General features: G+C 41.8%; 1 protein-coding gene, 1 long non-coding RNA gene and 2 pseudogenes across 6 annotated transcripts in view; 2 read left to right on the forward strand and 2 right to left on the reverse strand.

Annotated features, from left to right (window-relative positions):
* Nucleotides 1-226, forward strand: part of LOC307095186 (nuclear cap-binding protein subunit 2-like) — a 443-nt pseudogene extending 217 nt beyond the window's left edge. Inside the window, exon 1 of the transcript in view lies at nt 1-226. This exon is cut by the window's left edge and continues 217 nt beyond it. The product of the transcript in view is annotated as a nuclear cap-binding protein subunit 2-like (transcript).
* A 23,523-nt stretch (nt 227-23,749) lies between these two features.
* Nucleotides 23,750-38,688, reverse strand: LOC307095751. 2 transcript variants are annotated; one of them, XR_013813227.1, is made up of 5 exons: nt 38,325-38,688; nt 37,051-37,161; nt 35,116-35,185; nt 26,418-26,553; nt 23,750-25,889 (listed from the first exon to the last, which is right to left on the reverse strand). It is a non-coding gene; the product is annotated as an uncharacterized lncRNA (long non-coding RNA). The 2 variants fall into 2 exon arrangements; XR_013813228.1 differs by lacking the exons at nt 35,116-35,185; nt 37,051-37,161 and having other exon boundaries at nt 23,752-25,889.
* A 13,413-nt stretch (nt 38,689-52,101) lies between these two features.
* Nucleotides 52,102-53,781, reverse strand: LOC307096227 (D-3-phosphoglycerate dehydrogenase-like; annotated as a pseudogene). Its single transcript has one exon. The product of its transcript is annotated as a D-3-phosphoglycerate dehydrogenase-like (transcript).
* Nucleotides 53,782-62,364: 8,583 nt separating this feature from the next.
* RBMX (RNA binding motif protein X-linked) lies at nt 62,365-67,769 on the forward strand. 2 transcript variants are annotated; one of them, XM_079765283.1, is made up of 9 exons: nt 62,365-62,545; nt 63,636-63,765; nt 63,982-64,088; nt 64,624-64,795; nt 65,737-65,889; nt 66,174-66,288; nt 66,366-66,509; nt 66,593-66,675; nt 67,326-67,769. In XM_079765283.1, the coding sequence occupies exons 2-9, from the start codon at nt 63,657-63,659 to the stop codon at nt 67,634-67,636; spliced, it is 1,194 nt and encodes a 397-aa protein (XP_079621409.1). In that variant the 5' UTR covers nt 62,365-62,545; nt 63,636-63,656; the 3' UTR covers nt 67,637-67,769. The 2 variants fall into 2 exon arrangements, with proteins under 2 accessions (XP_079621409.1, XP_079621410.1); XM_079765284.1 differs by having other exon boundaries at nt 66,384-66,509.
* The last annotated feature ends 4,320 nt before the right edge of the window (nt 67,770-72,089 follow it).

Below are 72,089 nucleotides of genomic sequence, written 5' to 3' on the forward strand. Positions count from 1 at the left end.
GGATAAAATGAAGAAAACAGCATGTTGTTTCTGCTTTGTAGAATCTTATTCAAGAGCAGATGCAGAAAATGCCATGTAGAACTTGTCTGGATGATCGGATCATTAGCACAGATTGGGATGTTGGCAACAGGGTTGTGGATGGCCTAGGGTCCAGGTAGGAGATGAGTTTTGACAGGACTATGATGCTGGGAGAGAAGGCTATGGAAAACTGGCCCCAAAGCACTGACCAGTAAGAACCCCATCATGAAAAACTTACTCCTTTGGCCTGCTGAATTTGACATACATTAACCAAGGGCTGCAAACCTTCCATTTTTAACAAGCTTTGATCAATGTCTCTATTAAGCCAGATACTGCTTCACAGTTTTCCTCTGAAAATTATCAAAGGGCAGAATCCAAAAGAATGCCTTTAATTCTACTCTTATGTGTCAGGTTACCAGAACAATTTCCTTATGAGGTCAAAAATTGTGTTCCTTGGCAACAGATTTTATCTCTAATGTTTATCAGCCAAAAACATCACACTTCTTTTAGGAAAATTCAAAAAGTTTTAAATTTTGTTTTCCATGTGTGTGTCTAAGTATGTTCATGGTCTACATTGGGGCCTGGAATTACTATTTTTAAATTTTTAAGTTTCCTTGAGATAAAGTTTAATAAATGGAGCTTTGTGATATTGTATACCTTTGTTCTAAATCAGGAACAGATGTTTGACAACTGAATTTATTTCTATGTTGAATTCTAACCTCTAAAGGCAAACTTAGGAGTCAAGAGAACTTCTTAAATAATTGGTGCTAAAGTAAACCTTTGACAGTCCCAGGGGTTATCACCTGCTTACATGCTTTACATATCAGGAAATTAGATACAGGACTTGAAGGGTCTTTATTAGACATATTTTTCAAGATATGTGTTTTTTCTAAAGCTAAAAAATGTAAGGGTTGCTTTGTATTATGGAAAAACTTCAAATACTCTAAGGGCAGTGGGGGACACTGTCAGTAGGAAATAGAATGAAATATCAGAGGACACAAGTTAAAATATTGCCTTGACATGTTGAAGGTTGCTGTGAGGGCCATCATATTTATTAATTTTCAAAGTGATCTTGAGAATGGAGTAGGTTTTTTAAAAGAGCTTAAAGATCAAGAGACTAACAAAAACAATAAAAAATGCTTCCCTCAGGAAATGTGTTTTGGCCAATTCTCATGTTGAAGTCTATCTTGTTTTTTCATTAATTGTGCTTACTGTTTCAGAGACTTGATAGCAATGGTCCCCAGTGAGAGGAGAGTCTAGAGTATTTATTTTGCATTTGTAAGGCAAGAGGTGATTTCTCTCTAATAGTATTTCAAACTATTGCTCATTTAAAACTGCTAATATAGCGAGGCAGCCGATCAATGATGTTTTTATCTCTCTTTCCCGCTCCCTTCCTCTCTGAAATCAATAAAAATATTTTTTTAAAAAAACTGCTAATCTAGTATAATTTTCCATGACATAAGTGACATTTTTTCATCTAGCAACAAACTATCTCCAAACTTCCTGTAGTTTATGAAATTTGACACTACAATAAATTTTCTCATTAAATTTAAGCTGGTTATTTGAATTTTTAAAAGAGCTATAACTACTTGTAAGTGCTTAGGAAAAAACATTTGAAAATATTTAATTTCGTGAGAATATACTATTCGTTTTTTCAATTTCTATTTACACTACGGGGAAGGGGAGGGGGGCCCTCAGCCCAGCCTGCCCGCCTCACAGTCTGGGAAACCTCACAGGATGTCCTACTGACGGCTTAGGCCCGCTCCCGGGAGTGGGCCTAAGCCGCAGTCTGGCCTCCCTCTGCAGGAGGAGACCGGCTGATCAGGGATATAGATACCTTCTGGAGGCAGCACGGACTCCTTCCTTATTTCTTTCCTCTGTGGTTGGAGAATAGGGGACTAAAAGGTAGAGACAGAACTGTGGCCCGCGGGGGGCTTTTGTAGGCAGCGGAAAGAGGGAGAGGGCTGGGGAAAGTCTAGACACATTTCCTTCTATTGTCCTCCCTTCCTCCAGGCCCCTCCCTTCATTTTTTCCTTCTTGTGGTGGATGCCCGGGCCTCGGACCAACCAGAGCCCAGCGACAGTGGGGTTCAGCCCCCTCACTTCTCAGCTGATTGTACAGCCACCTCATATTCCAAGCAGGGCTGTTTTCAAGTGACTAAAGCGCTGAGAATCCACAGCTCCTGGCCTCTCCCCTCTCAGTTTCCTACTTGGGTCGGTTTCAAAGTTCACCAAGACACGGAAGCAGCTCTGCCCTGGTAGTTCTGCACAGGCCTCCGCCCGGCCCCGCCAGGCACTCTTCCTCGAGTCTCAGGGCCCACAGTCTGTGCTTGGGGAGGTCACCCGGAGCCCATTCCCCTGGCAGGTGAGGCAGGGGGGTTGGCTTGGAGAGCTGGAGGAAGATGACAGAATAACAGTTGGTATGAACCGGCGCCTGCTCAGCCAGACTTCCTAAGCTCCCCACCGAGCACAGGCGGGGCCCCTTCCTTGTGCTGGGAGGACCCCGGCTGAGGTCCCCTCCCTGCATCCAGCGCCCTCCTCCCCGTTCCACCACCAGGGGCGGGAGCAGCTCGCCCACGACACTCTGGTCCCTGCCAGACAGGCAGGTGGCCTAGGGCGCCAGCGGCTGTGAGTCTTCTCCTCCTGCCTGAAGTGCAGGGCAGGGTCCCTGGAGGGTTGCGGAGGGCTGCGGAGGCGGGCGTGGGACGTGGGATGGGGCGGGGCGGGGCGGGGCGGGGCGGGGCGGGGCACACCGCAGTCTGTGCACGCCCACTCCGGCTCCAGGCCACCAGGCTCCCACCGAGCAGCAGCGGTGGCGCAGCAGCCCGCGGGGGAGGCCCCGCACCCCTAGCAGCCACCCCTGGGCACCATGCATGGAGACACCGCCTACCGCTGAGCCACCGTCTGGCCCAGGACCTGCGGGGGCTGGGGTGGCCCCGCCAAAGCTGGACTGGGGTTTGGCCGGCCACCCCGTCCTCACCCACCAGTCAGGAGTGGCCTCCACCTCCAAGGCAGCGTGTAGTTAGCGCTAGGCAGGCCTGTGCCACACCTGCGCTGGGGGCGGAACTCCCAGCCCCTGTCCCCGCCCACCAGCTCCTGCCCGGTAGGTGGTGATACGGACACCATAAGAAACAAATTAGCATATTACTCTTTATATGTATAGATAGTTTAAATTTAGTGTATTATATATTCTTTTGTAGTAAAACATAACTCAGATTTCTTCAGGCCTTAAAACCACACAGTGGTTCTATTTGGAATTGTGTCTTCTATAGCAGATTTCAATAACGTTGGACCAATGTAAAAAATTAATTAATTAATTAAAATAAACCAATTCCATTTAAAATTGGACAAAAGGGCTCTGGCCAGGTAGCTCAGTTGTTTAGAGCAGTGGTCGGCAAACTCGTTAGTCAACAGAGCCAAATATCAACAGTACAATGATTGAAATTTCTTTTGAGAGCCCAATTTTTTAAATTTAAACTATATAGGTAGGTACATTGTTATTAACTTAATTAGGGTACGTGGTATTTTGTGGAAGAGCCACACTCAAGGGGCCAAAGAGCCGCATGTGGCTTGTGAGCTGCTGTTTGCTGACCACTGGTTTAGAGCTTCAAGCCAATATTCCAAGGTTTCCAGTCAGGGCAAATACAAGAATCAATCATTGAATGCATAAATAAGTGGAACAACAAATTGATATTTCTCTCTCTCTCCCTTTCTCTCTCTTTAAAATCAATCAATAATGTTTTAAATAAATAAAAAATAAAAATGGACAGAAGACCTGAATAGACATTTCTCAAAGAAGACATACATGTCACCCCAATAAATTCAATAAAAATATTTTAAAAATAAAAAGAAGACATACAAATGACCAACAAATACATGAAAGATGCCCAGCATCTCTTATTATCAGGGAAATGAAAATCAAAATCACCTTACACCTGTTAGAATGACTATAATAAAAAAGACAACGAGTGTTGGAGATGATGTGGAGAAAAGAGAACCCTTGTGCACTGTTGGTGGAACTGTAAATTAGTGCAGCCACTATGGATAACAGTATGTAGATTCCTCAAAATATTCTGCTTCTGGGTATTTATTTGAAGGAAAAGAACACTAAGTTGAAAGATATATTAAACCTCATGTTCATTGCAGCATTATATACAATAGCCAATATATGGAAACAACCTAAGTGTCCATTGACAGATGAATGGATAAAGAAAATGCAGCAGCAATTAAAGAAGAGAGTTAGGACACCATCAATAACTTATTCTCTTCCAGATCTGTCAATTTTTCTTCACATTACACGGTATTCAGATGCTTATACATAGAAGAAAATAAAATTGCCTATTTAAATTTTCAAAGATGTTAGTTAATTCTATAGTCTTAAACAGTTGTTACTTCCATATTCTTAAAACAGTTGTTACAAAACTATAAAATGCTTTAACCAACTGAGATAGCTGGCCAGGGCACAAGATTTTTTTATATTGCATTGTGTGCCCACCACCCAAACTCAAATCTTCTTCCATCACTGTATATTTGACCCCCTTCAAGTTTATCAATTGTTTGGAGTTTATCTATGATAAAAGTAATGAAGCAAAGAAAAAAAAAATAGGATGTATTTCAGAATGTTAACAGTGGTGCCTCTGGGTAGTGAGATTATAAGCAATAATTTTTTGCTGCTTCTTTTTTTTAATCTTTGTTGTTGAAAGTATTATATATGTACCTTTTTCCCCCATTGACCTCTCCCACCCTGCCCCCGGCCTTCACCACCCTACGGCTTATGCATATACTCATATGAGTTCATTGGTTGATCTCTCCGCGCCTCCCCCCAACCCTCCCCTGCCTTCCCTCTGATGTTTGTCTTTTGCTGCTTCTTTATACTTTTCTGTACTTTCTAAATTTTCTATAATGAAAGAGTATTTACATTTATAATCATGAGCATCAAACAGATAAAAAGTGAATTCAAGTCTCTTGACCAACCAAGCATTCATTAGTTCACTCCTTAATAGCACATCTATATCTGAAGATAATTATCCAAACTTCCTTCATCAATGTTTCTTGAACTTGAAAGTTTATATAAATCACCCAGGGATCTGGTTAAATTGCAGATTCTGCCTAGCTGAAAACTGTTTGTCCCGGTGAGAAACCAAGATGGCAGAATAGGTAAACACCTAAACCGCTGCCTTGCACAACAATTTCAAAACTACAACTAAAAGACAAAACGGACATCATCCAGAACCACAGGAAGGCTGGCTGAGTGGAAATTGTACAACTAGAAGGAAAGAGAAAAGCACACTGAGACTCAGAGGAGCTGCAGGAGGCAGAGGTACTGAGACACACATGCGGAGAGGACTGGCAACTGAGTGCACAGCTGGCTTTCTCAAACAGGAGGGAGACAAAAGCTCCTGACGGCACTGAACTCCAGTTCCGGGCGAGACTCTGGGGACCCAAACTCATTCGGGGAGAAACTGGACTGTCTGGAAGCGGGCGGAACTCGAGGGTGGCTTTCTCTCAGAGGTACTTGCAGCGATTACCATGGGACACTGAGACACAGGGGCCTATTAGGGCAGGGCTGACAGGAAACCAATGCTGTCTGCTCCGCCCTGAGACCCTACCCCATCCAAGCTGAGCACAGAGGCTTTTGCAAGTCTTGTCTCATAAGGGTGTCTCCAGCACAGTGGTTCTCCCATCATAGACACAGCTGATCCTCACAGCCAATTGGCCTGGAGGTCAATTCCTCCCAGTGATACCAACAACAATCAAGGCTTAACTACAACAAGACTGTACACACAGTCCACAAAGGGGTGCACCAAGAGTGTCCACCTCAGGTAACTGGGAAGGATGAGCTACTGGGCCCTATAGGACACCTAGCACACAAAGGCACTCTATCAACTCAGGGAAGCAGCCAAAATGCGGAGACAAAGAAATAGATCACCAATGAAAGAAATGGAGGAAAGCAAATGACTGGATATAGACTTCAAACCACGGTTATAAGGTTTTTCAAGAATTTTCTAGAAAAGGCTGATAAATTTAGCGAGACCCTTGAGGATATGAAAAAGGACCAACTAGAAATTAAGCATACACTGACTGAAATAAAAAATATTATACAGAAGTCTAACAGCAGACTAGAGGATCGCAAGAATCAAGTCAAAGATTTGAAATACAAAGAAGCAAAAAACACTCAACCAGAAAAGCAAAAAGAAAAAAGAATCCAAAAATATGAGGATAGTGTAAGGAGCTTCTGGGACAACTTCAAGCATACCAACATCAGAATTATGGGGGTGCCAGAAGAAGAGAGAGAGCAAGATACTGAAAACCTATTTGAAGAAATAATGACAGAAAACTTCCCCCACCTGGTGAAAGAAATAGACTTACAAGTCCAGGAAGCACGGAGAACCCCACCAAACAGAAGGAATCCAAAGAGGAACACACCAAGACACATCATAATTAAAATGCCAAGAGCAAAAGCAGCAAGAGAAAAACAGTTAGTTACCTACAAGGGAGCACCCATACGACTGTCAGCTGATTTCTCAACAGAAACTATGCAGGCCAGAAGGGAGTGGAAAGAAATACTCAAAGTGATGAATAGCAAGAACCTAAAACCAAGATTACTCTACCCAGCAAAGCTATCATTCAGAATTGAAGGTCAGATAAAGAGCTTCACAGATAAGAAAAAGCTAAAGGAGTTCATCACCGCCAAACCAGTATTATAGGAAATGCTGAAAGGTATTCTTTAAGAAGAGGAAGAAGAAGAAAAAGATAAAGATAAAAATTATGAACAACAAATACATATCTATCACAAGTGAATCTAAAAAGCAAGTGAAGAAAAAATCTGAGGAACAGAATAAACTGGTGAATATAATAGAATCAGGGGCATAGAAAGGGAGTGGACTGACAATTCTCGGGGGGAAAGGGGTGTGGGGGTACGGGAAGAGACTGGACAAAAATCGTACACCTATGGATGAGGACAGTGTGGGTGGGGTAAGGGCAGAGGTGGGGTGGGAACCGGGTGGAGGGGAGCTATGGGGGGAAAAAGAGGAACAATTGTAATAATCTGAACAATAAAGATTTATTAAATTTTAAAAAATGCAGATTCTGCCCAGCTGATGTGGCTCAGTGGTTGAGCATAAGCCCATGAATCATGAAGTCACGCTTCAAATCCTGTTCAGGGCATATGCCCAGGTTGTGGGCTAGATCCCAAGTACAGGGCGTGCAGGAGGCAACCAATCAATGATTCTCTCTCATCATTGATGTTTCTAATCTATCTCTCCCTTCTTTTCTCTGAAATAAATATTTTAAGTATATAGGAAGATATTTGTGCTTCCTTTTTTAAAAAAATGCAGATTCTGATACACTAGGTCTAGGGTAAGGTCTGAGATTCTGTATGTCTAACAAACTTCCAAGGGGCACCAATGCTCCTAGTCCTAGAGCACACTTTGAGAACCACTTCTCTAATCCAGAAGAAGAAAACATTTGACCGCTTTTTTTTTCTGGTAGAAGTTGTTAAATGAAAGTGAATAAGTATTTTTCCAAGAGGGCTTGGGGGTGATTTTTTGTATAAGACTTGTTATGAGTTGGATTATGTCCCCCAAAAAAATTGTTGAAGTCCTAACCCCTAGTACCTGTGAATGAGACCTTATTTGATAATAGGATCTTTGCAGACAAAACCAAATTAAGATAAGGCCATTAGGGTGGGCTCTAATCCAATATGACTGGTGTCTTTATAAGAAGAGGAAAAGGCCATATGAAGACAGAGACACACAGGAAGAATGCCATGTGATGACAGAGACAAAAAGTAGAGCAACACCACTGCAAGCCACAAATACCAAGAATGCCAGCCATCACCAGAGAATGGGAGAGAAACATGGAACAGTCTCCTTCACAGCCTTCATAAGGAATCAACACTGCTCACACCTTGATCTTGAACTTCTAGCCTTCAGAATTGTGACACAATAAATTTCTGTTGTTGTAAGTTACCTGTTTTGTGGTACTCTGTCAGGGAAGCCCTAGCAAACTAAGACAAGGGTTAATAAGAGCTTTGCAACCAGACAGCCATTTACTAGCTATCTGACCATAAGCAAGTCATTTAATTTCTTTGAGCCTTATGATTGCCTTCCAGGTGAAAAGGTTAATATGAGATCCTCTGCACATTAAGGTGAGACCATCTACCCTTCCCAAAACAACACCCTCAGGGTAAAGGTGAGCCAGAAGTGAAGCTGCTCCACACCTCCAACATACTATAGGAAAAATGCTAAACAGATGCTTGATGTTAAACAGAACAAGGGTGGTGGGAAGGGTTATCCTTGAAAAGTATGGCCACAGGCCAGCCCTAACATAGATTTGCATCACCTAGGTGGTCCCAGGAAGTTCAAGTTGTGAATTTGCTTTGAGGTGGTCCCAACCTGATATTTCCCAAAGCCACCTTGCAGAAGTAATTAAAAATTCTCTCTAGAGGAAAGCACTTTGATCCTGGGACTCAAAGAAATTCCACAAACAATTGTTGCGAACAATGAAGTATGCAGCCAAAATAACAAAGCACACAAGGAAAAAATGCATCATGAGCAAGAACCATCAGAAACAAACCTGCAAAGATTTCAGACATAGGAATGATCAGAGGCAGATTTAAATTAACAAAATCTAATATATTTAACCTTTTGCACTTCGATGTCAAGTGTGACTCGACACGGTTAGCATCGGTAGCAGCTCTTTTTATACTCTTTGAATGTATCAATAATTTGAAATATAAAAAAATCCAGTGGGGCTGGGTCCCGGGTCCAGGTGGGGCCGCGCCCCTGGGTCCGAGAGAGGCCACGCGCCCCTGGGTCCGGGTGAGGCCACACGCCCCTGGGTCCGGGTGAGGCCACGCGCCCAGGGGCCCGGGTGATGCTGGGTCCCAGGTCCGGGTGAGGCCACGCGCCCCTGAGTCCGGGTGAAGCCGCGCCCCTGGGTCCGGGCGAGACCAAACCAGAGGGAGTCGGACCTGCATTACCACCATTTGTCCACCATCCAGAGCTGAAAAGTCAGTGCTGATATGTACACATAAGGAACTGGTGGACATTGAAATCGGGTCTCAAAAGAACTGTTGGTCCAGAAAGAAACTTACTACAAACTGATTCATTTGCCTGTCAGCATAACTATTATTGCTCGTCTCACATTCGGTTCTTATAAGTATATTTCTAGTAACACATGATCTCACTCATCTAGGGGAAATGATGAACAACATAGACTGATGAACAAGAACAGACCCAGAAACAAGGAGGCATCGATCGGACTGTCGGGCCTCAGAAGGAGGGTAGGGGAGGGTGGGGGTAGGGGGGAGAGATCAACCAAAGGACTTGTGTGCATGCATATAAGCCTAACCAATGTTGGGGAAAACAGGGGGGTGGGGGCATCCGTGGGGAGGGGTGTGGGATGGGAATGGGGGGATGAGGACAAATATGTGACACCTTAATCAATAAAGAAATTAAAAAATTAAAAAATAATAATAAATAAATAAAAATTAAAAAAAATCCAAATAAATAAGTTTGTATGAAAAGAAACTCCAGTTTTTTATTCTACTGCCACGCTTTGTAAAATCTGGGGTATTTAAAAAATTAAATCCCGAGTAGAATAAAGGAATCGAGAAAAAAGCAAGCGAGTGCAAAGGGTTAAAAGAAATAAAATATAAGTATGAAAGTACATGCATGAAAATATAAGTATAAAATAATGACCTAGCAGACTTGAAAAGAATAAAATACAAAAACAAATCCAGAGACAGGGAAGCATCGATCAGATTGTCAAACCTCAGAGAGAAGGTAGGGGAGGGTGGAGGTAAGGGGGAGAGATCAACCAAAGGATTTGTATGCATGCATATAAGCCTAACCAGTGGACACAGACAACAGGGGGGGTTAGAGCATGAGTGGGGGGGGGGGGTTGGGAAGGTAATTGGGGGATGAGGACAAATATGTAATACCTTAATCAATAAAGAAATTAAAATGCAAAAAAAGAAAAGAACTAAATAAAATTTGTAGAAATTAGAAATATGATTACTGAAATTAAAAATGCAATACCTATGCTTAAGAGAAGGAACAAGTGGAGAATATATAGACTAGAAGATAGGCCAGAAGAACAGAACACAGAAAAAAAAGTGGAAAATACTGAAAGGAGGTTAAGATATATGGAGGAGAAAATGAGAATATTTAATATAGCTTTAATTGATATCTGAAAAAGAATGAAGAAAATATCTGATAATGGCTGAAAATTTCAGAACTGATACTAGTAAAAGGCACCAATCCAGGGAACTCAAGGAATCGCACCTAATAAAAGAGTAATATGCAAATTAACCATCACTTTGCTATGCCCACAAGCCACACCCACCAGCCAATCAGTGCGAGTATGCAAATTAACCCCAACCAAAATGGCTGCCACCACAGAGAGCAGAGGGAGGCTTGGGTTTCCCCAGCAATAGAGGAAGCCAAGCTTTCCACACACCCTGGCAGGCCCAGGCATCCACACAAGAATACAAAGTTTCAATTATAGAAGATAAATCCCAAGAAAAATGGCGGCAGCCACGGAGCTGGAGAGAGCAGGCTAGGGTTGCCCCTGGCGACCGAGGAAGCCAAGCTTTCAACCTGCCCTGGCTGGCCCAGGCCTCCGCTTAAGGCTACAAAGTTTCAATTATAGAAGGTAAACAAATCCAAACAGAAATGGCGGCAGCCACAGAGCGAGCAGAAGGCTTGGCTTTCCTCCAAGCTACAGTTTCAATTGTAGAAGATAAATAAATCCCAGATACCAGGGCCTCTGCTTGGGTCGCCGGGGGGCATGGCCGGCCTGCAAACCACCACAGGCCCCTTGCCCAGGCTGCCCCACGCCCCAAGGGAACCCCCACCCTGATCCGGGACACCCTTCAGGGCAAACCAGCTGGCCCCCACCCATGCACCAGGCCTCTATCCTATCTAATAAAAGAGTAATATGCAGATTGACCATCACTCCAACACACAAGATCAAGATAGCTGCCCCCATGTAGTCAAAGATCCTGCCCCCATGTGGACACAAGATGGCCACCACAAGATGGCCAGCAGGGGAGGGCATTTGGGAGGGACCAGGCCTGCAAGGGAGGGCAGTTGGGGGCAATCAACCCTGCAGGGGAGGGCAGTTGGGGGTGACCAGGCCAGCAGAGGAGGGAAGTTGGGGGCAAACAGGCTGGCAGGGGAGCAGTTAGGCATCAATCAGGCTGGCAGGGCAGTTGTTAGGGGGTGATCAGGCTGGCAGGCAAAAGTGGTTAGGGGCAATCAGGAAGGCAGGCAGATGATCAGTTGGGAGCCAGCAGTCCTGGATTGTGAGAGGGATGTCCCACTGCCCTACATGACATCCCTCGAGGGGTCCCAGATTGGAGAGGGTGCAGGCTGGGCTGAGGGAGAACCCCCCCATGCACGATTTTCTTGCACTGGGCCTCTAGTTACAAATAGGATTAAAAGCAAAACAAAACAGCCTTTTGCCTCTTTGCTTCAGAGAGAGCAAGATGGGTGTGTGGGTGGAAAGAGATCAACCAAAAACTTGTATGCATATATGCATAACCCATGGACACAGACAATAGAACGGTGAAGGACTGGAGTGGGGGCGGGAAGGGGATGGGGTGGGAAAGGTCAATGGGGGATAAGGGGGACATATGTAATCCTTTCAACAATAAAAAAAAAAGTTTTAAAAGAAGCAGCAAAAAATTATTGCTTTTTTACCTACGTGAAAATTCTCTGGGCCCTTTAAATATTTTTCCTTCACAAGCTGGCACTGAATGAAACTTTGTCAGTAGAGGGCGCTGGTTGATGGGAGCTCACTCCACATGTTCTTGTATCTCCAGTGTGCACAACAACCTCTAATGAATTAATGGATCCATATATAACCACAAAAAGAGAAACAAAAATACATCAGGTGGGATGGGGGGGGGGCGGGAATGAATGGGTGGAGCACAAAGGATTTTTAGGACAGTGAAACTACTCTGTAAAATATTGTAACAGTGGGTAAATGTCATTATACATTTGTCCAAATCCATTGAATGAGCACACCAAGAGTGAACTCTAATATAAACTATGGACCTTGGGTGAATATGCTGTATCAGTGTAGGTTCATTAATTATAACAAATGTATCATTTTGGGGTGGGGGGTGTTGATAATGGGGGAGGCTATGCATGTGTGGAGCCAGGCAGTACATTGGAAATCTCTGTACCTGCCAATTTTTCTTTGAACCTACTCTAAATCATAAATCTATTTTTTAAAAAGAGATATCACGTGCTTCATAATGAAACAACACACCACTAACTTATCTTGCCAAAGAATTCAAACCTGAATCTGATCAAGCCACTGGCTCCATCTGCCAATTTGCAGGAAATAAAGACCAAAGGAGTATGCAAAATTGTTTGGATAAATGATAATTGTAGCATCTAGGTGCTGAGTATATGAGTAGCCACTATATAATTCACTCAACTTTTCTGTGTGTTTGAAAATACTCTTAATAAAATATTAAATAAAGCCCTAGCCGGCTTGGCTCAGTGGATAGAGCATCAGCCTGTGGACTGAAGGGTTCCAGGTTCGATTCCCACCAAGGGCACATGCCTGGGCTACAGGCTTTATCCCCAGTAGGGGTTGTGCAGGAGGCAGCCAATCAATGATTGTCTCTCATCATTGATGTTTCTCTCTCTCTCTCCCTTTCCCTTCCTCTCTGAAATCAATAAACAATATATTTTGTAAAATATTAAATAAAGACACATAAAATGATCATGTCTAAACTATAGTGTCTAGGGATGTAGACTTGGATTACAAAACTATAAAATAAACTCAAGGAAGTGATTAGGATAAAAGTTAGAGTAGGTTTAAGAGAGGGAGGGTTATTGTAAATGGGTAGAGATACATGCATACTTTCTGGGGTGGCTGGTAAAATTCTATTTCTTAACTGGCTGAAGTTTACAAAAGTGTTCCTCTTAAACTCACTAAACTCTATATCTGTTCTGTGTGGTTTTTGAAAGTCCATATCTTTTGACCCAGGAATTAATACTTATATGAATTTACTCTAAGGTAGTAATTAGAGAAGAGTACACATTTATTGAGTGCTTATTATGTATTAGACACTGCTTCAAGCACTCTACAAGTATTATCCTATTTATCCTCACAACATGCTATCCTTATTCCCATTTTACCAATGAGGCTCAAGAGGCAAAAGAATGTTCACTACAGCACCTTAATAACACAAGTTGAAAACACCTACCCATGATGGAATGGCTAAAAAATATGATCATCCACACAATGGAATATTGTGAAATAATTTTTAAGTATACTTTCTTGCTCTTGTTTTCTTTTTATCTATCTATGTAGGTGAACATGATAAAAAGCCCATTATAAACTTCTAATTGAATACAGACAAGCAGATAACAGAAATATATGTAGTATAGTCTGATTTAGATTAAGAAACTATAAAGATGGCTGGGTAGAGTAATCTTGGTTGTAGGTTCTTGCTATTCATCACTTTGAATATTTATTGCCACTCCCTTCTGGCCTGCATAGTTTCTGTTGAGAAATCATCTGACAGTCATATGGGTACTCCCTTGTAGGTAACTGTTTTTCTCTTGTTGCTTTTAAGATTCTCTCTTTGTCTTTTGCCCTTGGCATTTTAATTATGAAGAATTGAAGGTCAGATAAAGAGCTTCACAGATAAGAAAAAGCTAAAGGAATTCATCACCACCAAACCAGTATTATGTGAAATGCTGGAGGGTATTCTTTAAGAAGAGGAAGAAGAAGAAAAAGGTAAAGGTAAAAATTATGAACAAAGTGACAACAAATACATATCTATCAACAAGTGAATCTAAAAATCAAGTGAATAAAAACTCTGATGAACAGAATAAACTGGTGAATATAACAGGATCGGGGGCATAGAAAGGGAGTGGACTGACAATTCTCAGGGGGAAAGGGGTGTTGGGGGTGGGGGAAGAGACTGGACAAAAATTGTACAACTATGGATGAGGACAGTGGCGGGGGGCGGTAAGGGCAAAGAGGGAGGTGGGAACCGATGGAGGGGAGCTATGGGGGGGAAAAAGAGGAAGGACTGTAATAATCTGAACAATAAAAATTTATTAGAAAAAAAAAAGCAACTATGAAGATGGCCATGTAAGTAAATGTGGTACTTGCCTCTCCCACAACCACATCAAACTTACAACTAAACTACAGAACAACCATCATTCAGAACTACCTGAAATCTAGCTGAACGGAAATCCTACAACTAGGGAATTAAAGAAGAAGCCACATCAAGACTAGTAGGAGGGGTGGAGACGTGGAATGTGCTGATCCCACACCCACATGTGGGAAGAATATCTTGGCTGCCGACAGAGGTCTCCCCAGAGAATCAAGGAGTCCCACACTAGGCCCCCCAGCCCAGGGTTCCAGTGCCAAGAATAGAAACTCCATAGCTTCTAGCTGTAAAATACAGCAGGGATTAAGCTGAGGGAGGATTATGGGGAGACTCTCACTGCGTATTCTGTATACCTCTGTGTTGTATGAGGTTTTTACAAATATGTATTATATGTGCAATCATAGTGGTGGTGTTTGCACAGTTAAATTTACTTGATGACTTTTAAAGCAAAAAAAAAAAAAATTGATCAGAAAATCATATTTGCCACTTTGATTATAATAATCTATTTCAGCAGTTCTCCGACTTTTTAGGTTCAGGACTCCTACTCTTATATACTATTAAGGACCCTAAAGAGCTTTTGTTTATGTGGATTATATCTACCCATATTGACCACATTATAAGTTAAAATGGCAAAAAATTTAGCCCTGACCGGTTTGGCTCAGTGGATAGAGCTTCGGCCTATGGACTGAAGGGTCCCAGGTTCGATTCCAGTCAAGGGCATGTACTTTGGTTGTGGGCACATCCCCAGTAGGGGGTGTGCAAGAGACAGCTGATTGATGTTTCTAACTCTCTATCCCTCTCCCTTCCTCTCTGTAAAAAATCAATAAAATATATCTTAAAAAATGGCAAAAATTTTAAACACAAGAATATAGAAGTCACATTCCATTAACCTTCAGAGTGATGACATCATCACACTTCATATAGTCTCTGGAAAATTCCACTGTGCACTCATAAAAGAATTAAAGAAGGCAAATAACACCTTTTTTATTTTTTTAAATATATTTTATTGATTTTTTTACAGAGAGGAAGGGAGAGGGAGAGGGATAGAGAGTTAGAAACATCTATGAGAGAGAAACATCGATTCAGCTGCCTCCTGCACACTCCCCACTGGGGATGTGCCCGCAACCAAGGTACATGCCCTTGACCGGAATCGAACCTGGGAACATTCAGTCCGCAGGCCAAGGCTCTATCCACTGAGCCAAACTGGTCAGGGCGCAAATAACATCTTAATATTATTATTTCAGACCCCCTGAAAAGTTCTCAGTGAGGCCCAGACCTCACTTTGAGAACAGCTGATATAATTATTCCCACAAAAATGGTCAATAACCCTATAAATACTATGAATAACTTTGAAACTTGCCTACAGCTTTAATTTTGCAATGAAAGGGAGCCTACGTGTAAAGGGGGCAAGGAGGAGAATGTCAACATATATCCAAGATAAATAGCCTTAAAGCAAAAATAAATGAGAAAAGTCACAAGAAAGAGTTCTTCTCTGTATAAAAGGGATAACAAAAGGCAACTGCTTGTTTTATTTAACCTTGGTAATTTCAGGATGGCAAATCACAAATGCTACTCTGGCCAACTGGGGCTCTTTTATCCTATTGGTTTATTTATTCTTCTCAGACTTGATCTCCACAGACATGGTCTTTAAAAGGTCCCAAGGAAACCACTTTCATGTATAGTGTTAAACACAGGCTATATTAATCAAAATTTCTCCTGTTCGTGAACCCCCTCTTCCACCATTCTTCCCTTATTTTAAAAGAATTATCAGTGAAGCAGTTGTTTGTTGCTCCTCTTCCCATATTCTCTACCTCAATGTTTACCATTGTGAAGAATACATATCACTGGGGATATATGAGATGATTTCAGGTGGTAGATAAAAAAACAATTGGTACTTTACTTTTTTACCTATTTGAAATTAGACAGGTAAAAAATATAAGTAGTACACAAAACCTATAATTTCTGGGCTATTATAGTTTATTTTCTAAATTGATTTAAGTTAAATCCTGGATTTTAATAGATCTATACCTAATAATAGACAAACATTTAAATTGACTGTACCTCTGCAACACCCACAGCCAATCAGGAGTGAGTATGCAAATTAACCTGACAAAGATGGCAGGCCTGTGGGCAGTGCGCACATGCACAGGCACCGAGCAGCTGGGGGCAGGGCGGGACGCTGGCGTCATCACCTGGGCAACGAGGTCCGATGGTTTGTCCTCTGTATTTGCCTCCCCGGGGTGCACCTGCACCAGCGGCTCCTACATACAGTTCCAACCACTGAGGGGTGGTCCGACCCCAGGGCCACTGTCTGCCAAGAGCCAGGAGGCCACTGCCCCGAGGCCCAGGTGAGAGCACGGCTCTGCCTACTGCTTTTCAGACCCACCAGGACACAGGAGCAGAGCCCCGCCTTCACAGTCTCTCTGGAAACAGCCTCCCGGGACAGGTGAGTGGGCTGGAGATCATGCCTCAGGCTCCCCGCCTTCCCGCGGGTGGGGAAGAGGTAGCTCGGCTCCTCCTCCTCTCCCCAATCCCTTCCCTTTCTAACCAGGGGCCTCACTGGGAACTTAACTTTCTTTGTTAAACAAGGGAATTCTGAACAACGATTGTCCAACCTCTGGGAACCCAGCGGGAGAACACATCTGGGGCCGGGGTGCCCCTGCCAGCCTGGGACCAGGCAGTGACTGTGCACAAGATGGATGGCTGCTCAGAGAACTCTGTGGAACAGCAGGGATCCGCTGAGCAGTTCCTGGGCATCTGGCGACCAGTCCGCCTGCAAAGAGGTTATGGGAAAAGGGTGTCTCTCTGCCACAGGCGCTCCTGGCCAACCCCTCTGACACCCACAATAGTGAAGTTTCCCATGAAAACCGCAACGCAGGACAAGACCTGCATTTCCTCACCATCGAGCTCTCTGAGAAACTAAGAAAGAGGCTTCCAAAGCTGTGACTGTGAGCGCTTCACGCAAACCCACACGACTGCCTCCCCAGCCAGCATCCAGCACCTGCTATCACCCAGGGGTCTTCCATGTTGCATTCACCCAAACCTATGACAGCACACCTCCATCGCTGCGCGTTTAGGGGCCGTGATGGAAGAAGGCACCATGACTGCTCTGGGGACGCAACAGTGGGGCGACTCAGGGTGCAGAGAACTGGCCGCATTCCCAATGCCAGGATCTGGTTACTGCGCGGGATCAAGGCTCTGACTCCCCAGGACGTGCTTTCCCTGTAAGCTACGCACAGCCCTGACGGGCACCGCACTGCTGGACAGCATGGAGCAGATGCATGAGACCCCCCCCCCCCCCAGCCCAGGAACGAGTCAGTCTCAGGCAGATGGTCATGAACTGGCCACTGCAGGGATGGCCCTGCTGGCCGTCCCGTACTCAATTGCCTGTGGAGGTCCTGACCCTATGGTTTGGTTCACTCCTCTTCCTCCCCAGCCCCCTCCAGAGACCCAAACTTATATATATATGAAATCATCTGAAGAAAGAATGCTTCAAAAATTTCCAAATTTAGCAAAATATAGTAAAAAATATAAACCCACAGATCAAAGAAACTCAGTAAATAGCAAGCACATGACATAAAAGAAAGCTACATCAAGACACATAAAAATCACATTGCTCAACACCAATGATGAAAAGAAAAATCTTTTAAGTAGTCAGAAGAAAAGAGACACACTATACACAGGAATAAACATAAGGATTACAAAAGATTTCTCATCAGAAACAGTGTAAGGGAGAAGATAGTAGAGCAACATCATTAAAGTACTCACAATGGGGGGAAATCCTCTCAATTTATAATTCTAGACTGAGTGAAAATATTTTTTAAAATACTTAAAATATATTTTTCATATATAAAAGATTGAATTTTTTTATCACCAGCAGATTTGTAGTGTAAGAAATGTTAAAAGAAGTCCTACAAGCAGAAATAAAAATTTGCCAGATACAAATAACAATCTATGCCAAGAAATGGAAAACACCAAAGACAGTAAATGCATAGGAAAAAATATAATAGAAGTTTCTTATTATTTAACTATATTTAAAGATAATTAACTATTTTAACAAATAATAATGTAATGTCAGTTTTATAACATCTGTGAAAGTAAAATACATGACAACAATAGCACAAAGTAAAATACATGACAACAATTGCACAAGGAAAAATGAAATTTTGTTACAGTGAAGTTTCTATACAAGATATGAAGTGGTATAATATCCACTTGAAGACAGACCGTGACAAGTTAAAATCCTATATAATAAAGAGCTAATATGCAATTAGTCATCACGCCCTCATGCCATCACACCATAACGGCTCAGACACTCAGGCTGGGGATAGAGGAATGGGGACCAGCCAGGCTGCAGCCCGGAAGAGGGACAAGCCACCCACTCCAGGGTGCTGGCTGCCAGCAGCTGCGCCTGCGCCTCTGGCTCAGGAGAGGAACAAGCCGCCTGCCCCGAAGTCCTGGGCACCAGCAGCTGCACCTGCGCCTGCGGCCCAGGAGAGGGACAAGCCGCACGCCCTGTGGTCCCAGGTGCCTGTGGCTGCGGCCAGCCTGGGTGAAGCCGGCCTGGGTCCTGGGTGCCTGTGGCTGGCCAGAGGGAGGGAAGCCTGGGTCCCGGGTGTGGGGTGAGGCAGAGGCAGTTAAGGGCAATCAGTCCAGCAGGGGAGCAGTTAGGGGCGATCAGGCTGGTAGGTGAGCAGTTAGGGGCAATCAGGCAGGCAAGCAGAGGTGGTTAGGGGTGATCAGGCAGGCAGAGGTGATTAGGGGCGATCAGGCAGGCAGGCAGAGGGGTTAGGGGCAATCAGGCAGGCAGGCAGAGGCAGTTAGGGGCGATCAGGCAGGCAGGCATAGGGGTTAGGGGCAATCAGGCAGGCAGGCAGAGGCAGTTAGGGGCGATCAGGCAGGCAGGCTGGTGAGTGGTTAGGAGCCAGTGGTCCCAGATTGCGACTGGCAGTTGGACATCCCCGAAGAGGTCCCCAATTGGAGAGGGTGCAGGCTGGGCTGAGGAAACCCCCCCCCCTCCATGCACGAATTTCATGCACCAGGCCACTAGTAGGTAAATAATAATACAAGTGGCTCAGATATGGCAAAAATCACTAAGGTAAGGTGATGCATGAATGACTGTAATTTGAGGAGCCCTGCCCTTTTTTCTGGAAAGAAATAATGAAGAGAACCATCAGTTGCCCTGGCTGGTGTGGTTCAGTTGGTTGAGTATCATCCTATGCACAGAAAGGTCCACTGATTCAAATCCCAGTCAGAGCACATGCCTAGGTTGTGAGTTCAGTCCCTGGTCTGGGTGCATACAGGAGGCAACCAGTCGATGTTCCTCTCTCACATGGATGTTTCTCCCTCTGTCCATCTCTCATCCTCTCTCTGTAAAATGAATAAAAACTTTTTAAAAAAAGAGTACCATCACCCTGGCAGTGTTGCTAAGTAGTTAGAGCATTCAGCCAAAGGGTCACGGGTTCGATTCCCAGTCAAGGGCCTGTACCTGGTTGCGGGTTCACTCCCCACCATCAGTCGAGTATGGGAGACAACCAGTCAATCTGTCTCTCTTACATCAATGTTTCTCTCTTCCTCTCCCCCTCTCTCTGAAAAACAATGGAAAAAATATCCCCAGGTAAGGATTAACAAAAAATAAAAAATAAAAACAGAGTACCATCTGTTAGACAACCAAGCCACAAAACAGGCCATCATCTTATACTCTTCCCTCTTCATTCCCCTTCATCCTCATCCACATGGAGTCTCCACATAAACAGATTGTAAGCAGTGCTGCCCAGGTTGAGCTCTTGCATGTCCATCGTGCCTCTCCCTTAGCCTCCATGACATCCACAAGACAGGTCTATTACCCTAGGGCTCAGTCAAGACAGTTTGAGAACCATAAGGCAGATTTCAAACACAATGTGGTTGGGACTTCCAAGCTAAAAAGATCTGAGATGGAGTCCTACCTCTGCCACTTACTAGCCATATACCCCTAGTCATGTCACTTACCCTCTCTGAGATTGAGCTTCATCATCTGTAAAATGGTAGTAGTAGATTCTAGCAAGAGGGCTGTTCTAAGGATTACATTAGTCACTGAATATAGATTAATATAACATTGCTCCTGCCACATAACAGGCATCCAATGTTATATTTCTTACCATTGCACACAGGACCTCCCTCCATGATCTGACTCCTGCCTACCCACCCACCCCCTTTTAGCTTATTTCTAGCTGCAACTCCCAAACCCCAAATTTTATGCCACAGACTCAACTACCTATAGTTTCCCAACAATAGCATGCTGTTTCAGACTTCCAAGCTCTGGATCACACTGATTTACCCACTAGAAATGCTCACCTACCCATTTATCTGACAAATACTTTTTCATTCCCTCCATTATATCCTCCTTGCCCCCTCAGTCTCCTATCATATAACATTTTATTGCATTGATTTGTTTATATGTCTATCTCCCCACTTAGGACTATTAACTTCTAGAAGACAGGGACCATGTCTACTTGTCTTTGTATCCTCAATACCTAGCACAAAACCTAGAAGGTGGGAAGTGTCCCATTAATGTTTGCTAAGTTACTATAATAGAAAGCAAATTGAAAGTGAAGCAATGTTCTTATGTTTCTATAGTAAGTTCTCAACACTTACACTGATAATGCAAGCATCTTTTGATATGCCACTTTTGGTAATAAAATATCCTATTAGAAATCCTGGCATACAATACTTTTTTTCACCTTCCATAACATGATACCATATTACTGGCATATTACGAATAATCCTAAATATAAATATTTTTAAAAGAAAATAATTAACAAATATTTCATGTTAAGCAATTCTAACACCATCTTGTGTACATTTAAGTTCATATTTTTAATGAAAGTGAAGTCACAAAAAATAGTATAAAATTTCAAGTTTTTATTAAAACTACTTCTGAAAGAAAATGAAAAATTCAATCATGTCTTTCAGCTGCCAAACCTATCAGTGATGTTGATAATTAAGCTGCATTCCTTTCTTCAAAAAAGCCAGCTTTTTCCTTTGGTCTTCATTTGCTATATCAAGATTTTACACAAACTTTTATACATGTTTCTGTCTCATTAATAGAAAACTGTTAAGAAAGAATTAAAAATATTAAGAGATTTGACTGAGTTTTATAAACCAAATGTCACAAAATAAGCATTTTATCTTAAGATAAAACTATTGCTTATGGGTTTCTGTATGCCATCATCCTCAACACTATCTCCTCTAAGTTTCAATTCATACTTAAAATGATTACACTAGCCACAACACTTTCACCACTAATTTTGGCTTCTTCTATAATATATAAAGTGGGATAGAAAATATACAGTAGCTTCCTAAAAACTATCCTGATATAGAACCCTTCACTTAAAAGTGATAATATAATTGAGTAATAGTAATGGTTACACAACTCTGTGAATATACTAAAACCACTTTACATGGGTGAATTATTTTGTATGTGAATATCTCTCAATAAAGCTGTTACCATAGAAAGTGATAATAAAATATTTGATACTTTTAATATGAAACCTCTTATTTACAAGGTCTAGCTATGGGGGATTATCAGGGTAAAGTGCCATTGTTGTTAATCAAAAAATAATGAACAAGAATAAACTATGAAAAGAGTCATTTAGCACTTCATATCCTGAAATCATACAAATACTAACCTAAAAATTCCTTATTGGTAGTTGAATTGAATAACACTGGCTCATTTCTTCAGCCCAAGGGGTGGAATTTCCTGAAAAGTCATACTTTTCTATTAGGATAGGAGCAATCCAAGGCTACTGTGTGCAACTTTAATCATGGAAAAGCTAATGCTTGACACAAAGACCAATTGATCAATGGAGAACCCAGAAACAGGCTTACACAACTATACCGAAGTGACTTTCTTTTTTTTTACAAAGGTGCAAAAGCAGTTCAATGGAAGAAGGATAGTTTTCTCAACAACAAAAAAAGACATCAACAAGCAAAAAGAAAAAAACAAAAGAATTTCAATACAAACCTCACACCTTATACAAAAACAACTAAAAATGGATCACAGACTTAAATATATAAAGCAAATTTTATAAAACTTTTAGAAGAATGCATAGAAGAAAATCTTCAGAACCTAACATTGTGCAGAGTCCTCAGACTTGGCACCAAAAGCATAATCCATAAAAGGAAAATTTGATTATTGGACTTCATGGAAATCATTAAAAAGATGCTTTCTGAAAGACCTGGTTAAGATTATTAAAACACAAGCTACAGACTGGAAGAAACTGTTTACAAATTATTGTTACAAGAAAGGAATCATATCTAGAATATATAAATAATTCTGAAAACTCAACAGTAAAAGAACAAAAAATCCAAATAGAAAATAGGCAAAAGGGGAGACAACTCATTGAAGAGGATATACATATGACAAATAAGTACATGAAGATATTCAACATCATTAGCTATTAGACAATGCTAATTAAAACCTTAATGAGACTCACCTATCAGAATGACTGAAATTTTAAAATAACACCACCAAATGCTTGCAAGGATACAGAGAAACTGGATCGCTCATAAATTGCTGGTGGGAATGTAAAATGGTATAGCCATTCTGGAAGTCAGTTAGTTTCTTAGAAAACTAAACAAACATGCAACTTATATCACAATTATGCTCTTGAGTGTTTATCTCAGAAGAATGAGAAACTATCTGCACCCAAAAACCTACACATAAATGTTCATAGCAATTGCATTCATAACAGTTAAAAGCTGTGAGAAATCCAAATGTTCCTCGATAAGTAAACAGTTACATTCATACCATGAAATAATATCTAGCAATAAAAATGGACAAACGGTAGATAAACACAATCTAGATAGATCTCAAAGGAATTATGCTGTGTGAAAAAAGGCTAATCTTAAAAAAGTTACACATTGTATGATTCCATTTGCATAACATTATTGAAATAGAGAAGAAGTTAGCGTTTATCTGGGGTAAGGATAGTGGAGGAAGGCTGGAGTGACTATAAATGGAAAGAGTGAGTGAGCTTTATGGTGATGGAACTATGCTGTGCATTGATAGTGGTGGTGGTAACATGAATCTGCATAGGTAATAAAATTGCAAAGAATCTCTCTTCCTCTCTCTCCCTCTTTCTCTCTCATCTCTCTCATTCACACTACACACACACACACCCCGCGCACACACACACACACACACACAAACACATGACTGCATGTAAAACTAGTGCAATCTAAATAAGCTCTGTGCATTGTGCCAATGTCAACTGCCTGGCTTTGATCTTGTATTATAATCATGCAAGATGTTACCACAGGGGAAATTTGGGTAAAGGGTACATCAGACTTTCCTGCTCATTTTTTTGTAGTTTCCTATGAGGCTATAATTGTTTCAAAATAAAAGGTTTTAAAAGAAGAAAACATAAGCAGTAAAATGTCAGATATCTTGTGTAGCAGTATTTTCACTTATATATCTCCTAGGGCAAAGGAAAAATAACAAATGTGACTACAACAAACTAAAAAACTCTGCACAGAAAAAAAAATCAACAAAATGAAACCCACTGTATGGGAGAATATATTCACCAATGATACATCTGAAAAGGGGTTAATATAAAAAATATATAAAGAAATTATACAGTTCAACACCAGAAAGACAAACAATCCACTTTAAAAATAGAGAAAAGACCTGAATAGGCACTTCTCCAAAGAGGTCATACAGATGGTCAAAAGATATATGAATAAATGTTTAATGTCACTAATTATCAGAGATTCAAAATAAAGCTACAATGAGTTATCACCACATACCTGCCAGATTGGCTACCATCAGTAAATCAATAAACAAATGTTGGCAAGGATGTGGAGTAAAGGGAACCTTCGTGCACTGCTGATAGGAATGCAGACTGGTGCAGCCATTGTGAAAAACAGTATGGAGTTTCCTCAAAAAATTAAAAATGGAACTGCCATTTGACCCACTTCTGAGGATATAGCCAAGGAATACCAAAACACCAATCAGAAAGAATACATGCACCCCTATGTTCATAACAGCTTTATTTACAATAGCCAAGATCTGGAAACAGCCCAAGTGCCCATCAGTAGATGAGTGGATAAAAAAGCTGTGGTACATTTACACCATGGAATACTACATGGCTGTCAAAAAGAAGGAACTCTTACCCTTTGCAACAGCATGGATGGACCTGGAGATTATTATGCTAAGCAAAATAAGCCAGTCGGAGAATGACAAATATCACATGATCTCACTTATATGTGGAATCTAATGAACAAAATAAACTGATGAATAAAATAGGACCATGGAACAGATTGACAGATCTCAGAGGGGATGGGGAGGGGGGACTGAAAGAGATTAATCAAAGAACACATATGCATATATGCATAGACCATGGATACAGACAATAATATGTCAAAGGTCTGAGGGGAGCATGGCTGGGTGGAGGGGAACAAAGGGAGGAAACGGGGGACATTTGTAACAGTATCAACAATAAAAAAAGTTTTAAAAGAAGCTGTGTAATAGTTTCACAAGTGTATACATACATTAAATCAATCAGATTATACACATTCAATATGTGCAGTTTATTGTACTTCAATTATACTTCAATGAAGTTTGAAGAAAAGAGTTAATGGCTTCATTTTAACAACTGCTTGTGAAAACATCTTTATCCTACCTCCATACCTATTAAGATATTGAAGGCAATATCAATAGACACTGAAAGCCCAATTACATTTGCTTATATCACCCTATCCAAAATATGCAAGGACAGCATGTGTGCCGTGCCAGCACAGCCAAGGGTTCGGCGAGCCTGAGGGAGGGCCAGCAAAGGATGAAGAAAAGACAGACAAAGAGAATAAGCTTGGTCTAGGTGGATCTTTTGTGTCTGGCCGAGACCACAGAACAGATCCAGACTGCAAGTTGATGCTTTATTTTATAGTCAGAGGTAAACAAGGTAGTGGTCACCATAGTTACAATGTTCTTGTGAGTTTCACTTGTTTTGGCAGTACTTGCTGCACCTCCAACAGCCCATTAGCTACCCAGGAAGGATCTAGGGAGTGTCATAAGGTCAAGCTTAATTATGCTAAGAGGGCTGTGCCCTCTAAGTTGGGACTTGTTTGCGGCTTTGCTAACAGGTCAGTCCGAGGCTTAACCCTATAACCACTCCCTACATCTCGCCCTTCTTTTATTTTTAAGCTACTAATAATGGAAGTAAAACTTAAACATTAAGGACAAAGCTCTGACTTTTAAAATATTAACAAAACAATGCCAATGCAAAACCCAATAACAAAACAATGCCAATGCAAAACCCAGACATAGTTATTAATAAAACAATGCCAATGCAACACAACAATAATAGAGAAATCAAACTACAGTAACATTTTTCTACTAAATGAAAGTTTCTTTTGCTGATTTACTCAGAGTCCTCGGACTTGGCTACACAAGAGTTTGCAGAAGACTGGCAGCTAACCAATGCTAGCATGGCCAGAAACATGATTGAGGGAGTAGCTTCCACATCTTGCTTTTCTACCATCTGCTGGGCCTCAGTTGGTAACTTCTTCAGGTGACCCAATGTTGGCACCTCAGTCTCTTGCGTAGCCTTCATCATCTTCCTTTTCTGCTTTGCTGTCATCAGGGCAACTCTCAGTCTTTTGAATGATGGGACAAGGAGCTTCTCTGGGTCCATTGTGGTGACACACATAACCCTCTGGCACCCAAATTGGCTGCGCTGCTCCTTCTGGAAAGAGACAAACACAACCTCTTCCCCACAAAGTTACTGGATCTGGTCCAAACCATTGTCCAGTTTGTGCATCCTTCCATCGGACTAACCCCACGGAGGCTATTGTACAGGAGGCCCTATGCCTTTCGACTGCTGTATGACCCTCTGCATCACAATTCAAAAAATTTAAAGTATAAAGAACATGACTGAATTTGTTTTGAGGTGACACATAACATCCATCTCCCCCTTTCTGTTTTAGTAATTGCATTTTAAGAGTACTATTTGCTCTTTCCACTGTTGCTTGACCTTGAGGGTTGTAAGGGATACCAGTTTTATGACAAATTTGATATTGCTGACAAAAATGCTGAAAAGCAGAACTAGTGTATGTGGGTCCATTGTCTGTCTTTAGCTCTAAGGGAGGACCTAGTAGCACAAAGGCAGCTAGGCAATGATGAATTACATGCTTGGCACTCTCTCCCGTTTAGGGAGTCGCAAAGATAAAGCGGGAGCAGATATCTATATTAACATGTACCCATCTATGCTTACCAAACTCCGGGACGTGGGTGACATCCATTTGTCGTTTCCTCACACTCAGGCCCGCATTGAGTGCCACTTGGGCTGAACTCAGCCCCACGTTGGGTACCACTTGTGCCACGCCAGCACAGCCAAGGGTTCGGCGAGCCTGAGGGAGGGCCGGTGAAGGATGAAGAAAAGACAGACAAAGAGAATAAGCTGGGTCTAGGTGGATCTTCTGTGCCTGGCTTAGACCATAGAACAGATCCAGACTGCAATCTGATGCTTTATTTTAGAGTCAGAGGTAAACTAGGTAGTGGTCACCATAGTTACAATGTTCTTGTGAGTTTCACTTGTTTTGGCAGCACTTGCTGCACCTCCAATAGCCCATTAGCTACCCAGGAAGGATCTGGGGAGTGTCATAAGGTCAAGCTTAATTATGCTAAGAGGGCTGTGCCCTCTAAGCTGGGACTTGTTTTTGGCTTTGAACAACAGGTCAGTACAAGATTTAACCCTATAACTGCTCCCTACAAGCATGGTTGAGTGTCGATCCATGAACCAAGAGGGCACGTGCCTGGGGTTGCTGGCTAGATCCCTAATGTGGGGCATGAAGGAGGCAGCCAATAAATGATTCTCTCTCGTCATTGATGTTTCCATTTCTCTCTCCCTCTCTCTTCCTCTCTGAAATTAATAAAAATATATTTTTTTAAAAATGAAATAACTCATCTTAAAAATAGATTTAATAATAAGATCAGAAGATGATGTTATTCATTCTCCAAATAGCACTTGTCCAAAATTTTCAAAAGGATTTTCCTTTTCAGACTCTTAACAGAGGTCAAAGCTAAAAAAGGAGAGGTTCATGTAATATTTTTAAAACTCAGCAAAAAAAAAAAAAGTCTTTATAATTTATCTAGCCTCTCCATTGTAATATTGATGCTTTTAAAAAATATGTCCCAGAAAGTGTTTAATTATGATTTATATACCTTATTATATATTTCTTTTTAAACTGCTTAACCTCTGATAATTATGAATTATTTAAAATGTTCCTGGTGGAAGAGAAAGATGGCAACCAGCAGGAAGGTAGGGAGGGAGAGAGTGTGAGAGAGTGAGGGAGCCATAGAGGAGAGTGTAGACGTGTGTGGTGTGTGTGTGTATGAGCTAGGGACAGTTAGATTCTGCAGGTCTTCCAAGGGGCTGCCAAACCGGGCAGCCTTAGACGGCAGAGCCCCGTGCACAAAGCGGACACATCTGGGCGGCCAGTGTGGGCACAGAGACCACGCCATCTTGAGAAACAGAGCTGCTTGAGACTAGGATCCTGGCCTCAGCACCACCCAGTCGCGTCTCAGACGCAAACCAGGACCTTGCAGCCACTGGGGACAGAGAACTGCGACCACAGCTTCAGACCAACAGACAACAAGAATCCAGGCATCCCAGCCACAGATTTCTGTGAGTCGAAGAGCCTATCCCCCTCCCCACAGGCTCGGGGATAGTGCCATAATAACTGATAGACCCGCCCCTCGCTCAGGCCGAAACGCTCCTACAGGAATTTGAGCTTGGGAGTGCATGCACGGGCCACAGTGGTGCTACAGGAATTTGAGCTTGCACACACACAGAGACTGGGAATCTGTTCCCCGCAACGCAATCGGGCGACTGAACCCGAAGCCCACGCAGGGCGGCAGTGCCACCTGACTTCGATTCTGGGCAAGCACACATGGAAGTCTGATTTCCACAGCGCAGGCATGCCACATTGCTACTGTGCAACGCAGTCCCCCAAGGTGACCGGGACCCAGATTCTCCCCGCAAGAGGCAGCACTGAGCACCACTGACTTGACTCTGTTTCTTATTGCATGCACCTGGGATCCCTGACTCACAGCGCATTCACACTAAGAGCCAGTTACTCCAATTCTTGGTGCATGCTCATACAGGGACCCTGATTCTCAGCGAGAAGCCGCACGAGGCAACAGAGACTCTGATACTCGATTTGTGGTGCAGAAACAGGTGAACTCTGACCCCTGGCACGTGCTAAGGGACTCTGATTTTTGACACATGCCAACAGCGCAGTGCAAATGGGGTCCCTGATTCTAGGTGGGCACATGAGACCACACAGAACGCTGGTAACACTGACCCTGGGAGAGCCTGGTTCCCACTAACCCAGGGCAGCCACACGTCTTAGTGTCGGAGCACTTCAGTGACACTCAGGTGGTGTGAAGCTCCCACGGCACATGGCCCAGGTCCACGCAACTCAAAGTTTGAACCTTCTGGTGATACTCAGAATGGGGAGACAACACAATCCCCAGAGGAAAGAAAATGAGGAGTTGCCAAGAAAGAAAATTAGTGAAATTGAAGCATGCAACATGACCGAAAAAGAATTCAGAGTAATGGTCATGCTATTCATACATCGGATGGATGAGAAAATTAACAACCTATGCAAGAATCAGGAAGAAATGAAAAGTGATATAGCTACAATAAAAAACACCATGGAAAGTTTCAACAGTAGACTAGAAGAAGCAGAGGACCAAATTAGTGAATTAGAAGATAAGGTAGAGAAACAAGCTCAGTCTGAACAGCAACTGGAGAAAAAAATTAAAAAGCAGGAGGGGAGCCTAAGGGAGCTTCGGGACAACATGAAACGAAGTAACATGCATATAATAGGGCTGCCAGAAGGACAAGAAGAGCAGCAAGGATTAGAAAATCTATTTGAAGAAATAATGACAGAAAACTTCCCGAAGAAAAGGTAGAGAAACAAGCTCAGTCTGAACAGCAACTGGAGAAAAAAATTAAAAAGCAGGAGGGGAGCCTAAGGGAGCTTTGGGACAACATGAAATGAAGTAACATGCGTATAATAGGGCTGCCAGAAGGACAAGAAGAGCAGCAAGGATTAGAAAATCTATTTGAAGAAATAATGACAGAAAACTTCCCAGATATGGGGAAGAAAAAAGTTACACAAGCAAGAGGAATCCCAAAAGACCCACACCAAGAAACGTCATAATTTCAATGGCAAATATTAACGACAAAGAGAGAATCTTAAAGGCGGCAAGAGAAAGACAGAGAGTTACCTACAAAAGATCCTCCATCAGATTATCAAATGATTTCTCAACAGAAACACATCAAGCTAGAAGGAAATGGAAGGAGGTATACAAAGTGTTGCAAAGCAAAGGACTAAATCCAAGAATACTCTATCCAACAAGACTATCAATCAAAATGAAGGGGAAATCAGGAGCTTCGCAGACAAAAAAAAGGCTAAGGGAGTTTATCACCACCAAACCAGCAATGCAAGAAATGCTAAAGGGAATGCTGTAAAAAGAAGAAATAAAAAGGTAAGAAGGAACACAAACACAAAAATAGATATGACTACAAACAAGTACCTTTCAGTAATAACTTTAAACGTAAACGGACTAAATGCTCCAATCAAAAGACATTGAGTGGCTGAATGGATAAAAAAACACGACCCATATATATGCTGTCTACAAGAGACCCACCTCACACAAGGGACTCACACAGACTGAAAGTGAAGGGATGGAATATATCTTTCAGGCAAATGGAAATGAAAAAAAAAGCTGGGGTAATAATACTTATAACTGACAAAATAGACCTCCAAGTGAAGGCCATAACAAGAGATAAGGAAGGCCACTTCATAATACTAAAGGGATCGACACAACAACAGGATATAACCCTGATAAACATATATGCACCCAATGCAGGAGCACCCAAATACATAACAAAACTCCTGGAAGATATCAAGGGAGAGATCGACAACAATACAATGATAGTATGGGACTTCAATACACCATTGACATCACTGGATAAATCCTCTAGACAAAAAATCAGCACAGACACAGCAATCCTAAATGACTCACAGGATCAGATGGACTTAACTGACATCTTCAGAACATTTCACTCCAAAGCCACGGAATATACGTTCTTCTCAAGTGCACATGGGACATTTTCAAAAATAGACCACATATTGGGTCACAAGCAAAGTCTCCCCAAATTCAAAAAGATTGAAATCATACCAAGCATCTTCTCAGACCACAATACCATAAAATTAGAAATAAACTAAAATAAAAACAATCCAAAAATCTCAAACACTTGGAAGCTGAATAGCATTCTTTTAAACAATAACTGGGTTACCAATGAGATCAAAGAAGAAATTAAAAGCATCCTGGAAACTAATGACAACAAAAACACAACAATCCAAAATCTATGGGACACAATGAAAGCAGTCCTGAGAGGGAAGTTTACAGCTCTACAGGCCTACCTCAAAAAACAAGAAAAAAATGGTAGTAAATCATCTAATGCTACAACTCAAAGAATTAGAAAGAGAGCAACAAGAAAAGCCCATAGTGAGCAGAAGAAAGGAGATAATAAAGATCAGAGCAGAAATAAATGACATAGAGACCAAAAATCAAGACAAAAGATCAATGAAACCAAGAGCTGGTGTTTTGAAAGGATAAACAAGATTGATGAACCTCTAGTCAGGCTCACCAAGAAGCAAAGAGAGAGGACTGAAATAAACAAAATCAGAAATGAGAGAGGCAAAATAAAAACAGACCCCACAGAAATACAAAAGATTGTTTAAAAATACTATGTACAACTCTACTCCAACAAACTAGACAACCTGGAGGAAATGGACACATTCCTAGAAAAAATACAACCTTTCAAAACTCAATCAGGAAGATTCTAAAAATCTCAATAGGCTGATGACTATGGAAGAAATTGAAGCAATCATCAAAAAGCTCCCAGCAAACAAAAGCCTGGGGCCAGATGGCTTCACAGGGGAGTTATACCAAACATTCAAGGAAGAATTAAAATCTATCCTCCTCAGACTATTCCAAAAAATTCAAGAGGAAGGAACACTTCCAAGCTCATTCTATGAAGCCAGCATCACCCTAATACCAAAACCAGATAAAGACAACACAATGAAAGAGAATTACAGGTCAATATCCCTCATATACATAGATGCCAAAATCCTCAACAAAATTCTAGCAAATCGAATCCAGCAATACATCAGAAAGATCATACACCATGACCAAGTAGGATTTATCCCGGGGATGCAAGGATGGTACAACATCTGCAAATCAATAAACGTGATACATCACATAAACAAATTGAGATAAAAATCACATAGTCATATCAATTGACACAGAAAAAGCATTTGACAAAATCCAACACCCCTTCTTGATAAAAACTCTCAGCAAGGTGAGAATAGAAGGATGATACCTCAACATAATAAAAGCCATATATGGCAAACCCACAGCCAAAATCATACTCAATGGGTAAAAACTAAAAACATTTCCCCTGAGAACAGGAACAAGACAGGGATGCCCACTCTCACCACTCCAGTTCAACATAGTACTGGAACTACTAGCCATTGTGATCAGACAAGAAGAAGAAATAAAAGGCATCCAAATTGGAAAAGAAGAAGTCAAACTGTCCTTATTCACAGATGACATGATATTTTACATAGAAAACCCTAAAGACTCCATCAAAAAATTATTAGACTTAATAAATGAATTTGGCAATGTAGCAGGATACAAAATTAATGCCAAGAAATCTATGGCATTTCTATACACCAATAGTGAACTTACAGAAAGAGAGACTAAAAATGCAATCCCATTTACCATCACACCAAAAATATTAAGATACCTAGGAATAAACTTAACTAAGGAGGTAAAAGACCTATATGTGAAAAACTACAGGACACTGAAAAAAGATAGAGGAAGACATAAACAGATGGAAGAACATACCGTGTTCATGGATTGGTAGAATCAACATCATCAAAATGTCCATATTACCCAAAGCAATCTATAGATTCCATGCAATCCCTATTAAAATACCAATGGCATATTTCACAGACCTACAACAAACTTTCCAAAAATTCATCTAAAATTAAAAAAAAGACCCCGAATAGCTGCAGCAATCCTGAGAAAGAAGAACAAAGTAGGTGGGATCTCAATACAAGATATCAAGCTGTATTACAAAGCCACTGTTCTTAAAAGAGCTTGGTACTGGCACAAAAAGAGACATATAGATCAATGGAATAGAATAGAGAACCCAGAAATCGACCCAAACCACTATGCCCAACTAATATTTGACAAAGGAGGCATGAACATAAAATGGAATCAAGACAGTCTCTTCAACAAATGGTGTTGGGAAAATTGGACAGACACATGTAAAAAAATGAAACTAGACCACCAACTTACACCATACACAAAAATAAACTTAAAATGGATCAAGGACTTAAACATACAACAGGAAACCATAAAAATACTAGAGGAATCCACAGGCAGGGAAATCTCAGACATATGCCAAAGCAGTTTCTTCACTGATACTGCTCCCAGGGCAATGGAAAATAAAGAGAAAATAAACAAATGGGACTACATCAAAATAAAAAGCTTTTGCACAGCAAAAGAAACCATCAACAAAACAACAAGAAAGCCCACTGCATGGGAGAACATATTTGCCAATGTCATCACCAATAAGGGTTTAATCTCCAACATTTACATGGAACTCATACAACTTAACAAAAGGTAGATAAACGACCCAATCAAAAAATGGGCAACGGACCTAAATAGACACTTTTCAAAGGAGGACAGAAGGAAGGCCAAGAGACATATGAAAACATGCTCAAAGTCACTAATAATCTGAGAGATGCAAATCAAAACGACAATGAGGTACCATCGCACACCTGTCAGAATGGCTATCATCAACAAATCAACAAAGGACAAGTGTTGGCGAGGATGCGGAGAAAAAGGAACTCTTTTGCACTGCTGATGGGAATGCAGACTGGTGCAGCCACTGTGGAGAACAGTATGGAGTTTCCTCAAAAAACTAAAAATGGAACTCCCATTTGACCCAGTGATCCCACTTCTAGGAATATATCCCAAGAAACTAGAAACACCAATCAGAAAGGATATATGCACCCCTATATTCATAGCAGCACAATTTACCATAGCTAAGATGTGGAAACAGCCTAAGTGCCCATCAGCAGATGAGTGGATTAAAAAACTGTGGTACACCTACACAATGGAATACTATGCTGCTCTAAAACGAAGGAATTCTTACCATTTTCAACAGCATGGATGGAACTGGAGAGCATTATGCTAAGTGAAATAAGCCGGTCAGAGAAAGATAAATATCACATGTCTCACTCATTTATGGAATATAATGAACAGCATAAACTGATGTACAAAAACAGATGCAGAGACAGAGAAGCATCGATCATACTGTCAAACCTCAGAGGGAAGGTAGGGGAGGGTGGGGGTAAGGAGGAGAGATCAACCAAAGGACTTGTATGCATAAATATAAGCCTAACCAATGGACACGAACAGCAGGGGGTGGTGAGGGTATGAGTAGGGGGTGGTTTGGGGGGTTAATGGAGGGATGAGGACACATATGTAATACCTTAATCAATAAAGAAATTAAAAAAATAAAAGGGATTTGTGGAGTGAAAATAAATAAAATGTTCATGGTACTGCTGCTTACTCTTATAATGTAGGTAATCACAATCTTTAAAAAAAAAACTAATAGTATTTGCAGGGTTAAGCTTCAAATTACATAAAATAAGCCTATACTAATTCTAACTGCAGACATTTAGAAACTGTAATTATCAGTTCTGATTAAAGGAGAACTTTAAATACAAAATCCCCCCCGAACACATTCCTACATACTCACTCCCAAATCAAGTAGGTACTAGGTGAATAGAATTACAAGTATGTTTAAGTAAATCTGTATATACTGGTTAAATGGCTTAAGTAGCCCTAGAGGGTTTGGCTCAGTGGATGGAGCATTGGCCTGTGGACTGAAGGGTCCTGGGTTTGATTCCAGTTAAGGGTACATGCCTGGGTTGCGTGCAGGAAGCAGCCAATCAATGATTCTCTCTCATCATTGATGTTTCTATCTCTCTCTCCCTCCTTGAAATCAATAAAAATATATAAAAAATAAAAATAAATAAAATGGCTTAAGTAGAAGATAAAATTATAAACCCGTGTAATATTTTAAATACTCATACTAACACCCTTTAGACCTGGTATTTTAATAAAAATGTGACCTGATTTTATTTCTGCTTAATTAGTGGAAATAAGGTAATATCAAAGGGGACTACAATATTTTTTTTCTAAACAGTAATTTGTTGTTATTCTCAAATGACTAATCATATTTAATCTTGGTTATGTAATAACTGCTCACTATTAAACTAAGCACTTTCATCTCTTAAAAACCTTAGTATAAGCATAGCAATTCCATGTTGTAGAAATAAGCTATATGCCAAAACCGGTTTGGCTCAGTGGATAGAGCGTCAGCCTGCGGACTCAAGGGTCCCAGGTTCGATTCCGGTCAAGGGCATGTACCTTGGTTGCGGGCACATCCCCAGTAGGGAGTGTGCAGGAGGCAGCTGATCGATGTTTCTCTCTCATCTATGTTTCTAACTCTCTATCCCTCTCCCTTCCTCTCTGTAAAAAATCAGTAAAATATATTTTAAAAAAAGAGGTGTTAATCCCATGCATTGTATCTGGCAAAAGTAGAACTCCACAGCAGTATCTAAATTCAAAAATTTCTATAAAAAAAAAAGTTCTCTATCCTAATCGTTTTTTTCCTGTTACTTTTATTACAAAATTACCACCACATTTCTTACTATATCCAGGACTTTCATTCACTATCTTTAAAAAAAATTAAGGCACATTTTAAAACAATAAAAATTATATTGGATATAATTATAATACTTATGACTTACATATTATATTCCTAAGGGGTAAGACAGATTCCATTGAATCCAACCTATTTACAAATAGTGCGACTGATGACTACAAGAAGGAAAAAAAACATTGATTAGTAATACAAAGTAAAATAAGGTAGCTCTTGCAAAATACATAATGAAGTAACTGAAAGGTTATTGAGTCTATTGCTCCCATCAATTTATAATTATAATATTATAAATTTATAACTGTACTGTGCTATAAATTTATAACGCTGTACTAAGTTATAAATTTTTAACACAGCATAGCTATAAATTCATAACATTTCATTTATCTGGCATCATTGGGTTCCAAAATACATAAATTTTTCAGATACCTCAGCCATTCTTAACCTTTTCTTTAAAAAAAAGTTTTTATTGATTTCGGAGAGGATGGGAGAAGGAGGAAGAAACAGAAACATCACTGATGAGAAAGAATAATTGATCGGCCTGGCCAGCATGGCTCAGTGGTTGAGCGTTGACCTATGAACCAGGAGGTCATGGTTCAATTCCCATGTGGGGTGTGCAGGAGGCAGCCAACCAATGATCTCTCTCATCATTGATGTTTCTATATCTCTCTCCCTCTTGCTCTCTCTCTCTGAAATAAATTTAAAAATATACATTTTTTAAAGACTCATTGATCGGCTGCCTCCTATTGGGGTTCGAACCTGAAACCCAGGCAAGTGCCCTGACCAGGAATTGAACCATGACCTCCTGGTTCATAGGTCTATACTCAACCACTGAACAACACCAGCCAGGCTTTAACCTTTTTAAATTATAGAACCCTTTGAGAAAATGATGAAAGGTAAGGCCTCTCTCCCCAGAAAAGCACCATATTCACCAAATTCTCTGTTCATTTTAAGAGACTCCATGGGGCCCCTAGGATCCATGGAAATTAGGTTAAGAACTTGAAACAATTAGAGCTTTTCTTATATTATTTCAACCATTTTTATAAGAATCATTTTAAAATACACTTTAGTCTTGGCCCTGGACCGTAGCTCAGTTGGTTAGAGCGTTGTCCCGATTACAGCAACGTTGTGGGTTCAATCCCTGGTCAGGGCAACTACAAAAATCAACCAATGAATGTATAAATACTACTAAGTGGAACAACAAATTAATGTTTTTCTCTTTCTCTCTCTCGCTCCCTCCCTCCCTTCCTCTCTTTCTCTAAAAATCAATATACAAAAATAAATTAAAAAAAAATAAAATGCACTTCTGTCTTTTCTACCCTAAACAGAACACAGTGATCACAATGTTCAAGGTCATTTTGAATATCAATCATTGCACCTGCTTTTACTCTGTGACATCTTTAGTATCAAATGATGTGAAAAGAGCAATTTGCCCCAAAACTAAATGGTGATAGGTGACTACTCACAACCCTGTTACCCACACCCTCTCACTTCTACCAAAGAACTTAAACTTGTTTGCAAAAATGTTGCCTTTTTTCCTTTTGGTGATCAGCAGTCAATATGCCTCCTCTCCCTTTTTTCTCCCCTAATTTGTTAGCAAGCAAGCCCTCCATTTATGGAATAAGTACAAGATTTGTTAAAACTATGTCAAAAAGATTGTCTGAGACATGAGAGTTAGTGCATGAATATTATGACATCTAGTCTGGCTCTTCACAGAACATTTTTGCTTACTTCTCTAGATCTCAGCTGTGTTCCTAATAATTTACCAAATAGCATTTTTTTTAATCACTAAAACAAGACAACTTGGTAATCACTTTATTCTTTTTCAAAATTCCATACATTGCCCCTGATAGATCATCCCTCCCCCCAACTGGTGGGCCGAGTATGACGTAACCTGCAGCCTGGACATACCTGAGTACCTAACCATGCACCTTATATGGACTATATATTGAACCACCAATCAGCGCCCGCCGAGTACACTAAGCCCCCATTCCTTCCCATTCCTCCCCTCAAAGGGCGTGTTCACCTCTGCATGTGTTGCTGTTCTCCCCTTGCGAGACAGCCCCGCTGGTCCTTCTCCTCTAATAAAGCCTGTAGTCCTGGTTTTCGGCCTCTGTCTGATCTTTCAGCCCCAAAACTAAATGGTTATAGGTGACTAATCACAATCCTGCAGTTGTATCTAATCATTAATTTTGCAATAGCAACATATCTCAGTTATAGTTTTATAAAGGTGAATAGGCAAAAGTTTCTAAAAAACGGCAGATAGTTAAGGATAATAGTTCTTGTCTAGAGTCCCAATACCGACAAAGTACAAAATATTTGAACTATATTTTTAAGTGCATGTTTGAAACTTATTGTATTTTGAGAGAGGATGAGGAAGAGAAAAAAGAGAGAAACACTGATTTGCAGTGAAAAAGCAATCAAGACTATTCCCCATGTGAAGACACTGAGAGAAGATGGCCTTCTCTAAGCCAGGAAGAGGGCTCTCACCACAACCCAACTATGCTGGCACCCTGATCTGCCACCCCCCCCCCCGCATTAGCATTCCTGTACTCCAGTATCTTGCTCTACTCTTTTTCTATAGCATTTATTGCCCTCTACCATATTAGAGAATTCACTTACTTTGAAATATATGTACCCACAAGAATTTAACTCCATAAAAACAGAACTCTTTGTCAACTTTGTTCACTAATATATTCTACACACTTGGAACAGTGACTGGCATCTAGTTGAGGCTCTATAAATATTTCTCCAGTTATTCAATCTCAGTCTTCGCCTTTCTTCCTAGTACTTGGTATATGTAGCTCAATGTTTACCATACAGTTTATCCTTTTTGCCCACCCATCTCTCTGCCTCTGGATGATACACTGTAAGAGAAGCTATATAATTCTTATAAAAAAATTTTTACGGAAAAAAAGCAACCTAGGAGGGGGAAAGGAAGGGACCAAGATAAAGAGGGCAAGGCCTAGGGGAGGGGCGGAGCCTAGAGGGAAAAGGGTAAGGGAGTGGGGAGCTGAAAGTGAGGGTAAGGGGAGTAGCAGATACAGAAGGGATAGAGCTTATAGAAAAGGAGAAAAGGAGGAACTGTGAAGGAGAGGGGCAGTTGGAGGAACCAAGAGAAAGGGGGAGGAGCCTAGAGCGAGGGAAAGAGGATCAGAGAAAAAGAGAGATTGGGATCTGCAAAGTGCGAGGCTCAGAGTTTAAGACTTTGAGACACATCCACAGAGAGGGCTCTGGCATCCCGGTCCGAGTCAAAGAGCCACGGACCCTGCCCTGCCCCGATGTGCCCCGAGTCCCTACCTGAAACCTTCCCTTCACATCTCCCTCATCCACTCCTGTCCTCACGTTGCAGGTTGCAGTCTCTTGGTCTGCCTCGCAATAGTTGACCTGAGCCAACCTGGGGAGGTATAATGTGGGGCAGCGGCCTGAGGCCCCTGGAGCAGCCCCAGCAGCCACCTCAGCCCAGGGAAGGGTGGACAGAGGTTGGTTCCTGCTCAGCGTATGGGGACACACACCATGAGCGAGATGGGAACCAGTGGAGGGGAGAAGCAAAAAGTGATAAGGAAGAACGTGGGCAGGGAAGAGCCAAAAACAACTAGTGGGAACAGAACTCCCAAGAAGGCCACTTAATCTAGCGACGCACTGGCTGGGAACCGGGTTGCTAGCTTCCTGGTTGGGTTTGTCTGCGCACACAGTACGCATGCGTGCGGGCAGCGTGTTTTGTTTTGTTTTTTCTACCCCGCCTCTCCGACAGCCCCTCCCTCACCCCCCACCCACGGCCAGGCACTTTCCCGTGGTTCCTTGCGGGGGGGGGCGGTGCCTCACCCAGTGCCTTCAGAGCTGCCTCTGGGACAGGGTTGGGGGAAGTGGGGGGAGGCTGTGTGATAGGTCTCAAAATCTCAACATCACAGGATTTCCTGTCCTCCCGAATTTGCCTTTCTCAGTTTCAAAGTAGCTGGGCTACCGCCCCCGCCATCTTCATTTATACCTGCTGGGGGTAGAGGGCGGGGCGAGGAGGGAGAAAAGGGGAAATTCCAGAGCCTTGTTGCACAGTGTGGTGGCTATTAGGCGATTGAAATGCAGCTAGCCAGAAATTAATGTTCTGTAAGTGTCAAATGCACACCGTGTTTCAAAGAATTTGCACAGTAAGAATGCAAAACCTCTCTATTTGTATATTGATTACATGCTGAAATTATAATATTTGGGGTTTATTAAGTTAAAACATTAGAATTGATTTCAGCAGTTGCTTTTATTTTTCAAGTGTAACTACTAGAATATTTAAAATTACTTTTATAGTAGCTGCGTTATATTTCTATTGAACTGCGCAAGTCTGGGAAAGGAGGAAGGAAGGTGATAAGACTAAAGAAGAACGGAGGAGAAAGGGAGTTTCTCTTCGATTTTGAGAGAAAGTTTCTCTTAATGGCAGGGATCTTGTTTTGCAACCTCTGTTAGATTCCTTGTCGCCAGTACCTTCTGCTCCTTGTGCTGGCAAAGTGCTTGTATTAGAACCTAGAGAGTATTGTCGCTATCATAGGACAAAGATAGCAGAAGAGCTTATTTTTCTACCTTGTGTCTCAGAACTTTGGAGAACAAAAGGTCATTCGTTTATGCTGAGACATATGCGCCTCCCCAAGTGCCTTTCTGCCGAAGTTCCCTCCCTCCAAGAGGTCTAAATCTTCTGCTGATTGGCAGGTGGTGATTCAAGATAGACAAAGGCAAAAAAAAAAAAGAAGAAAAAAAAAAAGATAGACAAAGGCAGTGAGATGGCCATTAGCAGAAGCATGTATAAATTTAGCTAGTTAATGCTTGGACTAGAGAGGTAGGAAACGTTGTAAGAAAAATAAAAGGAGAAATGTACAAACAATCAGAATTAGGGGAGTAATGAGAGTGAAAATACTGAACTTTACCAAGAGAATTGAAGAAATCCATATAAAGATTTGGAGAACAGGATAACATGATCAGAAGGGGCATCATCTTTGTGAAGAGAAACAGGAAAAGGGAGCTGCAAAGCAGGAGAGTGATCACAGTTGGAGGTAACCACAGCTTGAAAAAAATCTTGTGTTTCACCACTGCATTACCACAGCTCTCTGGACTGCTTTTGGATGAAAAAGTTTATATGTTAAAATAAACGAGATACTTCGACAGCCTCCCAGGCTTGGGCCCAGGCATCTAGTCATTGCACTAGGACTAGGAAGGCCAGGACTACTGTGGAACTGGGAGGCCTGAGGAGCAAGAGGACTCACCAAGTGAGGGGACCAGTGTATGATTGTATGCCTTTTGTTTCTTTTTTCTTGCCTTGTTGCACTGGCTAGGCTTTCCAGTATGATGTTGGCGCTTCCTGGGGCAGGTGAGCCACCAATGCCACCTACAGGATGCCAGCCCTGCCCCTCTGAAGACATTAGAGAGAAATGAGAAGCAGGAAACATCAGAGGTCAGCATGTTCATGATCCTTTTGGCCTTCATCACCATCTGTCCTCTAGAATTCTTTCCTTAGAACTACTAGACAGAAAATCAGCAAGGATATTCTTTGCCATTGAGGTCTTCCATTAAGGCTCCAAGCTGGGCTTATCTGTTAATCTCAAGAAGTGAAGCATCACCAAATGGTACATCCCCATTTTCAGCAACAAGACACAGTGCTGGTGTAACCAGTGTATGGTTGTTACCAGCTCCAGCCACCTGCCAGGCCCATAGATCAAGGTGACCCTAAGAGTTTGTCTTTTGAGTTCCCACCACCCCCTTCCAAGAAGTTCCAGAGAAGCCTTGTGCAAATCATCCACTAGGCAGGCCTGCCTTTGCCCAGCACTAAGGACTCCCCTCCCCCGTGCACAAATTTGAAGACCTCTTCCTGAGTGAGGCCTGCCTGCCACCTCAGGCCAGTCCTGTATACCTTCTCATGTTGTATGCAAATAGGGACAGTTTTATTTCGTCTTTTCTAATTTGTATGACTTTTGTTCTTTTTTTCTTGCCTTGTTGTACTGGCTAGGATTTCCAGTATGATGTTGAACAGAAGTGGTGAGAGTGGACACTCTTGCCTTGTTCTCCATCTTAGAGGGAAAACATTCAGTCTTTCACCATTAAATACGATATTAGCTATAGGCTTTGAACAGCTGCCTTTTATCAGGTTAAGAAACTACCCTTTCCACCTGGGGTGGGTGGGGGTTGGGTGGATGGGGGCATAAAGAGAGAAAATGGAAGGCATCTGTAACACTGTCAATAATTTTTAAAAAAATAAAACAAAACAAAGGAAGTACCCTTCCCTACCTAGTTTGCTGAGAGGTTGGTTTTTTGTTTTTCTATCATGACTGGGTATTGAATTTTATCCCATTTTTAGCATCAATTTATATGATTGCATGTTTCTTCTTAAGACTATTCATATAGTACATTGATTTTCAAATATTAAATCAGCCTTGTGTTTCCAGAATAAACACCACTATTTTGACTGGTTGCTGTGTAACGAAAGCAACAACAAAACAAATGGAGCTATATTGTGGTGTGGAAGGCAAAATTTGCAAGGCTTTTAAAAGGTAAAATTCAAAGAAATTAATTTCTTAATGTAAGCTATGTCCCAAACTCCAAGGAGATATGGGTTCTACCTCCTGTGCCATTAGGGGTATTTGGGTGGAAAAGTGAAGAACACTTTATTCATTTTATTTGCTTACTTGTCTCTTTCCTTCTACTGAAAGTAAACTTCTTGAGCACAGGATCCATTTCTTCCTTATCTTCATATTCCTAGCGCAAACCCGGGCACTTAATAAGAGCACAGTATGACTCAGAATAAATAAAAAGGGTAAATGAATACCACATAACATGCACTGTTGTAGGCATTTTTATATATTTTACCTCATTTAGAAATAAAAAGAAGATGCAATAAAAAGATGAGAGTAAGTGTAGATAACAAGGATAATGCCCCCTTTATTTATGTACCAGTAGAGTCTGCAAAGTTTTGCCCATCCATTATTTCACATGATCCTCCTAGTGACCATGTGTGGTTATTTTATGTGAGATTACAGAGGCCAGGAGAAGTTAATTTGCTTATCTAAGATCACACAGCTAATACCTATATGAGCAAGTTGAGGCTAGGAAGCAGGTCTCTGATATCTAATACTAGAGGCCCGATGCACAAAATTCGTGCACAGAGGGGAGGTGTCCCTCAGCCCAGCCTGTACCCTCTCCAATCTGGGACCCCACGAGGGATGTCCAACTACCCGTTTAGGCCCGATCCTGGATCGGACATCCCTCTCACAATCCAGGACTGCTGACTCCCAACTGCTTGCCTGCCTGCCTTCCTGATTGCCCCTAACAGCTTCTGCCTGCCAGCCTGATCACCCCCTAACCACTCCCCTGCCAGCCTGATTGATGCCTAACTGCTCCCCTGCCAGCCTGTTTGCCCCCAACTTCCCTCCTCTGCCAGCCTGGTCACCCCTAACTGCCCTCCCCTGCAGGGTTGATCGCCTCCAACTGCCCTCCCTTGCAGGCCTGGTCCCTCTCAACTGCCCTCCCTTGCAGGCCTGGTGCCTCCCAACTGCCCTCCCCTGCTGGCCATCTTGTGGTGGCCATCTTGTGTCCACATGGGAGCAGGATCTTTGACCACATGCGGGCAGCCATATTGTGTGTTGGAGTGATGGTCAATCTGCATATTACTCTCTTATTAGATAGGATAGAGGTCTGGTCCAGGGGTGGGAGCCAGCTGGTTTGCCCTGAAGGGTGTCCCGGATCAGGATGGGGGTTCCCTTGGGGCGTGGGGCGGCCTGAGCAAGGGGCCTGTGGTGGTTTGCAGGCCAGCCACGTCCCCTGGTGACCCAAGCAGAGGCCCTGGTATCTGGAATTTATTTACCTTCTACAATTGAAACTTTGTAGCCTGGAGCGGAGTCAAGCCTCCTGCTCGCTCCGTGGCCGGCAGCCATTTCTGTTGGGGTTAATTTACCTTCTATAATTGAAACTTTGTAGCCTGGAGTGGAGGCCTAGGCCAGCCAGGGCAGGTGGAAAGCTTGGCTTCCTCCGTTGCCAGGGGCAACCCTGGCCTGCTGTCTCCAGCTCCGTGGCTGCCGCCATTCTGTTTGGATTTGTTTACTTTCTATAATTGAAACTTTGTAGCTTGAGTGGAGGCTTAGGCCTGTAATTAGGCCTGCAAGGGCAGGCGGAAAGCTTGGCTTCATCTATTGCCTGGGAAACCTTGCTCTCTGTGACTGTAGCCATCTTGGTTGGGTTTATTTGCATATCTGCTCCTGATTGGCTGGTGGGCATGGCTTGTGGGTGTAGCAGAGTTAAGGTCAATTTGCATATTACTCTTTTATTAGGTAGGATAGTTTTCAAATATAATGGTATTAAAAGAATGTGAAAATGGTAATAAAAAATAAACTCATTTTATGATGTATCAGTAAAATTTCCAACTACATCAACTATGAATGTTTCAGTTAAAAAGCAAGTATAATATTGAGTGAAGCATATGAATCTCAAGTTAGGAGTTACCTTTGACAGTAATGCAAGGAGAAAAAATTGTGATATGCAGTGTCACTCAAACAATTTTCTGAAAGGAAAGAAACACAAGGAATGGCACTTCACAAAAGTTAGTGCTTCAGCCAGGTTAAAGAAAATGTATAAAACAGACTAATGTAACTTATAGGTCTTTAGAGAGAGGAAGGGAGAGAGAGAGAGAGAGAGAGAGAGAGAGAGAGAGAGAGAGAAGAGAAGAGAGAAAGAGAGAGAAGAGAGAGAAACATTGATTGGTTGCCACACAGGCCCTGGCCTGGAGGATCGAGCCCGCAACCTAAGTATGTGCCCTCCCTGACTGGGAATCAAACCCACAACCATTTTTGGTGTACAGGACGACACCCTAATCAACTGAGCCACACTACCGGGGCACTATTAAGTATTTAATAGTTAATGTTTTTCCACATTTTTAACCATTTAGAGTAAAGGTATCCAAGCTACAGTTCCCATCCTCTTTCCAGGTCACTTCAACGGGTACATAACAAAATTAAGTAGTGGAACAAAAGAAGAATACTGTGATCTAGTAGAAACATGCTCTATTTAAGCCATGTTTCTAAATCAGCATATTGGAACATCTAAAAGGGAACTAATGTGTCCCTGTGAGCCAGTTTGTCAGCTCCAGAGACCATATCATACCTTTCACAGTGTGCCAACAGGGTCAGATTAACTTATCCCTTGGGGTTCCTGCCTTGACTCACTTTTTTCCCAAGTTCCCCCACATCTAAATATGTTTCTCTCAAATAGGTAGTGCAAACCTAATTGCATCACACTCTTTAAAAATCTTCACTAGACAGTTCAATGCAATGTGAGGTCCTGGATTGGATCCTGGCACAGAAAAAGAACATTAGTGGGGAAACTGGTGAAATCCAAACAAAGCCTATAGTTTAGTTAATAGTAGTGTACCATTGTTGATTTCTTAATTTGATCATTCGTTATACCATGGTTATGTAAGATGTTCATATTATGTGAAGCTCAGTAAAAAGTATACCAGACCTCACTGTACTGCTTTTGAATGCTTCTGTAAATCTAAAATTATCTAAAAATTAAAAATTGAAAATATTGCACATGTACCTCTCCAGCATCAAACTTCAGTGGGTGGAAGTGGGAAAGGACAAGAGCTCCACTCCCATAATCACTGGCCACCCTCTGATCCTGCTCCAGTGAACTACTTTCTTTTACACTAAGAGGCCATTCTCTTTAACCTCTGAACAGATCCATCATTGTTGTTCCTTGGTCTAGTATGCTCCGCTGACTCTGCCATCCTTTTTTTTTTTAACCTTTTGCTTGGCTAAAATCTTGCTTGTATATTTCAGCCCTTAATGTGAATGCTATTTTTTCCCAGCAGATTATCCCAAACAGCCCCCATTCCATACATATACCAACCACACACACACACACTGAATTGTATTAAGTGCCCCTTGTATATGCTCCCACTGTACCCTATGTATAACTCTAATTTGTCACTTTCACACTGTACTAGAGTCCTGTCTGCCTCCTCCATTATTTTATTGTTAACTCTAGACCTTCTGTCCATACCTATCACTTCCATATAACAAAGCAGCTATTCAAATAGCTTAATTTCACAGGTTTAAACACTTTGAGGGTTAAGTTTTCCATTTGAGTAATTATTCTTGTAATTACTCAAATTGATATACTCTATGATATTATGAGAGTGGAGAGTTTTAGTTTTTTGCTGGAGGAAAAGACCAACAGTAGTTAGCATAATAAATGCAAGAAGTCCATCAGAAGGCTGAAGGACTTTGATATTCAGCAGGGCTGAAATTCTGCATAATATTACTGCTGCTGGCTGAACAGCTAAAGGCAATTCCCCTAACCTGATAATCTTTTATTGTTTACCAAACCTTACCTTTGATATGTGTGTTTGCTTTGCTAAAGGGCAAATGTGTATTGGAGAAAATAAAAAGCCATGGGTCTGGAGATTCAGGGAACCCACTTCACTAGAGGGTGAGGCCTCTGCCTGGTTCCCCATGCCTTCCAAATTTATATTTCTTGTATAGTGTATCCATTTATGTCATAGCCCCTTCTCCAGATTCCTAAACCCTTGCTGCGAAAGACTTCGGCAGTTTTTCCCTTGGTATTGTAGAGTTTCGGACTGAGAATCATATTTCTGCACCAATATCAATTTATCAAAAGGGTACACATATACCCCTGAATTGCATGGAATCATTGCAAAATAATTCCACAATAAGTCTAATTAACATCCATCACCACACCACACATAGTTTAAAAATTTTTTTTTGTGATGAAAAATTTTAAGATCTACTCCTTTAGTAACTTTCAAGTATACAATACAGTATTACTAACTATAGTCACCATGCTTAATTACATCCCCAGGACTTATTTTATACCTGAAAGTTTGTACCTTTTAACACCCTTCATCCATTTCACCAACCCTTCACCTATGGCAACCACCAATTTGTTCTCTATAATCCATGAGTTCCATTTATTTTGTTGTTGTGTTTTTGGGGATTATTTTTTTTGCAGGGACTAATTTTTTTATTTTTTTAAATATATTTTTATTGATTTTAGAGAGGAAGGGAGAGGGAGAGAGAGAGAGAGATAGAAATATTAATAATGAGAGAGAATCATTGATTGGCTGCCTCCTGCATGCCTCCTACTGGGGATCGAGCCCGAAACCCCAGGCCTTGGCCGAAATCAAACCCAAGACCCTTTGCTTCACAGGTTGACACTCTATCCACTCAGCCAAACCAGCTAGGGCCATATATATATATATATATATATATATATATATATATATATATATATATTAGATTCCACATATAAGTGAGATCATACAGTATTTGTTTTTCTTTGTCTGACTTATTTCACTTAGTATAATGCCTCAAGGTCCATTCATGTTGTCCCAAATGGCAAGATTTCACATTTTCCTTAGCCATTTATCCATCAATGGACATTAAGTTTGCTTCCCTATCATGGTTATTGTATATAATGCTGCAATGAACATAGGGATATAGATATCTTTTCAAGTTAGTGTTTTTGTTTTCTTTAGGTAAAGAATTGCTGGATCATATGATAGTTCTATTTTTAATTTTTTAAAAACCTCTGTACTTACCCAAAGCAATCTATAGATTCAATGCAATGCCCATTAAAATACCAATGGCATATTTCACAGACCTAGAACAAACTCTCCAAAAATGTATTTGGAATAAAAAAATACCCTGAATAGTTGCAGCAATCCTGAGAAAGAAGAACAAAGTTGGAAGGATCACAATACCAGAATTCAAGCTATATTACAAAGCCATTGTTCTCAAAACTGCCTGTTACTGGCACAAGAATAGACATAGAGACCAATGGAACAGAACAGAGACCCCGGAAATCGACCCAAGCCATTATGCTCAATTAATATTTGATAAAGGAGGCAAGAGCATACAATGGAGTCAAGACAGTCTCTTCAATAAATGGTGTTGGGAAAATTGGACAGATACATGTAAAAAATTGAAACTAGACCACCAACTTACACCATACACAAAAATAAACTCAAAATGGATAAAGGACTTAAATGTAAGACAGGAAACCATAAAAATCTTAGAAGAATCCATAGGCAGCAAAATATCAGACATATGTCAAACAATTATCTTTACTGATACATCTCCTAGGACAATGGAAACTAAGGAGAAAATAAACAAATGGGACTACATCAAAATAAAAAGTTCTGCACAGCAAAAGAAACCATCAACAAAACAACAGGAAAGCCCACTGCATGGGAGAACATATTTGCCAATGTTATATCCGATAAGGGTTTAATCTCCAAAATTTATAGGTTACTCATACCATTTAACAAAAGGAAGATAAACAATCCAATCAAAAAATAAGCAAAGGACCTAAATACACTTTTTGAAAGTGGACATACAGACATAGGCCAGGAGACATATGAAGAAATGCTCCAAGTCCCTAATCATCCCAGAGATGCAAATCAAAATGACAATGAGGTACCATCTCACACCTGTCAGAATGGCTATCATCAACAAATGACAAGTGCTGGCAAGGCTGTGGGGGAAAAGGAACCCTCATGCACTGTTAGTGGGAATGCAGCCACTGTGGAAAACAGTATGGAGTTTCCTCAAAAAATTAAAAATGGAACTCCCATTTGACCCAGTAATACTACTTCTAGGAATATATCCCAAGAAATCAGAAACACCAGTCAGAAAGAATACATGCACCCCTATGTTCATGGCTGCACAATTTACAATAGCTAAGATTTGGAAACAGCCTAAGTACCCATCAGCATATGAGTGTATTAAAGCATGGTGGTACATCTACACGATGGAATACTATGCTGCTATAAAAAAGAAAGAATTCTTACCATTTGCAACAGCATGGATGGACCTGGAGAGCATTATGCTAAGTGAAATAAGTCAGTGCAAAAAAGATAAGTATACCTCATTTGTGGAATATAATGAACAACATAAACTGATGAACAAAAATAGATCCAGAGACAGAGAAGCATCAAACAGACTAGCAAACCTCAGAGGGAAGGCAGGAGAGTGTGGGAGAACGGTAAGAGATCAACCAAAAGACTTTTATGCATGCGTATAAGCATAACCAGGACACAGACAGTATGGGGGCAGGGACATGTGCTGGGGGAGAGGAGGAGCAGCTGGGGAGAGGTCAATGGGGGAAAAGGGAGACATATGTATTACTTTCAACAATAAAGAATTTAAATTTTAAAAAAAAGAACCTCTGTACTGTTTTTCATCGTGGCTGGACCGGTTTACATTGCCACCAATGAGAGTACACAAGGATTCCCTTTTCTCCACGTCTTTATCAGCACTTGTTTATCTCTTGTTGTTTTTATAATAGCCATTGTAATAAGTGTGAGGTGATATCTCGTTGCGGTTTTGATTTGCATTTCCCTGATGACTCATGATATTGAGCATTTTTTCATGTGTGTATTGGAAATCTATATGTCTTCATTTTATATATCATGATATACTATGTTATGGATGGAATGATTCTATACATCATATGATAGTGTGTGATGTATAGAATTAAGTACTTCATTATTTTAGCAGATCCATTACAGATATTACATACTATGAGTATATCATAATTTATTTTGCATTCCTCTATTAATAGTTATTTAAGTTGTTTCCATTTTTTTCCTCAGTCACTAACAATTCTGTGAAAAACTGCCTTATACACACTATCATGGGCAAAGACGGCAACAAGAAAGGTATGCTCATTTAACTTGATTGTAAATCCGAATTCCCTGGAGAGCTTGTTAAAACTCAAATTGCTACCCTTTCCTCTATCTGAGTTTGTGATTCTATAGGTATGGAGGTGGGGGTCTGCAAATTTTCATTTCTATCAAGTTCCCAGGCAGAGCCTATTCTGCTGCTCTGGTGAACTAACTACATTTTGGGAAGCACTATCCTATGTAGCAAAAGGAAAGGAAGATAGGATAGATAGATATATATGTTTGGTAACCAGAAGATCAGGGATTTCCTATATAATGGCTTCTATTTTCTCTATGAAATAAGAATTGGGGTCAAATATTGAAAGTGTGGGGGCAGGAGGAAGGTGGTACTAGGGTAGGTGGTTAGAGAAGAGTGGAGAAGTTTTAAAAAAATAAACTATTGCAGAAGGTAGGAGAGAGAATTGACCAAAGGGTATGAAGTCAAATTACTGGACAATATTGAAGTCTCATTTGTGATCTGTGGTCTCATTTGAAATCTATAATACAATCATTCTGCTCAATTGTGTGACATTTTCCAGTAGACATGGAGAAAGTAAATTATCAGTGTCACCCAAGACTGAGGTTTTGCCTCCCCAGTGTCTCAAAAAGACATTCAGTACCTCATGCCCAAAACTAGGCATCTCCATTGATTACTCCCTCACTCGCACAGCCTACCCCTTATCAATATAATAGCTAACACTTAATATAATGCTTACTATGCTCTAGAAATGTTATGAATGTGCTGTGTTGTATATATTAATGCATTTAATCTTGACACTTCCTATAAGTACTATTATTACCTTCATTTTGTAAATGAGGATACTGAGGCACAGATAAATTATGGATTTTTCCAAATTCATGCAGCTAGAAAGTGTCAAAGCTGGGCTTTAAACCAGGCATTCCAGCACAAGGGTGTGAATGACCCACGTCCCATGTGGTTCAGGGATCTGGCTCTGGAAGAGGGGCCACATGCAAATGAAAGAGACGAGACAAGAAACAATAATTTGGAAATATTGGGGGACCAGGCAGGAGCCCAGCTCAAGAGGAAGGACTCCGCCTGAGCTCCGGCCTCACCATCCTTTTATTCAATTTGGGATACACCTATAGCCCGTAGGCAGGCAATTTCCAGTAACAGTCAGACTATCTTATCAGTAAGGATTTACATGACTGTCTGGTGGGGAAGTTGCTTCAGCTACCATTATCTGGACTAAACAGTGGGTGTACAGCCCTGACCTTTGCCAGAGCTCAAGGGTCACCAGCCTTCTGGGTTCCTTGTTCACACTTCTCTGCTAGTGAAGACAATGGGCAGCTTCCCTCACAAGGGTCCAGTTCATATGCTATTCTGTGTTGTTTCAACTTCCTAAATATCTTTCTGATATATCTACTCTTCTCCATTTCCACAACTATCTCCATAACCCTAGTCCAAACCATATCATATCTCATCCAGAATACTGCCTTAAACTCCTGAGCAGTTTTCTAGCTTTCATGCTTGCCCCTTTATAACTCATTCTCCACATTGCTACTGAAGCACTTTCAAAAATACAAATTAGCTCAAGTTTTTCTCCTGTATTAAAGCCCTTCAGTGGTTTTCCATCATTCTTAGCAAAAAACCCCCCAAATCCTATTCATGACTTACAAGGTCTTGGATGATCCTGACAGCTTCTTAACCCCCCAACTAGTTCACTTTTCATTATTTTCCCTAAATCACTATGTTCCAGCCATAGTAGCTTCATTTAAGTTCTTAAAATATATCAAATTAGCCCTAACCGGTTTGGCTCAGTGGTTAGAGCGTCGGCCTGCGGACTGAAGGGTCCCAGGTTCGATTCCGGTCAAGGGCATGTACCTTGGTTGCAGGCACATCCCCAGTAAGGGGTGTGCAGGAGGCAGCTGAACGATGTTTCTCTCTCATGGGTGTTTCTAACTCTCTATCCCTCTTCCTTCCTCTCTGTAAAAATCAATAAAATATATTAAAAAATATATATATATCAAATTATTTTCTTCAGTAGAGCCTTTTCACATGCTGTTACTGTTATCTAGAATGTCCATCCTGAAGTTCTTTCCATGAATGGTTACTTTTCTTTTTCTATTGTTGACACTATTGCAAATGTCCCCATTCCTCCCCCTTTGCTCACCTCCACCCAGCCCCTGCCCCCCCTCCCCTGGCCTTCACCACCCTGTTGTGTGTGTCCGTGGGCTATGCATATATGTTCCTTGGCTAATCTCTTCACCTTCTTTTACTTCTCAGCTTCCACGTCACTATTTCAAAGAGATCTTCCGTGACTTTCGTAAGTAGGTTTCCTCCAATTGCACAAACATACTTTTTTTTGTTAATTTATATTATTGCAACTTGCTTTCTTTATAGCAGTTTTCACTATTTTTAAAATTTGTTTTATTGTTTATTTTCTCACACAGCCTTCCATGGGAATGGTAGTTTCATGAGGGCAGGGACCAAGTCCATTTTATTCAACCATTGTATACCAGTCCCTAACATAGAGGCTAACACATAATAGGTACCCAATAAATATCTGAGAAGGCAATGAGTTAATGTATTTGAGGCAGCCAAGTGGTAATGTCAGGAAGTGTGATATGTACATTGAGGAGTACAAGGGAGAGATTTGACATAGGAGTCATAGAGATATTTATCATAGTGGACACCCTGGGAATGGATGAGATTTACCTAAGAGTGAGGATAAATGAGAACACAAGAGGATCTAGGCACAAGACTGAAAAAACTCTAATATTTAAAGATCCACTTGAAAAAAATGAGCTATCAAAGCAGTGTGAGAATGAAGAAATGCTTTTATAGTCAAACTAGTGGCCCGGTGCACGAAATTCTTGTGTGGAGTGGGGGTTTCCTCAACCCAGCCTACACCCTCTCCAATCAGACATCCCTCTCGCAATCTGGGACCTCTGGCTCCTAACCACTCACCTGCCTGCCTGCCTAATTGCCCCTAACTGCCTCTGCCTGCCTGCCTGATAGCCCCTAACTGCCTCTGCCTGCCTGCCTGCCTGATGACCCCTAACTGCCCTCCCCTGCCGGCCTGATCTCATGCCCAACTGCCCTCCTCTGCTGGCCAATTTTGTTCTGATTGGTCGGTTTCTATGCCAGTCAGTATCAAAAGCTCCATCTCTTAGGCAGCCATTGGCTCCTCAGAGTTGACCTAGATTTAGTTCTGATTGGTCAGTTTCTATGCCAGTCAGAGTCAAAAGCTCTGCCTCCTAGGCAGCCATTGGCTCCTCAGAGTTGACACAGATTTGGTTCTGATTGGTCAGTTTCTATGCCAGTCAGCGTCAAAAGCTCCGCCTCCTAGGCAGCCATTGGCTCCTCACAGTTGACCCAGGTTTGGTTCTTTTTTTTGTGGAGGGGGGGGGCTGTTTATTAAGTGGTTATTACAGGGGTCAGACCACATAAGTGGTGTCAGCCCCGGGAATGTGACCTCTCAATGTTGATCACAAAGCCCCCAAGGCTGGTCCTGGTGAGCCCCAAGGTCAGAAATGAAACTGAAAGGCCTTGGTCACATGCTGTTTCCAGGCATCCAGGCTGGGCAGCAGGGAGGAGATGCCCATGATGTGCCAGGTCTCCCCATCGGACACTACTGAGGTCTGGTAGGACAGCAGCTGCACGCCTGCCTCTGCCAGGAGCCCAACCATGGTAGGCAGAATGGCAGGGTTGGAGGGCTGAGCCAGGAACAGGAGCAGGGGCAGACCCCTGTGGAGAGGCACTTCTGGTATGAAGGCAGCTCTGTTGAGTGCCTGCAGCACAAAGCCCACACCCTGGTAGGGGGCACCTGCCAGGGCCACGCTTAGGAGGCCTTCCCCGCATCCTTGCTCTCCTGGCACAGTGGGATTATGGGAGATGGTTATATTGAGGCCGGCCTCCTTCACCAGCAGCTTGGCATTCACCAAGGTCACATCCGCATGATTAGAAGCATCTTTGAGGAGGCTGACAATGACTGCGGGGCTCAGGCAGTTCCCGGCATTCTTCAGGGATAAGCCCTGCGTTACCACCTGGATGGTCCCTTTGGGGGACCCTGCCAGGCTCACATCAGAGTTCCCAGAACTTCTGCCAGACCAATCCAAGGTTTGGTGTGCGGAGAGAAGGCGCTGGTAAGGGCCTGGGCATTCACGACGCCCGCAAGGGCTCTCTCCTTCACCATGTCCATGAACTGGACAGCGATCTCCTCCCCGCAGAGGCTCGAGGCCTCCTTGGTGCTGGCGCCCAGGTGGGGGCAGCTGATGATGTTCTCGTGGTCCACCAAGGCATGGTCCCGAGGCGGCTCCTCCATGAACACGTCCAGCGCTGCACCCGCGCACTGCCCTGACTGCAGGGCCTGGAACAGGGCGCCCTTGTCCACGATCCCTCCGCGGGCGGGCCCAGTTCACCAGTGCACGCCCTTCTTGCACAGGGAGAAGGTGCTGTCGTTCAGCAGGCCTGTCGTGGAGGGCAGGAGAGGGGTGTGCACAGTGATGAAGTCACAGAGGGGCCCGATATCCTCCAGGGGCAGCTGCTGAACGCTGAAGGAGGCCAAGACCTCTGGTGAGATGATGGGGTAGTACCCTACAGTCTTCATCCCGAAGGACTGCATCTGGACAGCCACCTCTCTCCCAATCCTCCCCAGGCCAAGAATTCCCAGGGTCTTTCCATTCAACTCGGTTCCCATTAACTTCTTTCGGTCCCATTTGCCATCCTTCATCAAAGCTGTCACCTGGGGAATCTGCCTGGCCAGACACATGATCATCCCACAGGTGAGCTCCGCAGCACTAAGACTGTTCCCATTGGGCGTGTTCATGACCAGGATGCCCTTCCTCATGGCGGCCTCCAGATCCACGTTGTCCATGCTGGCGCTGGACCTGCCCACCACCTGGAGCTTCTCTGCTGCATTAATGACATCCACGGTCACCTTCGCAGTCCTGCAGCTCAGCTATCAGCTCTTCTTTGCTCAGGTTCTGCTTCTCCACCACCTGCAGCCCTCCATCTTGCAGGATCTTCCTGCAGCAAAGGTCCAAGCTGTCACTGATGAGCACTTTCTGTAGATTTGCGAAGGCCATTGCTGGAGCGGCTGAGGGATCAATGCTCTCCCTGGACAGAAACACCTCTAAGCCCCTAGATTTGGTTCTGATTGAGGCCGGCCTCCTTCACTAGCAGCTTGGCAGTTTCTATGCCAGTCAGCGTCTCTGGGCCTATCAATGGGGCCTGATCAGAAAGGTGGGGCTGATCAGCAGCCCAGGTGGAGTCCTGGAGAGAAATAGAGGCAAGGCTGCTGGCCAGACTGGGAGAGAAAGAGAGAGGCAAGTGCTGGTCAAAAGCTGCCACAGAGTCCCTGCTTCTCTCTTCAGGCCTCTCTCTGGCCCTGATTCGCAGCCCCCTCAGCAGTTAGTGCTGGGGCACCCCACCTGCAGCAGAAAAGCAACCCAGCACTGACTTCTGTTCTGGTCGAGCTTCGGTCCTAATGGTGTTACACCCTGGCTCTTTATTATAGAGATGAACCAATTTTTTCATTCATGTCATCTGGATTTTGTGTTGGGAAGTTCTTTTGACTTTACCTTCAAAATATGTCCAGAATCCAACAACTTCTCACCACATCCACTGCTAGCCCCTTAATTCAAGGTACTATGATAATCATCTTTTGGTAGATCTCCCTGTTTTCACCCTTGCTGCCTACAGTGTATCCTGGACACAGCAGCCAAAGTGTTCCTCTTATGAGGTAAAACAGATATGTTACCCCTCAGCTCAAGGCCCTCCAGTGGCTCCTGATTTCAATCACAGTAAAAGATGAAAGGGAGCAGAATTTGCCACCCCGAAATAAGTCTCTTAGGCATAAGGATTATTATTATTTTTTTAATCCTCACTCAAGGATATTTCTCCATTGATTTTTGGAGAAAGTGGAAGAGAGAGGGAAAGACCAAGCCTGGGCCCATGAGGAGCCTGCAACCAAGTTACGTACCCTTGAGGAGAATCAAACCTGGGACCCTTTGGTCCGCAGGCTGATGCTCTATCCACTGCGCCAAACTGGCTGGGGCATAAGGATTATTTTGAGTTGATGGTTTTTAAAAAACAGTAGACATTTGGTCGAGAATATGTTTGTATATTTTCAGAAAACAACTCCGAGACCATGTGGATTCCAGCAACAGAGAGGAATCAACAGGACTACTCCAGCCATGAAGACAGAAGAGAAGCAGTCCAGAGATGGAAGACACTGATGTGGCCTTCCCATACTAGCAGTTAGCAGCTGTGCATCAATGCAGGTTGCCCAGGACCAAACCAGAGAGTCGGACCTGCATTACCACCATTTGTCCACCATCCCGAACTGTAATGTCAGTGCTGACATGTACACATAAGGAACTGTTGGACATTGAAATTGGGTCTCAAAAGAACTGTTGGCCCAGAAAGAAACTCACTACAGACTGATTCATTAGCCTGTCACCATAACCATTATTGCTTGTCTCATTTTCGGTTCTTATAAGTGTATTTCTAATAGCACATGATCTCACTCATCTAGGGGAAATAATGAACAACATAGACGGATGAACAAGAACAGACCCAGAAACAAGGAGGCATGGATCAGACTGTCGGGCCTCAGAGGGAGGGTAGGGGAGGGTTGGGGTAAAGGGGAGAGATCAACCAAAGGACTTGTGTGCAAGCATATGAGCCTAACCATCGGTTAAGGACAACAGGGGGGTGGGGGCATGTGTGGGGAGGGGTGTGGGATGGGAATGGGGGGATGAGGACAAATATGTGATACCTTAATCAATAAAGAAATTTTAAAAAAACAGTAGACATAGGAAAAACACTGAAACTTCACTATAAATTACCCTTTTGTTGGAGACATTTACATTTAGCAGCGAAATCTCCATTTGTAAGGTTGTCTCCCTCTATGTAGCTGGAAGAGGAGGATTACCAAATCTCTGGAAACTGTCATTACTAGAGAAGGCATTACTAATGGATTTAGGCCTGCATAATGACCATGCCCTGTTAACTGTGATTTTCCTGATAACCTCCCATAACTGTCTCCCCTCTCCCAATCTTCTTTTATCTTTAGCTGCAGATGGTATTTGGGGTAACAACTTGAATCATTTTGGGGAATTACTCAGTTTTCCTGCATCTCTCCCATGTATACAGGAGAAATACATGTCATTAAACATGTTTTATTCATGTTAATCTGTCTTTTATTACAGGGGATTCTCAGACAAAAATCTAGAAACATAAAGGGAAAATTATTTTTTCTCCTGGACAAAGGCAATCTTTGGTCTACAAAGACCTATATGATCTGACACTCTGCTACTTAAGAGCCTTATCTCTTACTACTCTTGATTCCCTCACCCAGTTTCAGCCATACTGACCTACTTGATGTTCTTAGAATATAGTACGTAGCAGATATGCTTCAGTCTTCCTGGCATGCTCTTCCCCCAGGTATCCACACAGTTCCCTCCTCTATCATTGCTTCAATTTTGCCTTCTTAGTGAGGCCAAATTTTTTAAAATATGTTTTTATTGATTTCAGAGAGAGGAAGAGAGAGGGAGAGAGATGAAAAATATCAATGATGAGTCATTGATCAGCTGCTTCCTGCACACCCTTTACTGGGGATCAAGCCTGAAACCTGGGCATGTGCCCTGACCGAACTCAAACCATGACTTCCTGGTTCATGGGTCAACGCTCAACCACTGAGCCACACCAGCTGGGTAGTTAGGCCAACTTTGATCAACCCTTTTAATTTTGCATGCTTCCCCTTCTATACTCCTGACCCTCCTACTTATTATGCTCTATTTTTTTCATATCATTTTCATCTTCAAACATACTTTGTATGTTAGCTCCAGGTAGGCAGAAATTTTTGTGGTTTTGTTCACTGATGTATTTATTCCCAGCACCTAAAACTGCTGGCACATAATAGGCACTGAATAAATATTTAATAAATGAGTAAATGGATGGATGGCCCTCAAAACAAGAATACAAATGCATCTACCCATTTTTCTTCTAATATCTACCCTTTACATTTAAATCTTTGAGCTAGAATTTATCTTGGATTAAAATGTGTAGTATGAATCCATTTTTTTCTCTTTAAATGGCTAATTGTCTTGACACAGTTTATTGAAAAATCCATTATTTCCCACCTCCTCTTTGAAATATTTCTTAAAGCATACTTTGTTTCCTTTCAATTGAGTATTAAGTTTAGTTAAAACACATCATCTCCATTATGAAAAAAGATTCAGTAGGATTATATCTTCATTTGTTCAGCCAGTTCCTATATAGATAATACAACCATATGTTCATTAAAAAGTTTTTTTTTAAACACAGGGAGAAAACTTTTTTTATTAATTTTTTAGAGAGAGAGAAAGGGAGAGGGAGAGAGAGATAGAAACATCACCCCCCACTGGGGAGCTTGGAACCCAGGCACTTGCCCTGATGGGTAACCAAACTGGTGACCTCTTGGTGCATGGGACAACGTTCAATCAACTGAGCCATACCAGCCTGACTCATTAAAAAGTTTTTATTCCTCGTTTGTTGTAGTTAAGTAGGTTATCTTCTGTACGGTGGCTACTGAAAGTGGTTTGAAAAGTCTCCTTTAATCGCATAAAATTCTTTCCTCCTTTTGCTTCCTACCAGATAACAGGCACTTTTACATGTTGGCAGGATCTCTTTCTGCAGTTTAGAGAACAGGCCTAACTGGATGCAGAGTGACCTTATATCTGCCCTTTATGTAAAATTGCAAGGCTGGCAGGAGAGCTTCAATTTACTTATCTAGAGTGATCCCTAGTGGATAACTGAAGATTCTTTCTTTCTTTTTTAAAAAATTTATTTCAGAGAGAAAGGGAGAGGGAGAGAGAGATAGAAACATCAATGAGAGAGAATCATTGATTGGCTGCCTCCTGCATGCCCCCAATCTGGGCATGTGCCCTTGGCCAGAATTGAACCCAGGACCCTTTAGTCCATAGGCCGACACTCTATCCACTGAGCCAAACCTGCTAGGGCAAGGTTATTCCTTAATCATTTAACTGGTTGAAGCTTTTAAAACTATGGCATATTTTTGTTTTGTCTTTTGTTGTTGTTGTTTTAGTATAAAAAAGTGAGCCACAAAGGTAAGGGAGGGTGAGTGGGAAGAGATCAACCAATGAATTTTTATCCATATATGCATAACCCGGGACAAGGACAATGGGGTGGTGAAGGCCTGGGAAGGTGAGGAGGATGGGGAGCCAGCTGGAAGAAGTTAATGGGGGGGAGGGGGGGAGAAAGAAGACCTATGTGATACTTTCAACAACAAAAATTTTTTTTAAATGAGCCCTTTGCAGATAAACTGGGATTAAAGCTAAGACCACCAGTATTCAATATTTAATTTACCAGGTACACATCTCATACTAAGTATCATGGAGGATAAAAAGAACTTGAAAATCATTCAGCAACATTTATTTAGCACTGATTACACTCTAAGGATACCTAGTGGCAAAGTAATATTGCTTGACTCAATCTTTCAGTAAATCATTGAAATGGTATCTGGAGAGAAACAATGTGTCAAGGGAAAAGTTATAGTAAAGAGAAAATTTAACTCGATTTAATGATAATCCAAAGAAAGAAGTAAAGGGAAAAATCTAGACCATCTAATAGGAGGAGGAATGGGATTCAGAGATTAGTTTTGGGCAGTGTGAGACCTGCTTATTGGACTGCAGGTTGGCCAGAGTCTCTCACTCAGCAAGCCCACATGTCTTCTCTGTTGGATTACAACAGCTATACCTTGCTTCCTGACCCTCCTTCCCCCAATACAGTCTCCATACTGCGGCCACCATGATCTCTTTAAGATTAAATCTGATTACCTTGCACAGCACAATTAAAATACAGAAAAGTTCTATCATCTCTAAACATTCCCTTGTGCTGCCCTTTAGGAGTAAAACCATCTCCCCTATACTCTAGCAATCACTAATCTGTTCTCCATCCCTAAAGTTTGCTTTCACCAGAATCCTATCTAATAAAGAAGGAATATGCTAATTGACCCTCACACCATTGCAAATGGCAGCACTCACAGCCAATAAGGAGGGAATAGGCTAATTGCTGCCCCGCCCTCTAACTGACTGCCACACCCTCAAAGATGGCAGCGCCCACAGCCAATAAGGAGGGAATATGCTAATTGACTGTCCCACCCTAAAAATGGCGGCACCCATGGCCAATAAGGAGGGAATATGCTAATTGACTGCCCCACCCTCAAAAATGGCGGCACCCAGTCCCCTCAGCCCTGCTGGGGTGGCAGGAGCGCAGCAAGGCCGGGCCCGAGGCGGGCCCAGCCTTGCCGTGCACCTGCCTCCAGAGTCCCCCAGTTCCCTCAGCCCCCCAGCCACCCAGGGCTGGCTCGAGGTACAGGCAAGCCTCAGATGGCCCCTGCCCAGCTGCCCAGGGCCGTCCAGGGCTGCCCAAGGCTCAGGTAACCAGGGCCGGCCGAGGCTTGTACTGCCAGCAGTGGCAGCAGCAGAGGTGTGATGGGGGCATCACCTTTCCCTGATTGCTGGGTCGCCTCCCGCCCCTGAGGGCTCCCGGACTGTGAGAGGGGGCAGGCTGGGCTGAGGGACCCACCCCTCCAGTGCATGAATTTTCAGGTACTGGGCCTCTAGTCCTACCTAATAAACCAGTAATATGCAAATTGACCGCACCTTCGCTACGCCAAAACCATGCCCACCAGCCAAAGCCACGCCCACCAGCCAATCAGGGCGAGTATGCAAATTACCCAACAAAGATGGCGGCTAATTTGCATATGCTGAGGGAGGGAGGAGTGAAGACTGAGGACAACGTAGAAGGAAGAGGGAGGAAAAGCGGAAAGCAAGGTGGCTGCCAAAGGGAAAGCCTGGGCGGGGCGGGGTGGAGCGGGGCCTGCAGCAGTGGCGAGCGGGTGCAGGCACGGCGGCCGCAAAGGCGGCGGCAGTGCACGCGGCCCCAACGGCTGCTTGCAGGATTCTTCCTGCAAATGGGCTACTAGTTTCATATAAATGGAATCATCCAGTATGTAGCCTTTTGAATTTGGCTATTTCTCTTAGCATTCTACTTTGGGATTTATTGCTGAGTAGTATTCAATAGTATGGATGTACCACAGTTTATTCTTTCTTCTGTTAGATGATTTGACTTTGGATGGTGGGCACACAATACAATATGCCAATCATGTTTCATAGAAATATATATTTGAAACCTATGTACTTATTAACCAATGTCACCCCAATACATTTAATTTTCAAAAGATTTAAAAAAAAAATTAAAAGGCTCCCCTCCCCATTGCCTTCTGATCCAGTCAGTAGGCCCTCTGCCTCCCTCTCCAGCTTGTTTGTCCTGTGGGTCCCCATTCTGTGATACAGCCATAATGACCCTCTCCTACAATTCCCTCAATTAGCTGTTCCCCCTCTCCCTCCCTCTCCTGGTCCTTGGAAGTGCTGCCCCACAATATATAACACTCTCCTCCTTCCCCCACATTCCTGGACATTAACTGCAAAGACAAGAGTGATCTAATCCACAGGGGTGCACATTTCCTTCCTAAAACCTAGGGGGACAGGGACATCTGTTGGCCCTGTTCTGCCCTAGACCAGTGGAGGCCTGGCTTAGAGTTTAGGGAAGGTCCTGTAGTCATTGGGTCCTGGATCTGAGACAAAGAGAATGCCAGTGGCCCTCGGGGCAGGACTTTCCTTGATTCTATCTGGAGGTGCAGATTCTACTGGCTGAACCTGGCACGTAAGTGGTTTTTGCCAACCTGGCCAATTTTCAACTATTGCCAGAGCCCAATCTTTATGGTTGTGAGTACACACACATACAAGAGTTTATTCTTGTATTATTATTAATTATTGTATTAGTTCCCATATGAACAACTATAAACCTACTTTTGCCTATCCCGGATGTGTATTTCATATTATGTGATCTTGGGACTTCTTTTTGTGTGTTTTTTTTAGATTTATTTTTGTTGTGTTGTTTTATTTTTAATAATTATTTATTGTTGAAAGTATTACATATGTCTCCCTTCTTGCCCCCATTGATCCCCTACCCTGCCCCAGGCCCTTACCACTCCATTGTCTGTGTCCAAGGGCCATGCATATATGCAGACAAGATCCTTGGTTGATTACCTCCCCCCCACCCCCTCACCCCCGCATTCCCTCCAAGATTCCACACTCTATTCCATGCTCTTGAGACTTCTTTTTGCATTGTATTCTCTTTTTGGTGGCCTCATTCATTGAGATGGGTTTTTATTACCATTTCTAAAATAACAATTTAGTCCTAATCTCTGAGCATCAGATTTCCCAATCTCTCTCCTCTGCAACCTTTTTGGTAAATGGCCATCACCTGCTAATGGCTTCCTTTTTCCTCAATTCCACCCTGTCCTTTCCCGTCTGTTTCATTAGCAAATCCTGTCCATACTACCTGCCATGTACATCTAACAATTGTTTCCTCCCCATATCCACTGCTACAACCCTAATCTGAGTCACTGTTTTCTTTCCTGATCTGTTTGCACTATCCCATTGGTGTCCCTGCTTCCACACTTAAGCCCCGAAATCTTTTAATGGATTCACTTGTTCTATTTACCTTAACTCCCTCCTTTTATAACCCTTAAATTGCTGTCACCCTGGATCTCTTTCTGTCTCTTGCTACGAGCAAACTCTTAACCCCACTTTATGCTTAGTACTCTTTTCTTTTCCTGAAAAGCTCTTCCCCCAGCTTTCCCATGGCTGGTTTCTTTTTTCCCCTTTATATCTGATCTCCAAAGTCACGTCTTTAGACAGACCTTCCCTGATGTCTAGATCAAATTTGGTCTCCCAAATATTGTCCATCAGAGCTCCTAGTTTACTTCAGCCCTGGCACTAATCACAACACGCAATTAATTGTTTTAATTGTTGTTGTTTTAGCTTTTAAAGAAATTAGAAAAATTATAATTTTTGTAATCCCCCCCAATGGCAAACAAAATACACAATGCCCAGTTAAATTTGAAGTTCAGATAAACAATAATTAAGTTTTTTTGTATATGATACTTACTTAAACTGAAAGTAAAATATCTGAACTTCAAACTTAACTGGGAGTCCTGTATTTTTCTTCGATAAATCAGGCAGCCTTACCCATGGAGGTGCCTTGCCCTTGTCTCACTTGTTCTGGGTTGTATTCTCATAGCCAAGCAGAGCCTACCATTTAGGTGTTCAGTTTATCTGCTGCCTTTTTGTATGCCCCCCCCCCCGATATTTATTTATCAGAATTTTATCCATACACTAAAAATTCTGGTTAAATATATTTTGGGGAAAAATATTTTATCGTCTATACTTCTTTGTTTTCCATTTCTGCAAAATTGTCAGAAGTATCTACCCTCATCACGCTACTTTTGAGAATTAAACCAGTTAAGTGATGTTAAAGTTTAGCAACGTTCCCCGGTCACTAGAACACGCAATTAATTTCAGTTCTTTAGTAAATGCAGCCAGTGAACCATTTCAGCGGGAAGCAAAAACGCGGGTTTACGGCGCACCGGTGGGGGCTGGGAAAACGGTTAGGAACAAGCCCTGGCCAAGAGCTGTGGGCCCGGAAATGGGGAGGAACTAAGAATGAATGGCAGAAAAGACAGCCAATGGGAAGACTGGGAACTGCTCACACCCCTCCCTTGCGTTTCAAATTCTAAGCTCCGTTTTCATCCGGGTCCTTCAGCCTCGTTCCCGGGCAGTATAAAGTTTGCTGTCTCCTTTGTTCGCCCTCGTTGCGCAGTAGTTCCTGCAGGTTCTCTCTTCCGTCTTCAGAGCCGGCGGCCCTCCCTTGTGCTGAGCGGCTAGGAAGCCTCTGTCAGCGAGCTCGTAGGAGCTTGAAACCGTCGTCACCCCTCCGGTAAGTGTGTCCTTTCCTTCGGCCTTTTTCTTGGCACTCTTGTCGTGTTAGGATCTGAGATTATCTCCCAGGAGATGGGGCTGGCGGGCGCCATTTTAAGAACCCAAAGGTGCCGACCTATTTAGATAAAGCAGAGTGTCGCAGGGAAACAAATGTAGTGGGTCCGTTTAGTTGTATGCTTGGAGAAAGTTTGACTGTCGCCTGCCGGGCTGGTGGCGGAGGTCCGGGTTTTGGCTGGACGAGGAGACCACGCCACCGCGGTACCTGCATTGGGATGGCGCCGGCGCTACAGATAAGCACGTGCAGTTTTACGCGGGGTCCTTGTTCATTGGTGGGGCCTTGAAGAGGAAGCCCTTTGAATTTTCCCAGCCACTGCTGATGGTAAAAGTTACTCCTCTGACCGGTGCCGGTTGTTCTGGGCCGAGTCCAAGTGTCGCCATTTTGTGTTTTCCACGCGGTTTTTAGTGACGGTTTTAATTGGGTTCTGCTGCAGCCATGGAATGTTGTACATTCCAGTGCGCGATTTCATGTACCGTTATTTAATAAGAAATTATATTGACACTTTCTAAGGTTCTTGTGACCTTTTTGGCGGGCCACGGACTGTTGAAGAACGGGAGGCATAACTTGGCTCAAACTTTAAATTTCTAAATAAGTTTACCAGGGAATCCTAATAAGGAAATAGAGTCCTCTGAAGAGAGCTTGATGTTAAGGACTTGCGTCTGGCCTGTGTGTGACCTTGAATGAGTCGATAGTCTTCAGGGTAATTAGGATGTAATTGTTTAAAAAGCTACAATTTTGAGATTAAAACAAACTTGTAAATGTTGAGTAGCCGTTACTAGATTAACACTGCCAGGGTGGATTAAGGGTAAACGCATAAATTAAATTGATCCTTTTAATCAGTTTAATAGAAACTCGCTATGGCTTAAGTAGTTAATTTGGGTTTCCTGCTTAGAAGAGATCGATTTTGGTGTCTAGTTATTAAGGAATAATGGTTTTAGAAAAATAAAAGAAATGCACTCTGATAAATTCATGTGTCCGATAAACTTGGAACTTTTCCCAGTGACATACTGTATATATTCTTTTTCTATAGACTCTTACCCAGGGGGTAAACATGGTTGAAGCTGATCGCCCAGGAAAGCTCTTTATTGGTGGCCTCAATACAGAAACAAATGAGAAAGCCCTTGAAGCTGTATTTGGCAAATATGGACGGATAGTGGAAGGTGAGTTTATCTGAAAGTATTTGCAGGGTTATTTTGTAATTAAAAAGGGAAGCTATGATGAATTTAATTGCAATGATCGTCTGAAATGATAATGTATTTTGTCCTCTAAGAAGTTCTGAGCTTTCTTTTTTAAAGATTCACTTTTGCTAATTCATTTGAACCAGAATAACACTTCCCCCTTTCACCCCCCCCCCCCGCCCGAAAATGACTTTTTAGTACTCTTGATGAAAGATCGTGAAACCAACAAATCGAGAGGATTTGCTTTTGTCACCTTTGAAAGCCCAGCAGATGCTAAGGATGCAGCCAGAGATATGAATGGAAAGGTGAGATTGTCTGCATACTAATGCAGTGTTTCCTAGTGCATAAAATAGCCAAGTCAGGCCTTAAGGCATGGCATCTCTTGAATTTTGTTTTTGGTGTATAACTTTCTAGGACCCTGTGATCGTAACCCTTTGTAATTTTATAGCCAAATTTACAGGTAATACTTTAGCAAGTCTTTCAGTTCAGAATAGTGTGTGCTGTTTATTTTATCTGGGATTTATAAACTGCTTTAATAACTTGGCTTTTCCTTTTGGTTATTAGTTTTGATAAGTTGATAGCCGGCCTTGTTTTAAAATTTTATCCACCAATAGTGCAGTAGGTCCACCTTGTTTGGCTCATATCATTAGGATCAGTCTTAAAGATGAGTAAGCATTTTAAGTAAATGGAAAAGTAACACCATGACTGTTTGCATTATTTTTCTTAGATTAATTAGCAAAATTTACCTGTAATTACATTTTCAAGGCCATTGCTGTCAGTGTGCAGTGGATATGCAAGTTCTTTTTAAATGATGATGTAACTAACCACTTAATTATTTAGTCCTTAGATGGAAAAGCCATCAAGGTAGAACAAGCCACTAAACCATCATTTGAAACTGGTAGACGTGGACCACCTCCACCTCCAAGAAGCAGAGGCCCTCCAAGGGGTCTTCGAGGTGGAAGAGGAGGAAGTGGAGGAACCAGGGGACCTCCCTCACGTGGAGGGCACATGGGTAATTTGGATCTACCTCATGCTTGGTGTTTAAGTTAGGAACTGCAAATCCATAACATGTGTGCTTTGTATAAGTCTTTAAGGGCTCCAGCTTTTGAAATTGAGACCACATGCTTATCTACCAAAGTGATAGTGACTTAAAAATGGGGCATCAAATCCTAAATTACATACTGTATTTTTAAATGATGGAAAATAAACTATTCAAATAGTTCATTCTAGGAAAAAACACTTGCAAAAAGAATTTTTGATAGGCCTAGCTGATTTGGCATACGAAAATTAAACAATTTATCAGATAAAATTTTTAAGATTATCCTTTTTTATTTCACTAGCCTATATAGATTTCATGCTCAGTATTTTCTTTTTTGTTGTTAATCCTCGCCATTTTTTTAAATATATTTTATTGATTTTTTTTACAAAAAATAAGGGAGGGGGGAGTTAAAACATCGGTGAGAGAGAAACATCAATCAGCTGCCTGCACACCCCCTATTGGGGATGTGCCCACAACCAAAGTACATGCCCTTGACCGGAATCAAACCTGGGACCCTTGAATCCACAGACCATGCTCTATCCACTGAGCTAAACCAGTTAGGGCCTCAGTATTTTCTTAAAAATATATTTTTATTGACTTCAGAGAGGATGGAGAGAGAGAGAGAGAGAGCAACATCAATGATAAGAGAATCATTGATCTGCTGCCTCCTGCATGTCCCCCACTGGGGATCGAGCCTACAACCCCAGCATGTGCTTGGACCATGACCTCCTGGTTCATAGGTTGGCACTCAACCACTGAGCCGCACAGGCCGGGCACATGCTCAAATCTTGTATGTGTGAAAACTAAAGCAAGATTCCCCAACTAAACAAATATTCTCAATGAAGCAAAGAACTTTTATAGCCTTTTCTTGATTCTTGTGAATATTAACATTTTTGTTTTCTATTCTAATGTAGATGATGGTGGCTATTCCATGAATTTTAACATGAGTTCTTCCAGGGGACCACTTCCAGTAAAAAGAGGACCACCACCGAGAAGTGGGGGTCCTCCTCCTAAAAGATCTGCTCCTTCAGGACCAGTTCGCAGCAGCAGTGGAATGGGAGGAAGAGGTAAGTTTCCATTTATGACAACCTATCCTGTCACCATAACACGAAAGATTGAGAGGTGAATCCTAAAAATTATACTTAAAACTGACTTACAGACCCCAGGTGATCTAGCTACATGCAGTAAATATGCATTAAAAAGAATTTAGGTGTGAATAGAAAATTTTAGAGAACAAAATATGATATAGTTCTAAGTCATATGTCATTGAATCACGATTTTTCATTGCTTGACTATAAATTCACATTGCATTTTCTATCTGAGTATATTTTAATAATGGTTTTTCCTTAAGCTCCTGTATCACGTGGAAGAGATAGTTATGGAGGCCCACCTCGAAGGGAACCCCTGCCTTCCCGTAGAGATGTTTATTTGTCCCCAAGAGATGATGGATATTCTACTAAAGACAGGTAACCGGAAAATGTAATAGCTCCCTCTTACAAATGATTAGTGTTGAAGGGAAAGCTCATCCAAAGCATCAAACAAGTTATTTTTGTTTTGGTAGCTACTCGAGTAGAGATTACCCAAGCTCTCGTGATACAAGAGATTATGCTCCACCACCAAGAGATTATACTTATCGTGATTATGGTCATTCCAGTTCACGTGATGACTATCCATCAAGAGGCTATAGGTAAGTCACTTTGCTTCCATGATTTTGCTGTAAAATGTAAAAGTTGATGCTCTGGGGCTTACAAGTTTTTCTCTTTAATTTAGTGATAGAGATGGCTATGGTCGTGATCGTGACTATTCAGATCATCCAAGTGGTGGTTCCTACAGGGATTCATATGACAGTTATGGTAAGATACTGGTTTAGTGTCTTTGAATATCACCAGCTTGAGTTTTTAGGTTCATGAGCCAATTTACTAGGCTGTGTGGTGCTTGCTTTTAAAGGGATGTTTGCTTGCTTTTAAGGGAATAACTATCAGCTGGGCTTTTCCTAGTTTTGTGAGGGGCTTTTGTTGTTGTTGTTGTTGTTGTTTTTTCTATAAGTTTTTTTTCTTTGAGGCTGTTTGCTTGCTTTGGAGGGGGATTTTGCTTGCTTAAATTGGCAGCCTTATGTGTTTTCCCCCAACAGTGCAAATACAATTTTAAAATTTTATTAACAACAACAAATGTTTACCATTCCAATATGAAGGAAAGTCTACAGTTCAAAATTGCAACTTATCACTGGAAAGTGGCTGAGTGTCTACTATAAAATAACAAGCTGTCTGGAATATCCTCTTGAAATACACACCGTCTTCAATCTTTTCAAACAAACATTAAAACCCATCCATTTCCATATCTCAGCAAATGAGCAAATCCCTGTTAATGGCCAGCAATGGCAGAGTTTAAAACCTCCCAGTTGAGAAAGTAAAAGTTTAATACAGAAATTCTGTAAATTCAGATTTAAATGTTGTATATATACAATTTATAGTGTTGCCATATTACCTGACCATTGACCCTGCAGGTAACTCACGTAGTGCTCCACCTACACGAGGGCCCCCGCCATCTTATGGTGGAAGCAGTCGCTATGATGATTACAGCAGCTCACGTGACGGATATGGTGGAAGTCGAGACAGTTACTCAAGCAGCCGAAGTGATCTCTACTCAAGTGGTCGTGATCGGGTTGGCAGACAAGAAAGAGGGCTTCCCCCTTCTATGGAAAGGGGGTACCCTCCTCCACGTGATTCCTACAGCAGTTCAAGCCGCGGAGCACCCAGGGGTGGTGGCCGTGGAGGAAGCCGATCTGATAGAGGGGGAGGCAGAAGCAGATATTAAAAACAAAACTTTGGACCAAAATCCCTGTTCAAAGAAACAAACAGAAAGTGGAACCTATTCTGTCATAACTACCCAAGGACTACTAAAAGGAAAAATTGTGTTACATTTTTCAAATTTCCTGTTAAGTTCCCCTTTCATAATTTTTATGTTCTTGTGAGGAAAAAAGTAAAATATGTTTGATCTTATGACATTGCTTTCAACAAGCAAATGTTAAATGTGTTAAGGCTTGACTTGTGTACTAGTGTTGTCATTTTCCAAGTAAAAGTGTCCCAAAAGGCCACTTTCTAATTTTTTCCCCCCAGTTAATGAGGCAAGCAATTCTAAGATCTACAAACATTTAGCCATCTAAAATGGAGAGATGAATCCCTCTGCCTATACAAACAAGCTAGCTATTAGAGGGTGGTTGGGGTATGCTACTCTTAGGATATCATTACAGTCTTCAAACTGAAATCTCAAATGTTATCAGTATGAAAAACCTGAGATCAGATGCTTATGTAAAGAAAGTGCTATTCACCCAGTAAACCCAAAACAAATAGTGCTGGCCATATTTTGTCTTTCTGACATTTCCTTGGGAATCTACAAGAACCTCTCCCTCCCCCCTCCCCCAATAAGATCATTTAAGTGTGTGTTAAGCAACTACAGAATACTAAATAAAAAGTTTGGCCAAAACCAACCATGAAGCTGCAAACGGTGCTTGCTCTTACTGTTTCAAATTTTTGCAACTCTGTAGTGTCTCACTTTTAAGGAACAGCTTGATTGCAAAGGAGAAAATAGATAAGCAATGAAGTTATCTCCAACTTCTCAAAGGCTTATGACTTCTAAAAAGTGAATCTATCAGCATTCCACATCAGATTTAAAGCATCAAATGCCTGTGAAACAGCAAAGATGGTAAGCAAAGCAAACTAGTTTTTCCATCTAAGTCGAAATTGAACACTTCCTCATAGTACAGTGAAACATACTGTACCTCATGGCAGTGGAAATGCTTTCTAGATTAAAAAAAACTTTTGGAAAAGCAAAGTGTTCTATAGCATATTAGAAGTTCTCCAAATTCAACTCTTGGATTTTTTTTTTTAAAGCATGTATGACACTTAAAGGCCTTTAGTACAGCTGTTTACCAGTAGCCACCTGGGGCTTGGGAGGGGGTAACTTAAGTTTTTGATGAAGACCTTTAAACATGCTTCACATATTTTAACATTTTTAAATTAGATTTTTAGTCAATGTAGGAAATGGCTTAAGTTTGGGGTGCCCCTCTCCCTACCCCTATAAGCCATTGCAAACTTGACATTTAGTTGGATGCCTGACTTGTTTTTCTGTGAAACTACACTATGGAGAAAATCTATTTGCAAGTGGTCTTTAAAAAGCAAAACCTGAGGCAGCATGACCCAGGTCCAGCCACGAAGTTGAAAAAGATGCTCTTGAATATAGTAAACTTGAAGACCTCCAACTAAAAATCCTTGTACTGCACATATTCCTTCAAATAAGTTTTGTCCGTTCAACTTATGGATTTAACATGGCAGTGCACCATTGGAACAGAATGAGAATCCATAAGCCATGCAACTTAACCATTTAAGCCATTCCAGTCCATCCCAAGCCAGTGAATCTTCCACCACTTAAGAGAAATAGTAGACCATGAAATACCTTAAGCTGCAAGTCTGAACTTGCCTTTTCTTTCTGGCAAAGGGGGCAGTAAGTTATAGGCAAGTTTTGAAGTATTTCTGACTAGAGATAACTAGTTACCTATTTAATTTTTACAGGTTGAGGATTATGGTCACGGAATGCTGATTTATTCACACTAGATAAAGCTGACTAAAGTTGGCAGCAAGAGAAATCAAACGCTAAGGTAAGTTTCAAAAGCATGGTAGCTTTTATAGGTTTAAAGACAAGCTTTGCCACTTTGCATGGTTAGGGTATTGGTACATTGTAAAGGGATCAAGTTAAGTGCTGTAATGTGCAACACCTTGCATATTAACTGCTGATTTGAATGTAGGGTGAAGCTATTTTAAACACAGGTATAGTTCTGTTCCATTATGGCTCAGTCATGTAATGCTTCGCTATTTTTCAATGTATAAAATTGGTTAGTGCTATTTCTGCATAAGCAGTTGTTGACTGGAGATGTATAGATTATGTTTTGGCAAATGAGCAAGCTTCCTATTATCAGTACCTGATTGATTACAGCACGCAGTACAAATCCACTAAAGGGAGACTAGATGCAGCTGCCAAGTTCCCAGTTTGAAAAACAATTTTATTGGTGTAATGATAGTTATATAGTCTTGATTACACTAAATTGATGCTTACAGGAATTGTACTGGGTATTTATGGTTGCTTTTAGAGTTTACAACTTAAAGCAAATGCATTGTTGCCAGTAAAAGCAACAAAATAGCATGTATTTAAAGAATAGGTAAGGGAGAGAAATTGACCTGATCACGTGCTTTTCATTTTACAGAGTTGTTGAAGCAGAAGAATGCAGAATGTGCATAAGGCACAACAGTTGCATAAGCAGTGCTCATCAGAATTGGTTTGGTGCAAGCAATAGATTTTTGCCTTCAAGGGTTCCTGTTGGACAAAAGGCATCAGTGTTGGTTAGCACTCTTAACTAGGGAGTGGTAGATACTTAAGTAATAATTGACAGATGGAGAAAGGGGAGCAATTAAGGAAATTGGTAAGTGGAGATAGTGAGGAGCGCTTATGGTTCTTTATGTAGATTTTATAGCTTTGGCTTTCATTGTTTAGCCAAAGTCATTAGGAACAACTTTAATTTAGAACTTCCTAATTATCAATGTCAGAAAGTTAATTAGAAAAACGAAAGGCATAAGCGGTAGCTCTATCTGATTTTCAGCAAGTGAAACACTCTGCTCTTATCCAGAACTGGGGCTAAGTCATAAAACAGCTAAAGGAAAGAGTAATATCTGGAAACATGGCTGAAATGATTGAAAGCACATTTAAAAACGAAACAAAATTGGGCCACTTGGCTTTTTAAACTGTATTTTTGTTAGCCTATGTTACCCCCACCTATCTTGGAAACAAATCCGAATACAGCTTCATTATGTTGGAGATCAGAGCCAATAGTATAAAATCTGTTCTCAAAGGAAACAGTTGAGTTGTTGGGTTAGAAAAATCAACTCAAGAATTTTTGCATAGTAAAATAGCAGTACTATCATATCCAACATTTGTGATTGTGGGAAATAATTAAGAAAGGTGTAACCCTCATTTGACAGGCTCTTAATCACAGATCATGAGGGTATTGGCCAAATTTTAAATGGCTGTTGCACTTACATAGCTGTCTTCCTCAATCCTATAATCTTAAATTACTTGGGTTTATGCTTTTGAGTCCTGAGATTTTATTTAGATATCTTGAAGATAGTGTAGAACATTGAGATTAATTATAGTAAATATCAATACTAAATTCAAATTAGGAAGTATGCTTAAATGACCAAGACAGCCATTTGGCAAGTAGTTTACTGACCCAGTAGACTTAATTCTGCTCTTGTTGGAAAAGAATTGATCTTGATATTTCTGGCTTTATACTGGCTGTAAAAACACACAAAAAAAAACCACAGAATTGATAGTGTTTTCCTTGTTTATTTGAATATAGAACATAGGTATTATAGATCACTTCTCTTTTTGGAATGTTTTGTATTTGAAACTTAATAAAACTTAATATGCATTTTTGTGGTCCTGGGTTCTTATTTGCAATAAGGAATTTATTTAGACTTTTTTTTTTTTATCTGAGAGGCTGGGAGAGAGTCCTCAATGATGAGAATCATTGATTGGCTGCCTCCTGCAAACCCCCATCCTCCACTGGTGATCAAGCCTGCAACCCCAGCATGTGGTTTGACCAGGAATTGAACTGTGACCTCTTGGTGCATAGGTCCACTCAACTGCTGAGCTACACTGGCCAGGCTACTTTACTTTTAAATATGACATTAACTTGGTCCCTTCCCCAAAACGTTCTCATCCACTGTTGGCACTTGAGCAGTTATTAAGGAACATAGTCACTGAGGTGGCCTATTGCTGTCACTGGACTTGGTTTCTTTGGGGAGTGAGCTCCATGTAGGCATCAAGGTAATTTGTATGGTTTCATTTAATCCTTACCCTGAAGTGAAATGGGGGCAATAACAAATTAGGAGCTAAAATAGCAAAGATGTACTGTAGTGCTTTTAATCTTACTTAACTCTTGGGAAAATTGGTATGGAAACTTCTAGGCAGTGAATCCACCTTGGACTAAAGTCCTTCAGCATTGCTGTTAAACCAGCACATGATTAATACGTTTCTGTATTCACAATTTTGTTTCTCTGTCTGCCAGTTATATATACATCTGACCTCTGATACTTAATGCCAAAACAACTTAGTAACATTTGTCCTTTGTTCAAGGGAAAACCATGGACTGAGGTATTACCAGGTCCAAGAAACTAGGTTAGGTGAGCTATCTAAAGTTGAGTTGGAGGATTGTGAT

The sequence above is a fragment of the Cnephaeus nilssonii genome, assembly GCF_951640355.1.
Source record: "Cnephaeus nilssonii genome assembly, chromosome: X".
In the NCBI taxonomy this organism is placed as follows: domain Eukaryota; kingdom Metazoa; phylum Chordata; class Mammalia; order Chiroptera; family Vespertilionidae; genus Cnephaeus; species Cnephaeus nilssonii.

What these genes read in the sequence shown, in the direction of transcription:
- RBMX (XM_079765283.1), top strand. Translation starts at nt 63,657, where the DNA reads ATGGTTGAAGCTGATCGCCCAGGAAAGCTCTTTATTGGTGGCCTCAAT. An exon ending in CAGTGGAATGGGAGGAAGAG is followed by an intron (nt 65,890 to 66,173) that starts GTAAGTTTCCAT and finishes TTTTTCCTTAAG; the next exon opens with CTCCTGTATCACGTGGAAGA. An exon ending in TATCCATCAAGAGGCTATAG is followed by an intron (nt 66,510 to 66,592) that starts GTAAGTCACTTT and finishes TCTTTAATTTAG; the next exon opens with TGATAGAGATGGCTATGGTC.